At 42.9% G+C, this 68151-nt stretch overlaps 2 protein-coding genes, 2 long non-coding RNA genes and 1 pseudogene across 8 annotated transcripts; all 5 read left to right on the top strand.

Annotated features, from left to right (window-relative positions):
- The first annotated feature begins 10397 nt into the window (after positions 1-10397).
- LOC113168098 lies at positions 10398-14377 on the top strand (annotated as a pseudogene).
- A 254-nt stretch (positions 14378-14631) lies between these two features.
- Positions 14632-18518, top strand: LOC113168097 (microfibril-associated glycoprotein 4-like). Its single transcript, XM_026369107.2, has 7 exons — positions 14632-14718; positions 16436-16510; positions 16791-16946; positions 17109-17147; positions 17239-17335; positions 17504-17671; positions 18108-18518. The coding sequence occupies exons 2-7, from the start codon at positions 16505-16507 to the stop codon at positions 18362-18364; spliced, it is 723 nt and encodes a 240-aa protein (XP_026224892.1). The 5' UTR covers positions 14632-14718; positions 16436-16504; the 3' UTR covers positions 18365-18518.
- A 4241-nt stretch (positions 18519-22759) lies between these two features.
- Positions 22760-36986, top strand: LOC113168096 (microfibril-associated glycoprotein 4-like). 5 transcript variants are annotated; one of them, XM_026369103.1, is made up of 8 exons: positions 22760-22889; positions 23021-23066; positions 23349-23504; positions 23665-23703; positions 23800-23896; positions 24105-24141; positions 35698-35828; positions 36200-36986. In XM_026369103.1, exons 1-8 carry the CDS (start codon positions 22768-22770, stop codon positions 36454-36456), a joined length of 885 nt encoding a protein of 294 aa, XP_026224888.1. In that variant the 5' UTR covers positions 22760-22767; the 3' UTR covers positions 36457-36986. The 5 variants fall into 5 exon arrangements, with proteins under 5 accessions (XP_026224888.1, XP_026224889.1, XP_026224887.1 ...); XM_026369104.1 differs by having other exon boundaries at positions 35698-35732; XM_026369102.1 differs by lacking the exons at positions 35698-35828; positions 36200-36986 and adding an exon at positions 24304-24821 and having other exon boundaries at positions 24105-24194.
- Positions 36987-45340: 8354 nt separating this feature from the next.
- Positions 45341-46156, top strand: LOC113168100. The gene is made up of 2 exons (XR_003299336.1): positions 45341-46000; positions 46070-46156. It is a non-coding gene; the product is annotated as an uncharacterized LOC113168100 (long non-coding RNA).
- A 7888-nt stretch (positions 46157-54044) lies between these two features.
- Positions 54045-54945, top strand: LOC113168101. Its single transcript, XR_003299337.1, has 3 exons — positions 54045-54175; positions 54273-54408; positions 54520-54945. It is a non-coding gene; the product is annotated as an uncharacterized LOC113168101 (long non-coding RNA).
- Positions 54946-68151: the final 13206 nt, after the last annotated feature.

The raw sequence follows: 68151 nt of genomic DNA on the forward strand, positions 1-68151 counted from the left end.
TCCTGAGCTCCTTCTGCACCCTCTTTAGCTCCTCCTTGTCCCCAGATCTGAAAGCTCTCTTCTTCTCCTTTAGGAGAGCTTTGATATCCAGGGTAATCCACGGCTTGTTGTTTGCAAAACACCGTACCAACTTGGAGGGGACAGTGTTTTCAAAGCAAAAGTTTATGTAGTCCGTTATGCAGTCAGTGAGGCCACTGATGTCCTCCCCATGTGGGTCACAAAGCTCCATCCACACAGTGGTGTCGAAACAGTCCCTGAGAGCCTCCTCGCTCTCAGCAGTCCACCTCTTCACTGTACGGGGCACCACTGGCTGCCTGTGTACTACAGGTTTATACACAGGCTGGAGATGTACACTGTTGTGGTCAGCTCTCCCCAGGGGAGGGAGGGAGGATGCACAGTATGCCTCCTTGGCGTTGACATAAAACAAATCCAATATTTTATTGTCTCTGGTGGGACAGGTGACATACTGTGTGTATGTAGGCAGAACAGATGTGGGAGGCGCATGATTAAAGTCCCCAGAGATAAGGAAAAGGGCCTGTGGGTGCTGTGTCTGCAGCCTGCTGGTGACCGAGAGCAGAGTGTCAGAGGCTGTGTCAGCGTTAGAGGGAGGGACGTACACAGCAATTACAATAACATGTGTAAACTCCCGTGGTAGATAGCATGGCCTCATGCTAACCGCTAACAGTTCAATGTCTCTGTCACACAGTTGTTCTTTAATTGTGCAGTGTCCCGGTTTACACCACCTCACATTCACAAACACAGCCAGTCCTCCTCCTTTCCTCTTACCGCTGTCCTTCGTTCTGTCTGCCCGCAACAAATGAAAGTTGTCCAGTAAAACAGTAGAGTCCGGGATGAGCGGTGTCAGCCAGGTCTCCGTGAACAGAAGGACGCTGCTCTCTCTGTATTCCCTCTGATGCCGTGTGAGCGCCGCCAGCTCGTCCGTCTTGTTAGGAAGAGACCTAACGTTTCCCATGATGACGGAGGGGAGAACAGGTCTAAAGCGTCTCTGCTTTTCCCGAAGTTTGGTCCCGGCGCGGCGTCCTCGGCGAGTCTTCCGTAGTAGCTCTGCGGGGATCTGGTGTCTGTCCCTGGGGAACTGTACAGCGCTGCGCAGCGCAAGCAGCTGTTCCTCACTGTAAACAATGCGCGCACAAGTTCCAACGCACATCGTTTAGTTTACAGGTTTCTGTTGTGCTAAACCTTAAAAAATATATATATGTATGTACAGACTATATACACATGCCAGCAGTTGAGTAAACCTAAAAAGTTTTTAAAAGAAAAAGTAGAAAAAGTAGGAAAAAAGTAGGAAAAGAAGAAGAAACAAGAAGAGCTGTCGTAACCAGCAGCCAGCTCGACCAGCGCCGGAAGTAATTATTTCATGACTCAATCCTATTCTTAATCAAATATGTACATAACCAGTGCTCAATAAATCATCACCTTGTTGTCTGGAAACAACAACCTGTCCCCTGGTGTTCCAGAGGAGGATGGACGGTACAGTGAACTTCTACAGACCAGTTTGGGTTCGGTGACCCTGCTGGAGAGTACTGGCTCGGTGAGACCTGAAACCAGACTGACTTGTTACTACATGAAATTCACTGTGTTTAAAAATAAATTCTGTTGTGAAAAACCACAAACAGGACGTTAAAATATATGTGTTCTATATTCTTGGAGTCAAAAACAAATAACTGCACTTTCTACATCTTTGTGTGTGTTCAAGTCTGGACAACATCCGCTACCTGACAAATCAGAGAAAGTCCGAGCTGCTGGTCGACATGCAGGACTTTGATGGCAAACAAGCGTTTGCCCGTTACTCCTCGTTCTCCATCAGTGGAGAGTGTGATGGATACAAACTGAATGTGTCTGGATTCACTGATGGAGGAGCAGGTGGTTATCAGCAGACGTTTAAGTCCTGGCTGAAGAAAAGAACATATTCTGTCTGTTGTTACTCTACACACACAATGCATGGAAGATTCATTATTAGCATGTACAAACTGAAATCTATCTGATAGAAACCACCCTAGTGCTGTTCGTTTGATCCCAATGACATGTTCCAGTCTGTGTAATGTGTTCGTAAAGATAGATTGATCTGATCTAATATAGAAGTCTAAGGGGGTGTAAGAGACATGTTGATGGTTTAGAGGACTTAATTACTGAAATTAATTCAGAATGATCTACAGCAGGGGTCACTAACAAGGCGGACCGCGGTCCGGATCCGGACCCAGAAGCTGTCCCATACGGACCCGGAGCTACAGACTGTGGAGAAAATTTTGAAATTCGTGCTGATCCTCATCCAAAAAAAGAATGATGAGAGAAAAGTCAGTTTGTCTTTGTTGTTTTATTCGTCACCCGGGGAGAGCTGTACACATAAGTGTGGTACATGACAACTCTGAATCTCTATGTCCACATGCTTCTTTTTCTATGTGTGCTTGAAGGCGTAAACAGACTTTCTACAAATCGGATTTACTAACTTTACGCTCTCTCCACCGGTGTACCGCAGGGCTCAGTCTTGGTCCTCTTCTTTTTTCAATCTATACTTCTTCTCTAGGCTCTATCATCCATTCTCATGGCTTTTCTTATCACTGCTATGCAGATGACACACAGCTCTTCCTGTCTTTTCCGCCGGATGACTCAACTGTCTCATCTCGCATCTCTGCCTGTCTCTCTGACATCTCTGCCTGGATGAGAAAAAGACACCTTCAACTTAACATTCCCAAGACTGAAGGCCTATTCTTCCCTGCCAGAACTTAACACAACATCAGCATTAACATTGGCTCAGCGGTGATTGTCCCTGCTAAGTCAGCCAGAAACCTGGGGGTCATCATTGATGATTAACAGACCTTCACGGAACACATCGCCACAGTCTCTAGGTCGTGTAGATATGCCCTCCACAACATCAGAAAGATCAGACCCTACCTGATACACGAACCAACTCATTGTACAGACGTTGATCTTATCTCGTCTTGACTACTGCAATGCACTACTGATGGGGTTACCGGCAGCCACCCCTCCAGATGATCCAAAATGCAGCAGCACACCTTATTTTCAACCAAAAACGTCTCATGTCACACCGCTCTTCAGATCTTTGCATTGGCTTCCTGTGGCTGCAAGGATCAAGTTCAAAGCTCTGTCTCTTGCCTACTGAGTGGTCAACTCCACAGTTCAATCATTCAGGTCTACATCCTCTCCTGTCCACTGCGCTCAACCAGTAAACGACGTCTGGTGGTACCAGCACCACACAGTCGACACCAAGGAAAACTCTTCAGCTCAGTGATCCTGAGATGGTGGAATGAGCTGCCTAACTTTGCACGCTCAGCCACCTCACTTGCAATCTTTAAAAAAAATGCTGAAAACAGAACTCTTCCACATCTTCCTTTGCACTTAAAAAAAAAAAATCTGCTTTTTGTAGTACTCACATCTCTTGAAACAGAAACACTTTTTTGATAGCACTTTGCTTTGATGTTGTTTCTTCTTGACTTAGATTTTGTTTGCTTGCCTTGTTCCTCACTTGTAAGTCGCTTTGGATAAAAGCGTCTGCTAAATGACTAAATGTAAATGTACGCTTACTCAGACCTCATCAAGAAAAGATCAACACATCATCTTAACAAGACAATGAGGTATTGTTCTTAAGTGATGCTGTCAACAATTATCTGGGTTCACTGAGCATCCTGAGTTTTCTGAACACTCAGTTGCATAGATAAACACGTTTTAGAGTTCAGCTGAGTCAGCACAAAACATTAAACAATCACAAAATTAAATTTTTTTTAAAAGACCAAACAGAACGTTTAAATTCCAAATCTAGCGGGACACTTTAAATTTAATCAGTGCAGCTATTGCGATCTTTACGGTAGTTTTTTAGTGGAGGCGAGAACGCATTGGCCAATTGAATGCAAGTTAAGCGTTCCCACGTGACTTCACTTAGCTAATCGATTCTTAGCGACTCAAAAGTAGATGAGGGAAAGTTTGAGGTTGGAAAGGAATTAATAAAGAAAGACGGTAAAAACAGAGAAAAAGAGGAGAGACACAGACGACAGAGAGGAGAAAGTTGATAAAGTGACGGTTAGACTGAAAAAGCAAGAGATAAATATAAATTACACATATTACCCACTGAACTAAACTAGTGTCTGATATGTTCACAAACTGTCTTGTCAAACGGCATCATGAGACCAAACACCAAGGTTCTGAACACACATACCCACTCAAATCTGAAGTGCAATCTTAGAAAGTCGCTCGTCTCAGAGCCCAGTATGAGCAGTCCACCAGGATCTGGAGCCACACGCTCAGTTGGATGTACACACAATACATTTGTCCAAAGGTTTTTGAATTGTACTGAATTCATGTGATTTGACAGTCAGGTACTGATTACATGCAGGCTACTTGATAATGTATGGCAGGTAATATCGTTAGACATGTGAGTCTTCTGGACCCTTGTTTCCAAAAAGATCATAATTCCCACTATACAAACATAGGAATGAGCATGTGTTTGCCTAAAAACATTAAAATGTCCTCTTTGTTAATCAGCAGAGATAAACAGATGCTGCAACCAACCCCCATTGCGCTGAAGCGACGCGCACTAATTTCCCCTTCATATGTTTTTCAATTCCCTCTAAAGTCCACGTACCTTTACTGCCGCAGGCGTCCTGCAGAGATATGGCTGGGTTCACTTGTCGGGTTTCTCCAATTCTTTCTTTCCTCTCTCTTGTCTCAGCTCTGTGGCTTCAGGTCCTGTTTTCACTGTGCACAGTCCAACTGCACTGAGGCTTTGATCTGGGCGTGATGTCACTTAGGACGAGAGTTCCGACGGAACCTTCTGTGAGCTTTCGTCACTACGACGACGGTCATTTGAACCATAATGTGACTGAACCTAACAGGTGTAGTTTTTTCTGTATTTCCTGGTTCTTATTTCCTGTAGTTCTTTTTTTAATTCAAGCTAATTCCACTCCAACCGCCAACATGGACTGTTTGACTTGACTTGAATCAAAGTGCTGCACAACAGAGCTCAGTCAACAAACTTTGGAAGGAAACATTTGCAGCATCAGACACTTGTACAGTGTTTTTGGCTGAAACATGTGGATCAATGGATCAATTGTTTGTGGCACCAATGTTTCCCCTTGAAGCTCTCCCATCTCCTTATTCCTGCTATTCATATAATGTCTGTGTCTGTGTGTCTGTGTCTGTGTGTCTGTGTGAACTGGGCTTAGTACAAATGTTGGAAGGTGACAGGAAAGGAAGTGGTCGAGTCGAGGTTCCCTCTTACTAATGAGCCAATCACCCATAATGCGCCTTGCTGCACATTGCTTGGTCCACGTGTTTTCAGCGTTTAAATAAAGTTATTGAAATTGAAGTTGTGGCTTCAATTTGAAAACAATGAATTCTTCCTTTTCGTCGTGTCCTCTGTAAATGAACAAATTAAACCATCACTGCAACAGTCAAGCTCGGCAGTCACATGTCGAGTTACTGTGTAAAATATTTAAATCACTGACCCCGAGAAATAAAATGAAATAAAATAAACCAGTGCTTTAACCACAGTATTATAATATTTAATTTAACACACGAGTACTTGTACTGAGTGGAGTACTTGTACTTTCTGTTACACAGATATTTGCTTTGTAAGTCACTTTGAATAAAGGCGTCTGATAAATGACTGAATGTAAATGTAGGAAGTCTGTAGAATACAGTGAAATCTAAATATGACGTCTGAGAGGAGCAGTAAACATGTTGTTCTCCATCAGCTGTGCAGCCGTCTGGGTGTGGTGTTGACACGAACACGCTCAGTTTAACCCTTCACGCGCTCTAACGAAGGTCACACGCGAGTCATTAGAGAGGAATTTCTTTCAGCAGGTTTTTAATCCGAGCGTCAACCGTCTGACCTGGTTACACACTGACACAGTTTGAAACTGGGAAATGTTCAGTTTCAAGTTTGGAAACATTTACCTGTGTGCTGCGTTCACTGTCTTTGATTTTACTGTCTAAAGCTACATTTGGCTCCTGTTTCCTGTTTTATAACTTATGTTAGTGAAACCTGCTTTTTAATTTACATTTGTAGTTTTAAGTGTTTACCGGGGAGACGGGAGGTAACGCTCGTACCCCATGTTAAAACCTAACTGACGCCTGATTTTTGGAAACAGCCGTGGAGAACATGGTGTAAAGAGCAGATCTGAAGTCTTCACGTGAGTCATTTCATAAAGACAAACGAGGCTGTTCAAACTCGGTCCAGACAGAACAGACTGAACCAGGGCTTGTTCACTAGTGTCTCATTAATCCTTCCAGATCGTCCTGTTCAGTCTCGGCACAGTTGGACACAATGTTCTCGTTCACACCCTGAAAATATTCATTCTACCAGTGAACAGGACCCGTGGACAAAAAGTCACGGCCTCTAAACTCTTTCTATTCGTTTCTGTTTGGTTTGAGACTCGTTCCTCTGGGGCTCATTTAAATGTTTAATGTTTGATCTGGTAACATGTTGTAGATGATGGATGATAGATGATGGATGATAAATGATGGATGGATGATAAATGATGGATGATAAATGATGGATAGATGATAAATGATGGATGATAAATGATGGATAGATGATAAATGATGGATGATAAATGATGGATGACAGATGACAGATGATAAATGATAGATGATGGATGATAATCTCGGTTCATTCACATGTTAACAGTCGACTCTTCATTAAAAGAAGAGAAAACAGATCAAATAGTACGGATACTTCTCCTGAAGACACTTTTGTTCTTATGACACTGAATATTCCTGTTTCAGCTTTGAACCATAGACAGTTGAACTTTGACCTGTGACCTCAGTGTCCACTTTATTAGGTACACCTCTCTGGTCTAAGACAGTCCAGTCCAGCAGGTCTGTGCTGTTCTGCTGCACCTCATCATACTAACAGCTGTTTGTTGTCTGTTGCATTTGCATGAAGTGAAAAGCGTGTTTGTGTTTGTGACCTGGTCACAGCTCGTGTGCAGACTGTCACCATGAAGCAGCAGCCAACGATCACCCATCCCCACCTGCCGTCAGGAGGAGACATCCCAACACGCCTCTGTTTCACATCAGCCATTGGTGCAGCCGCAGACTGAATGGATTCTCCAAGCTGGTCTCTGGTCCTTGTCCGGCCCCTGGTACTTAGGTCAGCTGGTCCCAGAAAGGAAGTTAGTGTTACTGAATGACCGGTCTGTCCTCGCCTCCTGCTTCAATCCAAATCTCTGGAGGTAAAAATAGGACGGCTTGTCAGAACTCGGTTGAAGAAACAGCTGAGTCACTCTACGACTGGGCAGGTGGAGGTGAGAGAATGTTAGGGGGAAGTAAATGCAGGTGGAGGTTAGCAGCAGAGACGGGGGTGAGGAGGTGCAGAACGGTTTCAGAGGGAAAGTGTGAGGAGAGACGGAGAGAGTGAGAGAGAGAACAGAGTAAAAACTGTGTGGAGCAGTCGTCCATCTCCTCTGTCCTCAGACCTCAGTGGGACTGAAAGTTAAAAAGCTTCTTCAGTCAATAAGTCACCAGCTGACCTTCAATCATTAACCGACCTCCAGCTGTGAACTCTGGAGGTGGAAGTCCCTCCAAATTCACAGAGCCTGCATCTGACCCATTGAACCTCGTGTGTTTGTTGCTCCGGCGTCTGCTGAGTCTCGAACTGAGCGCGCCCTTCACAGCAACAACAACATGTGCACTTGTGACAGGGAGTGCTTCATTCACCACACCTCCCCTCCCCTGGCTCCACCACAGGGTGGAGAGTCCTGAGTCCGGTGTCAGGTGTCAGAAAAGAAGTGCACCCAGACAGACCGGTCTAACTGGACACTTTCTGTCCCAGTGCTCCGGTGTGTTGTGTTTGTTTATGTCCTGAGACGTGTTTACTGCCAGAGACAACAAGACTAGGATCCACACAGGACTGGGCCCCATTCTTTGAATCACTTAAGTGTAGTCAGAACCCAGACCAAGAGCTGATTCTGATCCAGATCTAAGTAAGTGTTGTGTGAAGTAAAACTGATGCAGCAGAACCTGACTTGTTGTTGCTCCGTCAGTCATCGGATCAACACCGTTCGTGTTACAGCACAAACATGGGAAAACTTCCGGTTCTCCTAGAACCAGATTATTTGTTCTAGTCCGAATCGGAAGCAGTGGCAGCTGTTTGTTAACTCAGTGGGTTCGAGACACTGGTGCTGTGCAGTCCATCATGGCAAAGAGGCTCCGTCTGTTGTCCTGTTGTCTCCACCTGCTGGACTGAACCTGATGTGTGCTGTAGGTACAATTACTTCAGAAAGTATTCACACTACTTCACTTTTTAATCATGTTTTACTGCTTTGTCACTGTGTGTTTTACAGGAAGAGTGAAGCTGGATCGTGTTGGGAACCCCTGATACCGGTTCTGCTGGTCACCTCATGATGATCATGTTCAGTTATCAAGTCCAGCTCCAGTCTTTCCTTCTGTCTGAACCTCTGTGGGCTGTAAAGACCTGGACAGCATGTCCTAACACACTGAAGCACATATTGCTGCAGAGCCAAAAAAAAAAAAAAAAAAAAAAAAAAACTGTCACACTAAATAAAAAAAATGTATTATACAATTTTGTGTTAACCAGTAAAAAAGTGAAGGACATTTGATTTGATGAGAACAGTAAAGATCCTACAGGAGGCTGCCTCATTGTCTGTAGGGATAAACCGGGTTTATGGAACTGCACCGAACGTCACATGTTCAAGCACAAGTTAACTCAGGATGCTCAGCACAGGTGAGTGCTCCACAAGTAAACTGGCTTCACACCTGTAACCTGCAGACACACCTGAGAGAGACAAACCTGGTCTGACAGCAGACGTCCCACCTAAGACGCTGCACGTAATTTCACCTGGTCTCACCTGAGTCAACCTGTGAAATCGTCACGCGCCTAGGATCCGACTCCATAGCCAGAGACCACACAGGACCAGAGAACTGAGATAAGAACTGTTTATTGACAATAATAATGCAGTGGATGAGAGTCGGGACTTGCGGCCGAACAGAGCTGTCGTCAGGTGAGTATGGTGTTTGAAGTCCTGATGAGCTGTGGCTGAGAAGCGGGGAGTAGTGAACCAGAGAGAAGACTGAAGAGTTGTAGATTCCAAAATGGCCAACAGTAGAGTGAGGCATGTGTTGACTGGGAGCAGAGGAGGAATGATATGCAGAACAGGCTAAATGGCAAAGCACAGTGGGTTAGTGAACAAAAACAGTGACAGATTCCAGTAAGACGAGGCGCAGAGTAAGAGACGAATCCAGGGTCACACACAAAAGAAGCAGTCCAAGCACTAAAGTCCATGAGGCAGATCCGAGGTCCAAACAACAATCCAGGTCAGTACTGAGAGGTAATATAGAAACAGAGTATCCGATAACGATAACGATGTCAGGGGACGGTCCAGGTCATACAAGGGACTCCAACTTAGAGACAGAACAGGGACACAGGCAGAGGGGAGCAGGAACAGGTCAGGCAGAAAACACTCACGCTGTCGAAAAGCAGAGCAGAGGCTGGTCAAAACAGAAGGCAGGTCCGGTTAGGGGGGAGTCAGGCAGAGACAGGTTTCAGGTAAGGCAGGGTTCGTTTCCAAAAAGCAATCTTAAGATAATGCTGGATAGTACTGTTCACAGATTGGACTACAACTATCTGGCAAAGAAGAAGCTGACTGACCTGCTAATAAAGGGACAGAGGAAGTCCAGGTGCAGACAATCGGTAATTAGCAGGTCACCTGACAGGGAGAAAACAAGGAAAGCAGGGACAGACAGGAGGCGGAGCTGGAATCATGACAGAATCAGTGACTGTTCTCTAACACTCAGACGCCTCGTAAATATCCATCATGCAGGGTCTCACATGAGCTCTGGAATTCAAGTTTCTGTTTCTCTTCAACATTTAATTACTGGTTTGTGATCAGCTACTTAGTGATTTTTTTACCTGATCGATCATCAACGTTAATCATTGATTGATGAATGCACGAAGCTCAGCCCCCGTGGAGCTATCTGCTCCTCCCCCAGCCCCCCGAACCCACAGAACCAAACAACAAGGGGTCACGGTGACCTTCGACCAAAACCGGATCTGTTCATCAGGTCCAGCTGTTCCCAAGACTTTGTGAATACATTTACATTTAGTCATTTAGCAGATGCTTTTATCCAAAGCGACTTACAAGTCAGTACAAGTTACAAGGGTAGGCAGGGCAGCGTGAGGAGTCACGTCACTATGAAGAGAGAACGCTGAGTGGAATGTTCCACTTAAAGTAAACAGTCGTGTTAGAGCAGGATGTACCTCGGTTTTTCACATGAGAGATGAACATGAACACTTCAAATTTGTGACTAGTATTATTTCTCCATCAGTTATTTCCTCTGTAACATTAAACTGACGCTGAGCTAAGTAACAGACATGAACTTTAAACCTCACAGGCAGGTGGTTGGAGTGGATGGAGGACTGACAAATCCGGGTCCAGAGTCCAGTGTCAGGCCAGAAAGGCACGATGCTTCGACTTAGAGAAAGTGATGAGGACGTGTGAGTTTATGGACCCAAGCAGAAAAAACACCACACAGATTTGGATGTTCTCCAGTAAGAGCAAACCTGCCATTCAGCACTGGTCGACGTCTCCTCGGTCGTCCACAGCGTGGCCTCCGGTTTTCTGCTCTGGTTCCACTAGCTCTGGATTCTCTGCTGTTTTAAGTCGTTTTGCCCTGATGATGTGTGTCAGGTTGGATTTTCTCTGTTAAGACTCCAGTGTGAGCCCCTCCCAACTTTTATTTGTGGCCTTACTACTTATTTGTTTGGACCTTGAAGCATTGATCTTTTTTTCTTATTAACAGATGGAACAACAATTAAATCCACCACCGTCATTTTCTGCAGTTTAAAGTTTCAGTTATATGAAATAACTTGTTTTAACAGAATCCATTTCAGATTTGGGAGTGAAAGATGAACTCTTAGATGAGATGACTGGATGTATCAGCCAACATCTTAGATTACATTTGGACCATACTAAGATGTGCTGATAGAGGAACATTTGTGTGATATGAATTACACACACATGCATGTTTCTGTTTTGTCCGTGTCTCTGTAGATTTAAGAAGCTGTGATCGAGAAGCAGGAGTTTGTCTGTTTCCTCTGAAGGGGAAGACAAGTCTATGTGAGTTCACACAGGAACAGCCAATGTTCTAAACTGCTCACAGATGTTTGGTTGGGAGCTGTGTTCAGAGAATATTATGATTACATAAATCAGATTTCAGTTTATTAGGAACCTCTGTATTGAACTAAAATTCATTAGCGGATCTGTGATATTATTTAGGACAAGAGATGTGATAATTAAACAGAATGACAGTATAACTGTGACAGGTGCAGACGTTGTTACTGTCACTCCCCAGTCTTACATCACGCTGTATTTTGTGGGAGTGATGAAGTCTGGGCACCAAATAGCTCTTTAAACAATCACATTTCCAGACTAAACTGCAGTTATATTCTGTTCTCACGTTGTGTTTTCACAGTTTTCAGACACACTCCACACACCAGCAGTTTGATCATCTGACAGTGAAGGTGAGTTTGAACTGAAATGTGTCTCTGTAAAGATGCTTTCTGCAGAGAACAACAATCTTTGTCATTACGTCTTTATTTCCTCAATGTTTGCCAGGATGGTTGAGGCGGTAGATCCACAGGACTGAGCTAGAGTCCAGTATAAAACAATTCTCCATTGATGTTATTGTTTCAGTGATGTGATATAAACGTAAAAGTAATTCTTGTCATGTGACAAGGCTAAAAAGTTTCAGTACCTTGTTGGTTTAGCTTCATGTTGCCACCAACTCGTCGTACTAAAAAATGAAGTGAAAGACACTGATAGTTATTTTTTATGACTTGGAAGGTGAAACAGTTCAGTAATGTAAAACACACACAAACACACACCTCATCACACCTGATTGTAGTACATTTGGATTCAGCCTTGTCTTATGTGTATTTACTTACTTAAAATGTGTGAGTGTAGGTACTGTGACATGGACTCATCAGGAGGAGGATGGACGGTGAGTATTTAAACTGAACATCAGTAAGAACACTTCCTGTTGAATCTGTCACAATAAATCATCATCTTGTTGTCTGGAAACAACAACCTGTCCACAGGTGTTCCAGAGGAGGATGGATGGTACAGTGAACTTCTACAGACCCTGGGATTACTACAAGTTTGGGTTCGGTGACCCTGCTGGAGAGTACTATCTCGGTGAGACCTGAAATGAAACTAACGTGTGATTATATCAAACTCAGTTCAGTTCAATTCAGTTTATTTTATATCACTTAACGTTAAGACCGTAAAGAATATGACAATACAAAATATAAACAATACAGTATATAATATATGCAACTCAACAATCCTACGTGAGCTGCACTTAGAGACAGTGAAGAGGAATAGAATCACTTTTCTGTTCCTTGCTTATGAAGCTGTTTGACTGCTTTACTCCCCTGCTCAATACTATTATTTTGGGCTAAGTCATGCTTCAGCCTTGGGGTGAGAGCTGCTGAATTAAAACTGAAGCAGGGCACAGACATAACGAGTATAGAGAGTAGACCATTGTCTGATGCTAATAGAAGATCATTAGTAACCTTTACCAGTGCTGTTTCTGTACTATGATGTACTCTAAATCCTGACTGGAAATCTTCATACAAGTTATTGCTGAGCAGGTGGTCATATAATTACTAAGAAACTACTTTTTCAAGAATTTTAGAGATAAAGGGCAGATTGGATATTGGTCTATAATTCACTAAAACCCCTGAGTTCAGAGTAGGTTTTTGAGTAGGGGTTTGACTACAGCAACCTTAAAAGCCTGTGGTACGTAACCTATTTGTAAAAATAGATCGATCTGATCTAATATGAACGTGCTAATCAAAGGTAAGACATCTTTGTAGGGATGGAGTCTAAAAGACAATGTTGACAGTGTAGATGTATTAATTATTAAAAATAATTAAGAGGATCTATGAGAAGGAAACAGTCTAGTTGAGATACTAGAAAAACAGTAAGAAAAACGTTTTGTATAGAACCAGTAACAGTACTGTGTCTGCTGTCAAATGTGTGTTCAGGTCTTGACAACATCCACTATTTGACAAAGCAGCGACATTACGGGTTGCGAGTCAACATGCAGGACTTCAATGGAAATAAAGCATTTTGCTCATTACTCCTCATTTTCTGTCAATGCTGAGTGTAATGGATACAAACTGCAAGTGTCTGAATTCATCAATGGAGGGGCTGGTGAGTTTGAAACATTCCATCAAGGTGAGACCAGCTGGAGATATGAGTATATTTTCTGACAATAGTAGAAAAATGATCATGGGGCGGTACAGCAGGTGGTAGAGCAGTCGTCTATGAACCCCAGGGTGAGTGGTTCAATTCCCAGTTTCTACTTGCTGAGGTGTCTTGGAAAAGACATGCAGCCAGAGATAACTGGCAGCTGTCCAACCACAATCCCCCCATGGGGTTGATCCCCAAATGATTTCATAATTATTACCTTCATTATCACCATGTTACTGTTACCAGTAGTAATGCAGTATATCTGCATAAGCATTAATCAGAGGTGAAAAAGCAAATTATATCTGTTATTTTCAGAAAAAGGTCAAAAACTCTGTGCATTTGTTCTTAAAGTCAACTTGTTCAACGCCGTATCTGTGATGCACTGTATGAAAAGTTAATGAAAAGTCAAAAAGCCTCACCCATTGGCCTTAGTAGTTGAGTTATAATTATGAACTTGTTTCTGTAGGAGATGCCCTGACTTATCACAATGGACAGAAGTTCTCCACCTTTGACAAAGACCAAGACCCTGATTCCAGAAACTGTGCCAGATTATACCTGGGGGCATTCTGGTACAACGAGTGTCACAATGCAAACCCCACTGAGGTTTATCACTGGGGGGCTGATGGTACTATCTTTGCTGTTGGAGTCTCTTGGTACCAGTGGAAGGGTCATGACTACTTCCTGAAGAGCATCAGCATGAAGATCCGTCCTGTGCAGTAAATGTCCAGGACAAACAGACAGCAGGAGATCTGATGTTGATTTTTTTCCTCTTTCTCTCTCATCTATTTTATAATCTCCCAGAATCTGTAGAAAGAATCAGTCTGATCAGATAACAATTCTGGTCCTCTGCCTCACCACCGCTTATTTCTTTTACATTTACATTTAGTCATTTATCAGACACTTTTATCCAAAGCGACTTACTAGTGAGAAACAAGGCAAGAAAACAAAATCTAAGTCAAGGAGAAACAACATTAAAGCAAAGTGCTATGATTTATGATTTATTATACTGCTCTGGATTTGTTCCTCTGGAGCCTCCACTAAGTTCTCATCTGTCAATCACAGCCAGTGTGGCCAATCTATACATGGAGGAAGTAGAGAGCAGAACTCTGAGCCCGTCTCCACTCGTCTCCGTCTCCGCTTGTCTACACTAGCTCCTCGTTTCATTGAAGAGCTAGTGGAGATCAACAACTGCTGATCTTTGGTGTCTGTGAAATGCTGGAAATGGAGTTATACTCTGAAAAGGGTAAAAGACAGTAGCAGGAAGTAACCATTATAACTTAGTTAAGTACAGGACTGTTTCTGTGTGTTTTGTTAATGTTCAGGTGATATTAGGGAAGAGAAAGCTGCAATAGCTGAGAACAAGGAACTGTTAGTTCAAGCGGAAGATAGTGAACGTTAATTAAACCTATCAGTGACAAATACAGAACTGAATCATGCTCTCGGGGAACGACAGAGTCAGCATCAGGTAAGAATGAAATGTCTTATTTTATTATCTTGGTGTGTTAGTGAATCCTCTAACTGGAATTAAGTAAAGTTCGGGAGAAGGGAAAGTTACTACTGCTGCAGTAAGAGAGCGGTTGATCAAACCCAGGCAATGGACCGATGGCTTTTACATTTTATGTCTGCAAAATAATAACCAGGGGACATAATTAAGGAGAGAAGAAGATATCATATGGAAACAGTAATAACAGGCAAGAAATCCAGTGATAAATAGAGATCATGTAGTGGCTACGTTTCCTACTGTGATGTAAATTTGAACTTAGAAAGGTTCAAGGTTTTCATGATACCTTGCATTAAAAACCACGTGTTTAGTGAACCCTCTGATGTTGTAGTCTTGAGGAAGGAATTCAGAACTAATCGTGAAAACAATGAAAAAGTGAGTTTGAAGTCGATAGAAGAGAGATTGTTTCTTTATGAAGAAGTCATTTGAAACTTTAAATGATCTTATTAGAAATTGGATGTTTGAAAAAGAACTGATTAAGAATTAAATGGGCTCTTTAAAATAAAACCTACTAAATTCACCATATAGTTACAACCTGACTGTAGAGGACCAGGGTGTTTGAACTAAACCTTTATCCAGATGAAATCCAAAAAATATTAAAGGCCAGTCCCATCATTGGTGTGTTGAATGTAGGAATAAATAGGAAGTAAAAGACCAACAAAAAGAAACTAAAGCAAAGACTTCTGCCTAAGAAAGAGACACAAACTGGTTGAATCCATCAGCTTCTACTGAGTTCCAGTAAAGTGGGGAAGTGTCTCAATCCCTGCCCCAGTTTACCTTCTTTCTTTTTCCGTTTTGCTCTCACGGTCTCAGTCATACTCACCTGTTCACACCCCGCCAATTCCTGCTCTGACCAAATTTGGTTAGTTTAATGTCTCTCCCTCCCGGTCTCCCGCCACTAATCACCCAGATGTGTTGCGCTGGTGTCCTTCCAATCAGTTTAATCAGATTACTGAGAGAAACCAGGTTCTTCAGTTCTCCCATGCCAACCACAGGCACCAAACACTTCTCCTGTTTCCTGTTCCCCTTTTCCCCACCTGAGCTTCTTAAAGTCAACATTTCAACCGATCCTAGCTCCTTGGACTTGTCGAGGTCCTTACAGGAAATCAGAATTTCCAGGTTCCCAGTCAGAGAACCAACATCGCTGCTCAGTGAACAGTGTGATAGTGTAGTGTCAAACTGTTATTAGCATTTCTCTCTTATGCCATTTGAACACTTTTAGATCTGTGAACATTCTGGCGCGAATGATTGTTTGACTCTGTATGTGAGCCCTGTGGTAGACTGGCTACCTGTCCAGGTGTACCCCGCCTCTTGCCCAGTGACAGGTGAGATAGGCTCCAGCACTGCCATGATCCTTATGAGTAAAAGTTAGGTTAGGAAAATAGATGGATGATGGATGTCCAATTCAAACTTAAACAGCAGGCCGCTCTGGGGACTCCTTTTGGTTTGTGCCTGATTAGGGGCTGAGTGCTTTATGAAGGTGTCCACCATCCAACAGGTGACTAGACTTGACTGGATATACCTGACAGGAAGCTATATTCAAGGCATCAGGGGTTTGGGGTTTAACATCTGGTTCAGGGACACTTCCTGCCTGAGCACCAAATATCGATCAGTCATGTTTTGAATTTATTTTATCATCTGCTTCCTGTGACTCATTTTTTTTTCTTACCGTTCCTTCAAGATCTTGTCAGAGAATTCAGACAGACCCACATCAGCACCTTGATCTTCTGATTCCAACAGAAGTTTGACCATGAAGGTGAGTTTGACTGATGTATGAGCCTGGAAAGGTCAATTCTGTAGAGAACATCAGTCCTGTCCCCCAGATGTGGATTATCCTGAACTTCGCTGGCCTTAAGAGGCCTGAAGAGGAAGCTTAGTGTTGCTGTCCTGTAAGCTGGGACTGGTGATGATTGGCAGCTGTAACCTGTGGGTTAACCTGTGGGTTACAGCTGTGTGTGGGTTAACCTGATCCTTAGAGATCTTGTGGTACCATATTTGAGTTACTCTGTACAACTAGAAAACCTCCTCTGTTCCAGACAGTATCAGTCCTTTTCCTCCTGCTTGCTCCACTGTTGACCAGCTGCTCAGAGCTCTACAGACCAGTGGACTGCAGCGACATCCGTGAACGAGACAACAGCTCACCCAGTGGAGTGTACACCATCTATCCTCTTGGAGAAAGGTCAGCTGTCCAGGTAAACTCCGTCCTTTCTGGGAGACAGGTTAATGTGTAGAAGAAGAAGACGGTGTAAAGATGAGACCACGAGGACGGATTCTGACAGAATCACACTAACAAGTAGTTTGTAGTAGTGGATATGGTTTTAGATCATAAATAATAAATGTGTGTGTGTGTGTAGGTGTACTGTGACATGGACTCATCAGGAGGAGGATGGACGGTGAGTATTTGAACTGAACATCAGTAAGTTGCTGTTGGACTGTCACAATAAATCATCACCTTGTTGTCTGGAAACAACAACCTGTCCCCAGGTGTTCCAGAGGAGGATGGACGGTACAGTGAACTTCTACAGACCCTGGGATTACTACAAGTTTGGGTTCGGTGACCCTGCTGGAGAGTACTGGCTCGGTGAGACCTGAAACCAGACTGACTTGTTACTACATGAAATTCACTGTGTAGAAAGTACAAATACAACAGCATGTCCTGTTCACTTGTTTTAGTTTTATGCTGACATTTACCATCTCTGTAGACTTGATGGACAGGATCAAACCAAGTCTTAAATTTGTGTGTGTCCAGGTCTGGACAACGTCCGCTACCTGACAAACCAGAGAAAGTATGAGCTGCTGGTCGACATGCAGGACTTTGACGGGAAAAAAGCGTTTGCTCGTTACTCCTCGTTTTTCATCAGTGGAGAGTGTGATGGATACAAACTGAATGTGTCTGGATTCACCGATGGAGGAGCAGGTGGGTTATCAGAAACAGGTCCTGTCTGTTTTCACTATGATTAGATGATACATCTACGATATGTTGATACCTTGAAACAGAGAAATGTTCAGCAGCATCTTCATTACTGGTGGAAGAATAAAACACGTGGAAAATGAAAAGAGTTCCAGGATTAAAGAGAGAATCACCTCAGCTCATCTCTCTTCATTAACTTGTGTCATGGTGACTTTTTCTAACCAATGAAAACTAAATGAAGTATGCCAGCAGAAACAGGGCTCACTGTGTTGGTTAACCCACAGGTGGTTTTATTGTCCCCTGTAACAGAGCAGCAGCGATCAGGTCTGTGTTTCTGAGACTTTGGATCCTCAGACTCGATTTGTTCTTGGAGTCTAAGTAGACAAACCAGTGACAAACTGTGCTGCCTTCAGTTCATTTGTGACTTTACATGTTTCCGTAGGAGACGCCATGAATTATCACAGCGGACAGAAGTTCTCCACATTCGACAAAGACCAGGATTCTTGGCCCAACAACTGTGCCAGATCATCTCTGGGGGCGTTCTGGTACAGAGGCTGTTACAATGTCAACCCCAACGGGGTTTATCGCTGGGGAGCCAATACCACCCTCTATGCTGTTGGAGTGTCTTGGTTACAGTGGAGGGGTGTTGAATACTCCCTGAAGAGCATCAGCATGAAGATCCGTCCTTTTGCAGTGTAATAGATGTGTCATTTTCTTTATATTTATAGTTATAGTTTTGGTACCTGATTCACATGGAAAAACAAATCTGTAAATCAGTTGTTAAAAACTCCAAGAACAGTGGTCGTATAAAGACGACACAAGTCATTTTTGATTGTAAATGTGTTTTTTTCAAAGCATATTTAGGTTAATTAATAAAGTCACAAATCATCAAAATAAAATAACATATTCAACTTATTTCACTTGTTTTGCATCAGAATATCTGAATTTGAGATGGTGCAAGAGAACCAGAATCACAGACCCACAGTCTCTGAGGGTCTGTGACTGGATTTTAGAATTAGAATTAGTCTCTCATCTATCCTATAATCTCAGAGAATCTGTAGAATGAAACAGTCTGATCAGATAATACTTCCTGTATTTGCTTCAATACAATCCTCTAAATGAATCAGTAGTTGACAGAATCTTTTCCATCGGAGCTGAAGTCAGGTGTTGACTGTATGTGAGCAGCTGCTGGTGCAGAGATTGGTGGACAGGTGGGAACTTAGTGGAGGATCCAGAGGAACAAATCCAGAGCAGTTTCCATCAGAAACATCCAATTGAATGAGTGAAGTGATGAAGCACCAAAGGACGAGTGACTTGTATTAATAATACTATACACTAACCAGCCGCTCAACTCCTCTCACCTAATGAGTTAAATCAACAAGTCAGGGCAGTGACTCATGTAAACAGTGTTTCAGAGATGGGGATGGGGAGAGGTTCACCCCTCTGTCAAACACTGTTCTTTTCCACAGCTGAGGAAAAACATTTCTCAAAGTTCAGTTTCATCATCAGAACAGCCACGTGTTTCTTCAGTCTGTTCCAACTTTCATTTTATTAACATAAAGCAGAACCACAGAAAAGTCCAACTTCATTCTAGTTTTGCTAAAGGTAGAAGTTTAATACCAGAAGCTGAGAGTTACTGCGTCCAATGTGGAAGATGAATCTGTTCAGGTATTCCTGTTATTTGAAATTCAGGTGTAAAATGAAGCAATCATAATGCTTCAGTATAATCCTAGAAATGAAGCAATCAGAACCTCTGTCCCATCGTTTACCTGCTTCTTGTGCAGCATGTCTTATTGTAATGTGAACGTGTCTCTGGGTAGATTTTTCCAGACTGATCAGCCCTGAGGAGGAGGAGGTGTTTCCATCTACATTAGGTGCTAATGTTATGCTCCTGTTTTGGCCTCAGTCATTTAAATAAATATACTTATAATGTCCTAATGCTGCAGTTGAGTGAGCCACTGTTCCCCACGTCTGAACACATCTGAAGAACAAACAGTTTGCTAAATGAAACGGTGACTTATTAATAATCCCACAAACTAAAATACTATAATTCCATCTCCTAAAAGCAAGCGTGATTTCTGAGAACGCCAGAATACTCTGGTACCTACCTGATAGTCCTAAATTCCATAACAAATACTTTCCTGTGCGTCTTCTGTCATTCCATTTAGTCTTTTATCAGACACTTTTATCCAAAGCGACTTACAAGTGAGGAACAACACAAAAAATCTTAGTCAAGGAGAAAAACATCAAAGCAAAGTGCTGTTAAAGAACTGTCTCTGTTTCATGAGAAGCAAGTACAGGAGAGCAGTTTTTAAGTGCAAAAGAAGATGCAGAACAGTCACAGGAGGCCAGTGCAAAGATCTGAAGAGCAGTGTGACATGAGACCTTTTTGGTTGATTAAAAATTAGGCGTGCTGTTGCATTTTGGATCATCAGGGGGGGTTTGGTCGTGGATGCCGGTAACTCCATCAGCAGTGCATTGTAGTAGTCAAGACGAGATATGATCAACACCTGTACGAGTTGGGTCGTGTACTCCATCAGGTAGGGTCTGATCTTTCTGATGTTGTGGAGGGCATATCTACATGACCTAGAGACTGTGGCGATGTGTTCTGTGAAGGTCAGCTGATCATCAACGATGACCCCCAGGTTTCTGGCTGACTTAGTAGGGACAATCACCGCAGATCCAATGTTAATGCTGATGTTGTGTTGTGTCAAAGGTCTGGCAGGGAAGACTAGAAATTCAGTTTTGGGAATGTTAAGTTGAAGGTGTCTTTTTCTCATCCAGGCAGAGATGCGAGACGAGACAGTTGAGTCATCCGGCAGAAAGGACAGGAAGAGGTGTGTGTCATCTGCATAGCAGTGATGGGAAATGATAGAGCCTAAAGGCGAAGTATAGATAGAAAAGAGAAGAGGACCGAGGACTGAGCCCTGCGGTACACCGGTGGAGAGGTTATGAGAGTCGGAATTACGCCCCTGCCAGGATACGTTCAAGGTTCGTCCGGACAAGTATGACCGAAGCCAGAAATGGTAGAAGAGAGACCGGCCTGTAGTTCTCCACAAGGGAGGGATCCAGAGAAGGCTTCTTCAACAGTGGAGTAATCTGGGCCTGCTTGAACGAGGTGGGAAAAGTGCCTGTTGTGAGAGGGGTGTTGGTGATCTGTGTAATGGCTGGTATGCTCAGTGATTACTAAGCTGAAACTACCACCAACAACAGACCGAAACTCTCTACCTACAGTTCTTAACACTTATTACATTAAGTCATTAAACAGACTGACAAAGAGGCTAAATCAGCAGACTCACACAAACAAATTTCAAACAAGCTTTATTTATTCACTAGATCTACTGTCCCAGTTTGGTGCTTGTCCTGTCGTTCCTTTCTGCCTGCTGAAGTAGTAATACAATCTTCCAGGTATTTGGGAAGGAGGTGTCCGGTTGGAGTGGAATTAGCTTGAATTAAAAAAAAGAACTACAGGAAATAAGAACCAGGAAATACAGAAAAACTACACCTGTTAGGTTCAGTCACATTATGGTTTAAATGACCGTCGTCGTAGTGACGAAAGCTCACAGAAGGTTCCGTCGGAACTCGTCCTAGTGACCAGATCAAAGCCTCAGTGCAGTTGGACTGTGCACAGTGAAAACAGGAACCTGAAGCCACAGAGCTAAGACAAGAGAGAGGAAAGAAAGAATTGGAGAAACCCGACAAGTGAACCCAGCCAGATCCTCTGCAGGCAGTAAAGGTACGTGGACTTTAGAGGGAATTGAAAAACATATGAAGGGGAAATTAATGCGCGTTGCTTCAGCGCAATGGGGTTGGTTGGCAGCATCTGTTCATCTCTGCTGATTAACAAAGAGGACATTTTAATGTTTTCATGCAAACACATGCTTGTTCCTATGTTTGTCCACGTCAGTGGTGTAGATTCACATGATTTCCAGTTCTCTACATGAACATCAAATCCAGCAGTTATAGTTAGTTGTTACAGCTGGTTTGTGAGTTAGTGAGTTAGTTAGTACAGTAACGTGTGTGCAACGTGACTGATGGCCGTGCGACAGGAGCCATTCATAGTTTGGACGGACACGATGCTAAATGCTGACATTTCCACCTGCAACCAGAGCGCGCTTCACCCCAGTGCAGACAGGACAGTGACAAGTTAGTCAACTTACACGTCAATGAAGTGACAGCATCGTCTATGTCAGGGGAGTTCAACTAAAAGTTAAAGAGATCCGGTTACACAGTATATTTGGAAGAAAAGGGTCCAGAAGATTCTACTGTCTAACTATTTACTGCTCATACTGGGCTCTGAGACGAGCAACTTTCTGTCATTGCACTTCAGATTTGAGTGGGTATGTGTGTTCAAAACCTTGGTGTTTGGTCTCTCCCTCTCTCCTCTCTGTCTCTCTGTTATCACCGTCTTTGTTAATTCTTTCCAACCTCCAACTTTCTCTCATCTACTATTGAGTGGCAGTCACCCAACAGGAGCCATTCAGAGTTTGGACGGACATGCTAAACGCTGACATTTCCACCTGCAACCAGAGCGCTCATCGCCCCAGTGCAGACAGAACAGTGACAAGTCAGTGAACTTACAGGTCAAGGAAGCGAAAGCATCCTCCGTGATGTCCTTGTGTACCAGCAGCTCCCTCTAGTGGAAGACGGTGCAGATTGTTGTTGAGCTCTTCTAAAAAAGAAGAAATGTATAAATCACACTATACATTAGAGAACACAAACAGCAGGCTTGTTGCCAACAAGCTGCAGCCTCCTCACCACAACTTTGCTCTAGTTTTTCTTCTCCTGAAAAACCTTCACTTACTGTATTATCGCAAAAAAACAGAAATTATGGGTAGTTTGGACAAACTGTGACAAATCAGGTGTGAGACTGACACAAAGATAAAAAGGTAAAAATTCTAATTCAAGAAAAAGTGACCAGATAACAAGATTAAGTTATAATTGTGACTCAGTACATCAAACATTTGCTTTATTGGTTGTCATTGTTCACTGTGACTAAATTCTTTTTGTTCCATTGGTGGAAGTTTAACATCCACCACAGAGAGGAACTACAAGAAAACCCATTGTTTTCAGAGACACCTGCAAATGCAGGAAGTGAACTGATGATGTTAATACCAACCAACAACAAAGTTAAGTTGTCAGAAGCTCAGGTGCAGCAGCAGCAGGTGGACGTGGACGAGACAGTCAGAAAGTGCAGAGGACAAGTGGTCAGTACAATAACCAGGTAGGTCTGCTCCATTCTTACAGGTTAATGAATGGAGAAAAGACAAGAGCAGAGTCTGGACACCAAATATCAACTGTGTTCATAGAATCTTTTGTTTCCTGTGTATTTACTGATATTACTTTTCTTCACAGTGTTCGGATTGATCTACATCAGCAGTTTGATCGTGTGACAATGAAGGTGAGTTTGACGTGAAGTGTAAAGATCCTTTCTGCAGAGGACAACAGTCGTGTCTCTGTCAAGTTACTCCCCCCATCGACACATACTTTTCATTTACACCATTAATAAACAGAAGTAGATTGTAGATGGGTTTTCCTTGGATGGTTGCAGGGCCGGACGTAGCTCTGTAAAGGTCTGGTCCATTTGGTGATTTTGATTAGCTATCATACTTGGTCTTGTGTGATGTCCTGGTGCCAGTCATGCTGTGCACCATGAGATCAGTTCAAACATCCTCTGTTCCAGCTGGTACCAGCCCTTTTCCTCCTGCTGGCTCCACTGTTGACCAGCTGCTCAGAGCTCTACAGACCAGTGGACTGCAGCGACATCCGTCAACAAGACAACAGCTCACCCAGTGGAGTGTACACCATCTATCCTCTTGGAGAAAGGTCAGCTGTCCAGGTAAGCTCCGTCCTGTCTGGGAGACAGGTTAATGTCTAGAAGAAGAAGACGGTGTAAAGATGAGACCACGAGGACGGATTCTGACAGAATCACACTAACAAGTAGTTTGTAGTACTGGATGTGGTTTTAGATCATAAATAATAAATGTGTGTGTGTGTAGGTGTACTGTGACATGGACTCATCAGGAGGAGGATGGACGGTGAGTATTTGAACTAAACATCAGTAAGAACACTTCCTGTTGGACTTTCACAATAAATCATCACCTTGTTGTCTGGAAACAACAACCTGTCCCCAGGTGTTCCAGAGGAGGATGGACGGTACAGTGAACTTCTACAGACCCTGGGATTACTACAAGTTTGGGTTCGGTGACCCTGCTGGAGAGTACTGGCTCGGTGAGACCTGAAACCAGACTGTATAAAACCTGTTAAAACCAGTTTTCACATGGTTTTTCTTGTCAATGTCAGTAAATATTAATCTGCAGGCTGCACGTGTGTGTGTGTGTGTGTGTGTGTGTGTGTGTGTGTGTGTGTGTGTGTGTGTGTGTGTGTGTGTGTGTGTGTGTGTGTGTGTGTGTGTGTGTGTGTGTGTGTGTGTGTTCAGGTCTGGACAACATCTACTACCTGACAAACCAGAGAAAGTACGAGTATGGATACAAACTGCAGGTGTCTGGATTCAGTGATGGAGGAGCAGGTGGGTTATCAGCAGACGTTTATATAGTAGCCAGTAGTTCTACTTGTAGTAAAGTTGTTGTAGTATCATTAATGTTGTGATTAAACATTTGTGTTTCTATGGGAGACAGCCTGGAGTTTCACAATGGACAGAAGTTCACCACCTTTGACTAAGACCAAGACCTTCATTCCAGAAACTGTGCCAGATTTTACCTGGGAGGGTTCTGGTACAAAGACTGTCTGTTACAGTTCCTCCCTCTGCCCCAGTCTTTTGGTTTGGTTTGGTTTTGTTCTGTCTCACTCTCCTGCCACACACCCATACATGGACTTCCTCTTCCCCCACTCTCCACACTCTGGACTAATTACTGACTCATTCACCTCGTCATCTCTCTGGTTTATAAGCACTCCTCAGTCAAATTGCTGGTTTGTTGACATTATACACGCTGTTCTCTGCATTTCCTCTGTTTAGTTCGTTTGCTGGTTTTATGCTCATTGCCCTCTCATGCCGACATTGATTCATCTCTGGTTGGTTCGTTTGTCATTCATTTATGCTGCACACTACTCCTTCACTAAACTGGTCAGTCTGTTCGTTCGTTCGTTTGTTTGTCTGTGAGGCACCTGTCTTTTTTTGGTTTGTAGGTTTGATTTGTTTGGTCTGCGTTTATGCAGCATTTCTAGTTGATACTTTGTCCTGTTAGTTTTGTATGTTTGTTCCTGTTTGCCTGCCTTGCGCAGTGATTTTGGTTTGTCACTTTGTGCATTTAGTTTGTTAGTTTCATGTCCGCATTAGTGTGTGGTTTTTTGTTGGTACTTTGTATGTTGTCAGAGTTATGGTTTGAGTTTTTGCCTGTGTTTCCACAGTGTTTTATTTGGTACTTTGTTAGTTCATGTTAGTTCCCTGTGTCCCCTGCCTTTTGCTAATAAATTTACTTTTGTTCGTACCTGTTTGGTCCCTGTCAGTCCTGTCCGTCCCTGTTTGTAACACTGTCACTATGCAAACCCCAATGGGGTTTATCGCTGGGGGGCTGATTGTTACGAACAGGGACTGACGGGACGAACGAGTAAGAACAAAAAGTATATTTATTGACAAAAGGCAGGGCAGGGGACACAGGGAACTAACAAACACTAACAAAGTATCAAAAGAAAGAGACCCGAACACACGGTGCTACAAAGTACAAACAAAACCCTAGCCAAACATACAAAGTGCCAACAAAAAACCACGCACTAATGCGGACATGAAACTAACAAACCAAATGTACAAAGTGACAACCAAAATCACTGCGCAAGGCAGGCAAACAGGAACAAACATACAAAACTAACAGGACAAAGTATCAACTAAAAATGCTGCATAAACGCAGACCAAACAAATCAAAACCTACAAACCAAAAACAGACAGGTGCCTTATGGACAAACGAACGAACAAACAGACTGACCAGATTGTGGAGGAGTAGTGTGCAGCATAAATGAATAAGTGTCATGAATGAGCGACAAACCAGCAACGAACTGAGGACTGAGGGGTGCTTATAAAATGGAGGGTGTCACAGGTGCATTGAATGAGTCTGTAATTAGTCCAGACTGGAGAGTGGGGGGAAGAGGAAGTCCATATATGGTGTGAGACAGGAGGGTGAGACCAGAACAAAACAAAACCAAAGCTGCAGACAGGGGCAGAGGGAGGAACTGTAACAGAACCCCCCCGGCAAGGGGCGGATCCCAGACGGCCCCAAGCAAACCAGGACGGGCGGGGGGCGGGAGGCCCGGAGGAGGGCCCGAAACACCAGACCGGGCGGGCGGAGGGAGGCCCGGAGGAGGGACCGGGCGCAGCAGACCAGGAGTGCCTCCGGCGGACGGCCAGGAGGCGGCAAACGGACCAGGAGTGCCTCCGGCGGACGGCCGGGAGGCGGCAAACGGACCAGGAGTGCCTCCGGCGGACGGCCGGGAGGCGGCAAACGGACCAGGAGTGCCTCCGGCGGACGGCCGGGAGGCGGCAAACGGACCAGGAGTGCCTCCGGCGGACGGCCGGGAGGCGGCAAACGGACCAGGAGTGCCTCCGGCGGACGGCCGGGAGGCGGCAAACGGACCAGGAGTGCCTCCGGCGGACGGCCAGGAGGCGGCAGACGGACCAGGAGTGCCTCCGGCGGACGGCCAGGAGGCGGCAGACGGACCAGGAGTGCCTCCGGCGGACGGCCAGGAGGCGGCAGACGGACCAGGAGTGCCTCCGGCGGACGGCCAGGAGGCGGCAAACGGACCAGGAGTGCCTCCGGCGGACGGCCAGGAGGCGGCAAACGGACCAGGAGTGCCTCCGGCGGACGGCCAGGAGGCGGCGAACAGGACTGAAGAGACGACGAACCAGAAAGCCGGGCCTCGGGCGGACGGCCGGGAGGCGGCGAACAGGACTGGAGAGGCGACGAACCAGAAGGCAGAGGCGACGAACCAGAAGACAGAGCCTCGGGCGGACGGCCGGGAGGCGACGAACCAGAAGGCAGAGACGACAAACCAGAAGATAGAGCCTCGGGCGGACGGCCGGGAGGCGACGAACCAGAAGACAGAGCCTCGGGCGGACGGCCGGGAGGCGACGAACCAGAAGACAGAGCCTCGGGCGGACGGCCGGGAGGCGGCGAACCAGAAGACAGAGCCCGAGACCCTTGAGCCGGCTGGAGAACCGGGGACCGGAAAGCCAGCCGGAAAGCAGGCCGAGGACCCCCAGGCCGGGGGCCAGCACACGACCCACGAGGCAGGAGACCCCTAGGCGGACTGCCGGATGGCGAGCAGAGAGCCGGGGAGCAGCAAGACGGCTGAGGACTCCCAGGCGGACTGCCCGGCGGCGACGAACAAGGCTGGGGAGCCCCGGGCGGACTGCCCGGCGGCGACAAACTTTGAGCCAGCTGGAGCTGAGGGGCCAGGACAGGAGCACAGTTCTCAGGGGCCCCCCAAGGAGACAGGAGCAGGGTGGTGGTGTCCTCATTGTCATCCCACCACATCTCCTGGGGTGACAACAAAGTTCAAAGTTAAGGGACGGCGGCGACGGCCTCTGCGTCGACCCGTCCGAAGACTGAAGAGACGGCGACGACGGCGACCTCTGCGTCGACCCGTCCGGAGACTGAAGAGACGGCGACGACGACCTGTGCGTCGACCCGCCTGGGAACCCGGCGGCTGCAGGGACCGGAGCAGCAGCTGACACCAGAGCAGCGGTGACTGCAGCAATAAAGGTGGCTGCAACTGCGGCGACAGCTGAAGGCCCAGGAACAGAAGCCGGATCCGTGACAGGAACAGAAGCCGGATCGTGACAGGAACAGGAGCCGGATCCGTGACAGGAACAGGAGCCGGATCCGTGACAGGAACAGGAGCCGGATCCGTGACAGGAACAGGAGCCGGATCCGTGACAGGAACAGGAGCCGGATCCGTGACAGGAACAGGAGCCGGATCCGTGACAGGAACAGGAGCGGATCCGTGACAGGAACAGGAGCCGAGACCAAAGCAGCCTGGGCTGCGGGACCAACAAAAGCAGCGGGAGCTGCGGGACTAACAAAAGCGGCATCGGCTGCTGGACTAACAAAAACGGCATCGGCTGCTGGACTAACAAAAACGGCATCGGCTGCTGGACTAACAAAAACGGCATCGGCTGCTGGACTAACAAAAACGGCATCGGCTGCTGGACTAACAAAACGGCATCGGCTGCTGGACTAACAAGAGCAGCGGGAGCTGCGGGACTAAGAGCAGCAGTAGCTGCAGAACCAACTAAAGCAGCATCGGGGGCTGCGGGACCAACAAGAGCAGCAGTAGCTGCAGAACCAACTAAAGCAGCAGGGGCTGCGGGACTAACAAAAGCAGCAGGGGCTGCGGGACTAACAAAAGCAGCAGGGGCTGCGGGACTAACAAAAGCAGCAGGGCTGCGGGACTAACAAAAGCAGCAGGGGCTGCGGGACTAACAAAAGCAGCAGGGGCTGCGGGACTAACAAAAGCAGCAGGGGCTGCGGGACTAACAAAAGCAGCAGGGGCTGCGGGACTAACAAAAGCAGCAGGGGCTGCGGGACTAACAAAAGCAGCAGGGGCTGCGGGACTAACAAAAGCAGCAGGGGCTGCGGGACTAACAAAAGCAGCAGGGGCTGCGGGACTAACAAAAGCAGCGGTAGCTGCAGGACCAACAAAAGCAGCAGTAGCTGCAGGACTAACTAAAGCAGCTTCGGCTGCAGAACTAACTAAAGCAGCTTCGGCTGCAGAACTAACTAAAGCAGCTTCGGCTGCAGAACTAACTAAAGCAGCTTCGGCTGCAGAACCAACTAAAGCAGCTTCGGCTGCACAACCAACAAAAGCAGCACTAGCTGCAGGACTAACAAACGCTGGGGACCGGGGAGTACTGGAGGAGGAGAGCAAGGGGGGCTGACTGGGTGAAGAAGTCACAGAAAACCTTCTTTTACAGGACCTTAGAGCGGCCATCACTGCTTCCTTGAGATCCTGAAACTCAATGTAGCTCATCAAGTAGCCTTTCTTAATAAAGGTCTTGATGGCAACAGTGGAAATGGCCTCAACCCCCGCTAAGGTCTCACTTGAGTCTAGCCACCCCACTAAATACTCCGCACTACAGAGTAGATCCAAATACTCCTCCTCGAGTATGTCGGCCAGGTCCCCATACCTCTCAAACCTGGGACAAGGAGGAAGAGGGAAGCGACCAGTGGCGGAACGGGGTGATTCCATGGTCACTGATATGGCTGGTTTGTTCTGTTACGAACTGACTGACTGGACTGACGGGACGAACGGGGACCAAACAGGTACGAACCAAAAGGATATTTATTAACAAAAAGGGCAGGGGACACAGGGAACTAACAAACACTAACAAAGTATCAAAAGAAAGAGACCCGAACACACGGTGCTACAAAGTACAAACAAAACCCTAGCCAAACATACAAAGTGCCAACAAAAAACCACGCACTAATGCGGACATGAAACTAACAAACCAAATGTACAAAGTGACAAACCAAAATCACTGCGCAAGGCAGGCAAACAGGAACAAACATACAAAACTAACAGGACAAAGTATCAACTAAAAATGCTGCATAAACGCAGACCAAACAAATCAAAACCTACAAACCAAAAACAGACAGGTGCCTTATGGACAAACGAACGAACAAACAGACTGACCAGATTGTGGAGGAGTAGTGTGCAGCATAAATGAATAAGTGTCATGAATGAGCGACAAACCAGCAACGAACTGAGGACTGAGGGGTGCTTATAAAATGGAGGGTGTCACAGGTGCATTGAATGAGTCTGTAATTAGTCCAGACTGGAGAGTGGGGGGAAGAGGAAGTCCATATATGGTGTGAGACAGGAGGGTGAGACCAGAACAAAACAAAACCAAAGCTGCAGACAGGGGCAGAGGGAGGAACTGTAACACTGATGGTACTCTGCATGCTCTTGGAGTGGAGTGGACTCATTGGAGGGGGAATAACTACTCTCTGAAGAGCATCAGCATGAAGATCTGTCCTGTGCAGTAAATGTGACTTAGCTAAAGTCCAGGTTCGACTGTGTGTGAGCAGCTGTTGTTTCAACGTCTGACAATAAATGAAAAGCTGATGTGATCTGATGTGTTCAATGAATCACTGACACCTAGTGCTCACAGACAAACTAATCAGAGATTCCTGCTGGTTTTCATAGCGGGCTTTAACAGTCTCATTAACGTCAGACACCATAATTATAACTAGTAACACTCTCATATTGCTGCTTTCACTTGCTTTAGGGAACTTCAGTCCCTGTTTCAACTTTATCTTCTCCTGTCGTTTGAAAGTTCTTTCGTTCTTAATGCCCCATCATCAGTAATTAAATATCTTTAATAAAAATTAGGTGAAACATCATTAGATAATTCATCACAATCACAAACCGAGTGCAGCATATGACACTAACAACACCTCCTTCATGTTTACTTGATGGTACCTTTCCGACCTTTACCTGAATTCACTTTTCATCGTTGATCCAATACATTTTCGTGTCCCATACCTTCTCTTTATTTCCTCATTCTTTATATACTGAGTTGTCACATGAACTCAGAGCTGCACGTTTATTTTCCAGCTAAAGACTCGAGTTTCCTGAATCACTGTGAAGCAGCTGTGTTCACAACTGTTCAGCGTTTTGAAGGAGTTTGCACGAAGTGTCACCGTGTGCTTGATAAATATTGTCTGAGTGAAATAAATCTCACACCTTGCTGAAAATGCTGACTGGTTGTGCACGTTAATAAATGTCATCTTCAAAGTGCACGTGTGATGTAGTGAAGCTCTGTTTAGGCTGGTCACATGCTTTTTGGTGTTTGATACCTCAAGTTATTGGATGTCAGTGTAATTTATCTGTTGCCACAGAACCTTTAAGATAATGATGACCTGAATGTGTCAGAATATCCAACAGGACAGCACAGTAATGGATGGAGATTAAAGTATTTACAGTAGCTTATCCGCTCATGTACAGGAAAAAGTCCAATAAGAATAAACACTGATACTGTGTGTGTGTTCAGGTCTTCACCCCATCAAATCAGCAAAACTACGAGCTGCTGCTCAACATGGACACTCACCAGCCCTCCATCCCCGTGAAGGACAAACTGCAAGAGTCCAGATTCTCCAGTGGACGGCCGGGTGAGTTAAAAACAAGCAGCAGCACATTGTACTCACAGTACAGTGGTTCTCTTAGCAGTGGTCGCCCGGAGCCGTCGCCCTCTAGACTTTGAACATGTCAAACATTTGTACCAACCTGACAGAAAATTTAAATTAAAGACGACAGCTAAACTTGTTTGGGAAGATCTTTAAAGATTGACAGTTTTTACAGTTTTTTTGTAGTTGAAGCTTCTTCAGTGTTTAAAGCCAGATTCATCAGCCTCTCCTCAAACATGCTCACAGATCAGCAAACGTTGTTCCACTTGTACGGGACGCACATGCAGCCAGAGGCAGCACACCTCGGAACAAACTGCTCATTGAGACAGTAGACCTGTATCTTCCCTTCCTCTGGGCTGAACTCAAGTCTTCCAGTATCATTAACCACTGGCTGAGGCCTGTCTGCCTTCTCAGTGTGGAGAGTGAGATTTTACAGGCACAGTCATCAAGCTGCTTGGGAATGTGTAACAAGATCAACATGTTGGCACAAAAAGCCAGATGTCCAGGTTTCAAAGCACACAAATGAGGTCGGGTTTCAACTATTCAGCCTTAAGGATTGCAGGTCTGCATCACACGGCTTGAGGTGGAGAATACGTTAAAGTAGGGAGTTTATCTTCAGGACACTTTAGTGCAGCAGCTGCAGACTTGTATCACAGCAGGATCCACTTTCACTGAGGGGGGCAGTTCCAACAAAGGATGGAGGATTTTCAGTGCAACTACGTCAGCTACTGTTGCAGGGAGCATTATCCTGCTGACACCTGTGGTATGAAGGTGTGAGGAAAACTCATTTCTGTTGCACTTTGATTTGATTTTGTTCCCTTGAATCAAAAGAAACAAAGCTTCTCCACACAGACGCTGGTGTCTTTAATCCTGAAACACGATTGTCTTGTTTCATGTGTATGTAGAGATGAACACGCACATTTAAAATGGATCATTTCACTTAGTAAATCAGTAAGTGTAATTTTTTTGTTTTAGGAAATCATGTTTTAGCTTATTTAAACAGTTACAGAGAAAAATATTAATCCAACCACCTCTGACTTACAGATTAAACGTTATATATACACTAAATTAAACATTTTATTCTTCCGCAACCACATGACATTATGCTCTTATTCTGTCCGTGTGTACGTGTGATGCACCTGTTAAACGATCGTCAATCCTCTAGATCTGTTTGTCACCATCGCAGATTTAGAAAGTGAAACTACAAATGTTTTTTAAATGTTGCTGTGGCGTGTTTGTCTTTGTATATATACAAAGTTAAGCTGTGAGAGTTTTTCAGACTGCGTGAGAAGCAGCAGTTTGTCTGTTTCCTCTGAAGTGAAGACAAAGTCTCTTCAGCTCCAGCTGCAGGTGAGTTCACACAGGTGAGAATTGAACCAGGAGACATCACTGTATTTTATTTTTCTGAACTCCTTTCTTTCTGAACCTGAACTCCCTCATCCTGGTCTCCATCCCTACCCACCTCTGAACACAAATTTCAAAAACCTGCTGAAAACAGAACTATTTTTTTCTCATTGTGTGTCAAATCAGCTTCAGCTTCATCTGTTTACTGACTGAACTACATCTGACTGTTGTTCCTTTTGTATATTCAGTGTCTGACAGACCCACGTCAGGACTTGGATCTTCTTGTTTCTTCAGATTTGTGACAATGAAGGTAAGTTAGTGAGCTGGAATCTGACTTCTTCCATTTGCACAGGATAGAGTCTCCTGCCTTTCATACCTACAGTTTTTACCCCAGAGCGTGCTATGTTCCTTCAGTCGGACCCTATGTTGAGGGTCGTCATGTCCCTACTAAAGGTGCAGGTGTAAGAATGAACCCAAAAATAGCAAATATTGTGTCTACGTACTTACTAGCTTAAAAGAAGTCGTGTCATGTTTCCACAGTAGCCCAGAAAGAGTCTAATGAATCAAAGTGTGTGTTTGACGAATCAAACCCCTTTCTAGAAAGAGAAACACATGTTGTTAAGTTTGGTGACAGTGAATTTACCGTAATGTTCACTGTGTAACGCTGAGGCCTCTTGTAAAGAAAGTATTGACTTCTTTCAGTTTCCTCTTGACAAACACTTCACACAACAATATGATGCTGTGGAGTCTTCATTTGTTGATCGGTCATGAATCTCCTCTGTTCCAGACGGTACCAGTCCTCTTCCTCCTCCTGGTTCCACTGTTGACCAGCTGCAAAGAGCTCCTCACACCAGCTGACTGCAGTGACATCCATCAACAGAACAAGACCTCATTCAGCGGTGTGTACACCATCTATCCTCCTGGGGAAAGGTCAGCGGTCCAGGTAAACTGGAAGACAGGTTTTTGTTTAAAGGTGTTAACTGTGCTGTAAGATTTAGAGAGACTTATAATCAGCAGACAACTGTGTGAACGTCTGAAAATAAGAATAAGATTTTATATCAACATAAGGCGTCAGGCTGTTGTGTTTCTACAGTAGCTCAGACAGGACAAACCAAACGGGGGCTCTAGAGAGGGAGGTGTGTGTTTTTACGTGGAAGCAGCAGCAGTTTAAAGTTGGTGATCCTGTAACACTGCTTGGAAGACGATAACAAAGAATGAAGCATAATCAGCCTCGTGAGAAGTTTCAGATATAGTCAGTGCAATACTTTCAGCTGGATTCAACCTGCAACACCACTAGATGATGCTACTCATTGCTCATTGTACCTTTAATAGACAAGGGTGTTGACTTAAAGATGAGAGCATGAAAACATGAAAACTGCTACGAAAATCAGAGCATGTCATGATTTCAGCCTCGTTGCGGCTTGTATTTCCCCCATGCCCTTATTTTGACAACTTCCTGTTTCCTCCTCCCACTCTGACTACATTCACTCACCTAATTGACTACACCTGGTTTTCCCTACACTATAAATACCGGCCTGCTCACCTTTCTCCCCTGCCAGATAGTCTGTTCTTAACTCCTGGACACTATCTAGTGTTTCTTGTGGACTGACTTGTTTTGGATTTTTCAGACTCTGCCTGCTCTGGACCCCTTCTCTTGCCTGACCCGCTGGTGCTGTGAGTTTGTTTGTCCCCGTCATTCCCCCTGCTCACAGTACCAGACCTGTACCTGTATCATCACACCTGGTTTTGACATTGGATTTCATTGGATTAGACTGTATTCTCATGGCGCTTCTGTGATAATCTTGTTACACATGAACCTTCTCCATTGTCCTCCAATTTGTCCATGTGATCTCCGTTGGTTGGCCATCTTGGTCGTGACATCACTTCTGGTTTCCACCCAGACCACCATACTCACCCTACATCATCTAGTGACTGTTTAATTCATTGATTTACTGTTGTTCTGTCCTTTATAAATAAAGATTGATTATTTAGTCTTGTCCTGTGTTGTCTCTGGCCATGAAGTCCTTCCTCCAGCTTGTGACAGATTATGCTTTAGTTTCTGCAGGATTTATAGTGAAATAGAGAAAATTCCAGAGGGTTCACAAACTTGCAACACTTTTCATGACTCAATCCTATTCTTACTCAAATATGTACATAACCAGTGCTTCATGGAGCCATAGCTAAGGACACTACTGAGCCAACTCTGTGATTTTCTGGAAAAAAATCAAACTGTTTACCAGAATTTTTAACAAGCAGGTCATAACCAAACTGAACCAAATTGTTTTTTTAACTATTTTAACTGAGGATCTTTGGACTCTGAGCGGTTGGTCCATCAAAACAAAACTTCTGAAGAAACCGCCTTGGACTCTGTAAACTGAGTTGTTGAGTTTTTAATATACTGTGACATTTTTTAAATGAAATAATGTCTTTCAATAGTTTTATCACAAAGTGAGTGAGTCCTCACAGCGAAGGAAGACAACACATTTAGGTTTCTTCAGTGTTATACAATCCATGAGTACTGTATTCACACTGGAGCGCGTGGAGCAAATTTTTCCCCCATTTACCAAAGTGCTGTATGGTTGTGAAACAGCTGCTCAGTCACGTGTTGATCTTTGGAACATAAATACAGCTGAGAGACAGTGGACCCTCCACATGACTCACCGACTTCACATTAATCGGCTGAACTCTAACAATGAAGGTAGCTTTATGTTGTCAACGTCCTCAGCAGTGTCTCACTTTGTATTTGAAGTTTGTCCAATGATTCTATCAAAACAAATGACAACATGTCCTCTGTTCCAGACAGTACCAGTCCTCTTCCTCCTGCTGGCTCCACTGTTGACCAGCTGCTCAGAGCTCTACAGACCAGTTGACTGCAGCGACATCCGTCAACGAGACAAGAGCTCACCCAGTGGAGTGTACACCCTCTATCCTCTTGGAGAAAGGTCAGCTGTCCAGGTAAGCTCCGTCCTGTCTGGGAGACAGGTTAATGTCTAGAAGAAGAAAACGGTGTAAAGATGAGACCACGAGGACGGATTCTGACAGAAACACACTAACAAGTAGTTTGTAGTAGGGGATGTGGTTTTAGATCCTAACTAATAAATGTGTGTGTGTGTAGGTGTACTGTGACATGGACTCATCAGGAGGAGGATGGACGGTGAGTATTTGAACTGAACATCAGTAAGAACACTTCCTGTTGGACTGTCACAATAAATCATCATCTTGTTGTCTGGAAACAACAACCTGTCCCCAGGTGTTCCAGAGGAGGATGGACGGTACAGTGAACTTCTACAGACCCTGGGATTACTACAAGTTTGGGTTCGGTGACCCTGCTGGAGAGTACTGGCTCGGTGAGACCTGAAACCAGACTGACTTCTTACTACATGAAATTCACTGTGTAGAAAGTACAAATACAACAGCATGTCCTGTTTACTTGTTTTAGTTTTATGCTGACATTTACCATCTCTGTAGACTTGATGGACAGGATCAAACCAAGTCTTAAATTTGTGTGTGTCCAGGTCTGGACAACATCTACTACCTGACAAACCAGAGAAAGTCCGAGCTGCTGGTCGACATGCAGGACTTTGATGGTAAAAAAGTGTTTGCTCGTTACTCCTCGTTCTCCATCAGTGGAGAGTGTGATGGATACAAACTAAATGTGTCTGGATTCACTGATGGAGGAGCAGGTGCGTTATCAGAAACAGGTCCTATCTTTTTTCACTATGATTAGATGATACATCTATGATATGTTGATACCTAGAAACAGATTAATGTTCAGCAGCATCTTCATTACTGGTGGAAGAATAAAATACGTGGAAAATGAAAAGAGTTCCAGGATTAACAGAGAGAATCACCTCAGCTCATCTCTCTTCATTAACTTGTGTCATGGTGATTTTTTTCAAGCAATGAAAACCAAATGAAGTATGACAGTAGAAACAGGCCTCACTGTGTTGGTTAACCCACAGGTGGTTTTATTTTCCCCTGTAAAAAGAGCAAGACAAACCAGTGACAAACTGTGCTGCCTTCAGTTCATTTGTGACTTTAAATGTTTTTGTAGGAGATGCCCTGACTTATCACAGCGGACAGAAGTTCTCCACCTTCGACAAAGACCAAGACTCTTGGGCCAACAACTGTGCCAGATCATTCATGGGGGCGTTCTGGTACAACAGCTGCCACTTTGCAAACCCTAACGGCGCTTATCGCTGGGGGGCTGATGGTACTCTGTATGCTGTTGGAGTGGAGTGGTACCAGTTTAAGGGTCACCATAACTACTCCCTCAAGAGCATCAACATGAAGATCCGTCTTGTGCAGTAAATGTCCAGAACAAACAGACAGCAGAAGATCTGACGTCGATCTATCAAGTATTGATCTTTAGAAACAACACGCTGCCCTCATATGAAGAAGGATGAGGCGACTGTGTAAAAATAATCTACTGCAGCTGCTACAGCGCTCTGCAGACATCTGGATGTTTTGTCGGTAGCCTCTGTCTCAGTGTATTAAAGGGTTTGAAATGTACCAGGACTCTGTGATACGACCTTTTCACATACTGCAGCAACATTTGTTCTTCTGTTTTTTCCTTCTCGTGCATTTGACAAAGACCCAGTTTGCATAACCACAGGTTTTGAGTGCTTCCTTGATGTGTTTGTGTTCCTTCTTCTTTCCCTCTGTTCGTGTAGGCTCTAATCATTCTGACCCTTTAATTCTCTTTGTAAAATATTTTTTAAATAAAATCATAGAAATTTAGGAAACAACTGCCTTCATCAATTCAACATTCAAAGTGCTGCTGGAAAAGTAAGTGAACTGAAATTCAACATGGATTTGTCCAAGTTTTCAAACAAATAACTTTTTTAGTTATAGAACTGCTACAAAAATCAGATCACTCTTTAGTTTCTGCAGGAATTATAGTGAAATATAGAAAATTCCAGAGGGTTCACAAACTTAATACACTTTTCATGACTCAATCCTATTCTTAATCAAATATGTACATAACCAGTGCTCAATAAATCATCACTTTGTTGTCTGGAAGCAACAACCTGTCCCCTGGTATTCCAGAGGAGGATGGACGGTACAGTGAACTTCTACAGACCAGTTTGGGTTCGGTGACCCTGCTGGAGAGTACTGGCTCGGTGAGACCTTAAACCAGACTGACTTGTTACTACATGAAATTCACTGTGTTTAAAAATAAATTCTGTTGTGAAAAACCACAAACAGGACGTTAAAATATATGTGTTCTATATTCTTGGAGTCAAAACCAAATAACTGCACTTTCTACATCTTTGTGTGTGTCCAGGTCTGGACAACATCCGCTACCTGACACACCAGAGAAAGTACGAGCTGCAGTCGGCATGCAGGACTTAGATGGGAAAAAAGCATTTGTTCGTTACTCCTCGTTCTCCATCAGTGGAGAGTGTGATGGATACAAACTGAATGTGTCTGGATTCACTGATGGAGGAGCAGGTGGGTTATCAGCAGACGTTTAAGTCCTGGCTGAAGGAAAAGAACATATTCTGTCTGTTATTACTCTACACACACAACGACCGTAGATAATTTTGTCATGCATGAAAGATTCATTATTAGCATGTACAAACTGAAATCTATCTGATAGAAACCACCCTAGTGCTGTTCGTTTGATGTTCCAGTCTGTGTAATGTGTTCGTAAAGATAGATTGATCTGATCTAATATAGAAGTCTAAGGGGGTGTAAGAGACATGTTGATGGTTTAGAGGACTTAATTACTGAAATTAATTCAGAATGATCTACAGCAGGGGTCACTAACAAGGCGGACCGCGGTCCGGATCCGGACCCAGAAGCTGTCCCATACGGACCCGGAGCTACAGACTGTGGAGGAAATTTTGAAATTCGTGCTGATCCTCATCCAAAAAAAGAATGATGAGAGAAAAGTCAGTTTGTCTTTGTTGTTTTATTCGTCACCCGGGGAGAGCTGTACACATAACGTGTGGTACATGACAACTCTGAATCTCTATGTCCACATGCTTCTTTTTCTATGTGTGCTTGAAGGCGTAAACAGACTTTCTACAAATCGGATTTACTAACTTTACGCTTACTCAGACCTCATCAAGAAAAGATCAACACATCATCTTAACAAGACAATGAGGTATTGTTCTTAAGTGATGCTGTCAACACTTATCTGGGTTCACTGAGCATCCTGAGTTTTCTGAACACTCAATTGCATAGATAAACACGTTTTAGAGTTCAGCTGAGTCAGCACAAAACATTAAACAATCACAAAATTAAATTTCTTCTAAAAGTCCAAACAGAACGTTTAAATTCCAAATCTAGCGGGACACTTTAAATTTAATCAGCGCAGCTATTGCGATCTTTACGGTAGTTTTTTAGTGGAGGCGAGAACGCATTGGCCAATTGAATGCAAGTTAAGCGTTCCCACGTGACGTCACTTAGCTAATCGATTCTTAGCGACTCAACAGTAGATGAGGGAAAGTTTGAGGTTGGAAAGGAATTAATAAAGAAAGACGGTAAAAACAGAGAGAAAAAGAGGAGAGACACAGACGACAGAGAGGAGAAAGTTGATAAAGTGACGGTTAGACTGAAAAAGCAAGAGATAAATATAAATTACACATATTACCCACTGAACTAAACCAGTGTCTGATATGTTCACAAACTGTCTTGTCAAACGGCATCATGAGACCAAACACCAAGGTTTTGAACACACATACCCACTCAAATCTGAAGTGCAATCTTAGAAAGTTGCTCGTCTCAGAGCCCAGTATGAGCAGTCCACCAGGATCCGGAGCCACACGCTCAGTTGGATGTTACACAACAATACATTTGTCCAAAGGTTTTTGAATTGTACTGAATTCATGTGATTTGACAGTCAGGTACTGATTACATGCAGGCTACTTGATAATGTATGGCAGTAAATAGTTAGACATGAGAGTCTTCTGGACCCTTTGTTTCCAAAACGATATATATTCCAATATATAAACATAGGAATGAGCATGTGTTTGCATGAAAACATTAAAATGTCCTCTTTGTTAATCAGCAGAGATGAACAGATGCTGCCAACCAACCCCATTGCGCTGAAGCAATGCGCAGTAATTTCCCCTTCATATGTTTTTCAATTCCCTCTAAAGTCCACGTACCTTTACTCCCGCAGGCGCCTGCAGAGGATCTGGCTGGGTTCACTTGTCGGGTTTCTCCAATTCTTTCTTTCCTCTCTCTTGTCTCAGCTCTGTGGCTTCAGGTTCCTGTTTTCACTGTGCACAGTCCAACTGCACTGAGGCTTTGATCTGGGCGTGATGTCACTAGGACGAGAGTTCCGACGGAACCTTCTGTGAGCTTTCGTCACTACGACGACGGTCATTTGAACCATAATGTGACTGAACCTAACAGGTGTAGTTTTTCTGTATTTCCTGGTTCTTATTTCCTGTAGTTCTTTTTTAATTCAAGCTAATTCCACTCCAACCGCCAACATGGACTGTTTTGACTTGACTTGAATCAAAGTGCTGCACACAGAGCTCAGTCAACAAACTTTGGAAGCAAACATTTGCAGCATCAGAGACTTGTACAGTGTTTTTGGCTGAAACATTCCTTTTAGAAGGAAAACGGATCAATTGTTTGTGGCACCAATGTTTCCCCATGAAGCTCTCCCATCTCCTTATTCCTGCTATTCATATAAATGTGTGTGTGTCTGTGGGTCTGTGTGTCTGTATCTGTGTCTGTGTGTGTGTGTGTGTGTGTGTGTGTGTGTGTGTTTAGTGCCTCTGATTATGGCCATAACATTGCAGAAGATCTGGTTCCTTGTGTGGTCTGGTGTGAACATGTTGTCAGTGTTAATAAATACACACACACACACAGAAAGAGATAAGTGAGGTGTTTGTCCAGGCTCTTTGTGACTTTATGTATACGTGCTCTGCTCTTTCAGTCGGCCTGTCAGAGGTGAGGCGGCGATTCCCAGACGGAGGCAGCCGAGCCATCACCACCACCACCACCACGCAGCAGCGGTCCTGTCGATTGAATTGTAATATCTCGGTGGTGGAGTACAAAGTACGACATTTAGCCCTTGAACGTAGTCCAAGTGTCCCCAAACTGTACGTGTGTCTTATGCACAAAGGTTCCCATTTTGTATTGTCGTGTTTCTACACTTGACAGATTTCACATGTTCATTTGAAAGGTACAAATGTCCATAAGACACAATTGGTGCACGTGAACATTTTGGCTGGCGCGCCTGACACTGTTTTTAAGCCTAGAGCCCCCAGCTGGCTTCCTGTACTGTATACTGGGATGTAAATGCGAGTAGATCAATGTGATTTGGCCCAAACTCTTGGATTTTTACCTGTAATTCCGACATCAGCGCTCACTCGGTTCTTTGACTTTGTGAACAGATGCGTTATGATCCCTGTTGTCTTTCCCACTGCACTAGCAACAGCAGCTGCCTTTAATGTAAGAACTTGTGCAATAACAATCCCCTGTCACGTGATGATTTTTTTCAAATGATGACGTCATCCGCCACTTTACTTGACACAATGCCATTGATTTGATTACAATGTTTCTACACCGACGTGAAGGAAATCTGGACTTGCGCTTCGATGTCATTCCATCTTAGACTGAAGCCTGCGACAGTAGAAAATTTTATATTTCTCAATAAAAACTTGTGAAGACAACTAAATTGTTTGCTTCTGAATTCAAACACTGATCATTTCCAAAGTAGGAAGGATCTCTAATCATGTTAGGGATAATAAACGCTAATGAACCCTTAACTAACATTTAACCCATCTTATAATTTGCATTGATTGTTTGGGTTAATCTGGAATGTGTTTTAGAAAATGGGAGAGAGCATCTGCATATTTTATTGTAATGACTATATAATCATTATTTGTATGAATGAACCAAACAATTGAATGAACCACACTGACTTTTCTTTTATTGCTGTCATAGGATTGAAACAGTGCCAGAGCTTCAGTCGTGCCCTTTAGAGGTTGCTATGGCTTCAGTTGTCCACCAGATGTCACCGTCACTGAGGTCTTGAAGCTTTGAATCGTTTGACACAATTGTTAGTAAAGACTCAAAGTGCTTCATGAGGCTTCATTTACCCACCAGCAGGTAAACGACGACAATCTGACAGGGAGGAAAGGACTGAGGAGAGTTTAGGTAGAGAGAGGGGGACACAGGTGAGGCCAATGTGCAATTAGTGACTGGAAGCAGAGGGAGAGAAGTGGCTGCTGGGATAAAGACTATTGCTGGCATCATAAAGCCATTGCTGTGTCCTTCATGTGCATTGTGTACTTAAAAACAAAAAACAACACGTTTTCAATAAATCTTTTGGGAAATTGATGAACTTTTATTAGGATAAGAGAGGATAGCCTATAATCTTAGTATAGAAGAATGATTTCATTGACATTTTTATTAATTATCCTTTTCCTCCTCCTAAAGAATATCCACTTCACCTGAGACAGACTTTGTACCCAAAACGCAAATGTAAGCTCAATAATTTAACTGTCGACAGTTAAAAAGGCAGTATATATGTATATATAAATAGAACAGAAATGATCTTTTGATAACAACTTTGTCTTAACCACTGAAGAGGGAACAGTAGTAGTTTCAACTTCAAAGGCGGCTTTATCAAGTTAACAAATGAAATTTGTTCTTCTAAGTCACCTAAAAGTTATCTTGAAGTATTGTCTGCTGTGTAAACCTATGTTTTTGGTTTAGTTGATTCAGGTTTATTAGTTCATGGAACAAGTTAGGTTACTTTGACTTTACTGTTGTATTGTTATGTCACTTTGCTCTAATATTTAAAATGTTCCCAGTTTTGTTAACTTGCACAACAAGTTTATATAGTTTTCTCAGTTATTCTGAAGTAACTCTTCAAACTGAGTAGAGCAACCATGATACTGTATCAAACTTAAAATACTGGCTTCTGCTTGGTACTGTAAGTACTGGGGTACAGAATGAATTTGACACCCATCTCTATCATGGTCCTAATAGTTTATACTGGTGTGAAAGTAAACAACCGTGATTTAATGTGTGTGTACTACAGACACATAGAAAGTTCTATGATTACCATTTTCTCTAAATACCTAAGAAGAACAGTTTCTCAAAATCATTTACTTGACAAATACATGCTGAGAAATCTAATATTGTGTTTAGCTTTGTATTTCATCAACTCAACTTTAATGAGCTGAGCGAACACTAAGAAATTATCGATTAACACCATAATTTCTAAGTTATAAACATGAGTTTTTTTTACTTTAAGTTTATAAGTTCTGTCCCTACAACTTAAATATAAGTTTAACTAGTTTTGAAATGTAAAACTTAGAGATTCAGGTCAAATTAATACAAATAACCAAGATAATTCCCCAAGACTGAACAAGAGTACTAGTTTAAACAAGATGCGGAGAAAAACCCTGATAGCACCTGTTTGTGATCACAAAACTAATCCATCCTTCTCTAAATCCAATTTTGAGTCATGTCTCAACAGGAGGGATGGTACATGAGATAAATCAGGTATTTTACTAAATTACAAAAACATTTTGTTTAGGATTTATTGTTGGTGCAAAACAACCAGAATAGGATAATTCACACTTCCGCTTCTTGGGGGTCCACATAGAGGAGGATTTAACCTGGGGAGTACATACCTCTGAGCTGATAAGAAAGGCCCAGCAGAGACTGCACTTCCTAAGGGTACTTAGGAAGAACAACATCTCCCAGAGACTGCTGGTGTCCTTTTATCGATGCTCTATTGAGAGCATCCTTACATACTGTGTTCCTGTGTGGTTCAGCAGATGTACAGTAGCTCAGAGGAAAGCTCTCCAGAGAGTGATCAAAACAGCACAGAGGATCACCGGTTCCCCACTCCTCCCTCTAGAAGAACTTCACAGTTCCTGCTGCCTCAAAAAAGCTCAAACCATTCTCAGGGACACTACACACCCTGGACACTCTCTCTTTGAACTGTTGCCATCAGGGAGAAGGTTCAGGTCCATCAAAACTAGGACTGACAGATTTAAGAAAAGCTTTTATCCAGTAGCAATAACTACAATAAACACTGTAAAGAACGGACTATAGAAACTAGTACTGTAACTGTGACAGTATGCTCACTTGTGGGAGTGAGAGCTGGTCCGGAGCACAATGTGATGTGATGTTCTTTGATTACTTGAAGGGTTGTTTGTGTCTTATTTTGTCTTTTGACTGTCTCTGATTATTTATTCTGTTTTTAGTTTTTTTGTTTTTTTTATTCCTTTTCATTCTATATATATATATATATGGCACAGACTGGTAGGCACCTTAATCTTGTTGTACGATGTTGCAATGACAATTAAGTTTATCTTATCTTTAAATATTTATGTTCTAACATCCTGATGCTCAAGATAATAAAATAGAATTCAAAACTCACTGTGCCTATCACCCATGTAGGATGATGGGGTTAGATCAGGGTTAAATCACTGTGCCTTACCCTAACCTGTAGGATTAGTGGAAAGAATTAATAGAATAATTAATAAAAAATAAACCTTAAACTAAATAAAACCATTAACATCAGAAGATCTCCCCCTTGTGGTTTGTGAACCAAACAGTTAACAGGTTAGATGTATGGCAGCTGTGTGAAAAACAAACTAACAAAGACCCAAACTCCCACCTGACTAACAGGATCATGTGTGATAATCCAGTTGTTGATGACGTTCCAGGTGTTCTCAGCAAAGGCACTGGCTCAGTTGCTACAACATCTGGATACTCCAAAACACCACTGTAACAAGCAGCAGGTGGAGTTTGATGACTGCATGTACATAGCTGCTATAGGGGTCCCACGAGGTGTTCCTGATATATATGAGGCTACAAACTAAATTGGTATAAACAGGAGGAAAATGTAAAAAATAAAAAAAAACTGTACAAAGAGTAATCCTTTTATCTTAGTTTCTCTCATTGTAACCTAACAATGAACACAACTAGAACAACGAAAATCACAGTAAGTCTTGTGTAAGAACACTATTTTATAATCTTGTCAATTCTCACAAAACCATTTTCACGTCCTAGCATGTGTCTTGGGGTGCAGTACATGAAGTGTGGGACCATCAGCACAGAAGGCAGACTTCATTTTAGTAGTGACCATATCTGCGCTACTTACAAATGTTACATGGGTACATATCTGTACAGGACAAGAAAAAGTGAGTCTAAAAATATAAATGCTATATTTGATTATGTTCACAATGGAACTTAACTGTTACTGTAGCCCAGAATAAAAATCATTTAGGAACATAGGAATTTAAAGCAAGTATGTTTTGTTCTTATGTGAGGAATTAATTCATAGAATATAATGGGGAATAGTACTTAACAAATTTGATACAACACGTGGCTTATACTACAATATATATTTTTGCCATATTATTTGTATAGGCAGTGTGTAATGTATGTTTTGGTAAGGATCTGTGTGTGTGTGTGCGAGACCCTCCACAACCAAGTAAGTTACAATTTCAAAACTAAGCAAATTACTTTTCCAACAAATGTATGAAATATTGAAAGTGCTGTTTTTGCTCTTCACAGATATTTGCTTCAGTAAATATTCAGCCAAGTATAAAAGAAAGAGACATACTCGCTACTTACTATACTTGTTAAAGCGATTCATTAACAAAATCTTCAAAATCATGAAGACTTATATATCGGATTATCTTAAAATCAATAACTCCTCCTCCAGTGGGCGGAATCCGTTCTAACATTTGCATATGATAAGGTATTTCTTCTTTTAGGTGTATTTGACATTAATTTCTTCTTTGACATTCCTGCTGGTAAATTGTGTTTATGGCATAAAATATGCTGAATTCATAATACCATACGTAATCTATACTGATAGCTTAATCCTGAATTCATGTAAATACTGCATGTGTAGATATATTTTCATTTCCTCACCAAAAATGTCAGCAAAAGACATGTCAGGTGTCCAAGGTTCAGGTACCATGAGGGAGTCTAAAGACAAACTGTCTTCTCCAGAAACTCAGGTAGACAGTGGATAAATGTGATGCCTTTTTAATGTGGCACTTTACTTCTTTTTCTGCTATTTTAGAATGTTTCAGATAGCAACATGTTAGTTAATGGAGAAAAGACAGTGGAGGCAAATAAAAGCCAGACAGAAATCTGAGAAAAGTATAATCAGATCATATGATGGTGTCCGCCCCTCCTACCTGCTCGTTGCCCTCTCCTGACCTCTTGTTCTCCTTATTAGCAGGTCCTGTGGTGCGGTTCCTCCGCCAGATAGTCTTTCCCACTACCAGTGTTTACTATCCAGCGACCTTTATGATTCGGATTACCCGTTTTCGACCTCGCCTGTTTCGGACCCCGTCTCTGTCTAACCCTCGGCTGATCCGTGAGTTTGGTGTGTCTCTTTCTCCATGTTTGTCCCCTGAGGACTCCGTGTGGATCTGTTCCTGTCCTTCTCCCCCTTCCTCTGCTCCGTCTACCCTCCCTGTGGCTCTGTCTGTCTCTGTGGATTCCCCTGGTTATCTGGACTCGGACTGCTTCACGACTACGGCTCCTAGGATTGTGTCACGGACTTGTTAACGTGCTTGTTGGTAATCGGACCTTGGATTGGCGACTAACGTTTAGGATTACGGATTTACTAAAAGGGTGCTATGAGGAGGGCTGGGCTCAGCCTTTATTTCTCAGTGAGTTTTTTGTCACTGTTACTAACCCACCTTGTTCCGGGCTCCAGTGTGTTTCTCAGTAGTTGCAGCCGGCCGCTACTCGTGACGGCGGCCATTACCGGAAGTGAATCTCCGACCTTCGCACTGGGCTTCCGGCTGGCTGCGGCCATCTTTGTAGTCCGCCTGCCACAATCTCTCGGCGGCAGCCACCTACACACTGGAAGCATCTATCAGAGCTCCATCTCCTTTCTGTGAGTAACCACGACCTTTCAGTACACCCCGCTCTGGTACATGACCTGACTGTCTCTCTCTCCTCTTAGACCTACCTGCTCACCTGTGAGACCCCGGATTACCTGGCTCCCGGCCCCCCTTTGCAATATATTCCTGTAATAAACTTATTTCTTTCACTTCAGTTTTGCCTCCATTTCTTGGCCTCATGGAGCCGGCACCACACGCGCCAACAGATGGATCAAGCTTGTAAAAATGCTTGTTCACCAAATGCCAGAGGTTTATAATAGTGTACAATTATTAACAAATTGATGCAAGTTGGAGGAAGAAAAATTATTTCCTGCTAAATTACAAATGACTCTAAATTTGTTACTAGTTAAATATGGTATATTTTATGTTTATTTTGTAAACTGTACAGGAGAAGCAAGTGCAATACCTACCTCTCAATACTGTGAATGAGAGAGAGAATGTCCAGAAAAGTGAATAGAAAATTGTCATTTGCAGAAAATGTGCGTGTTATGTGGTGTAATGTGCAAACTGGCAGTTAACTAACCTTTTGAAACCTGTTGTATTAATGTCTAGTTGGTTTAATGACTTTATGTTAAAGGTGCATTTGAATTGTTAAATCTGTACAAACATCAAAAAAATAAAACAACAGTTGAAACATGAAAATAGAGCATGGAAAATTTACAGCACAGATGAAGTTCAAATCCAACAAAATTCATGCTAAGTAGCTGCTGGAGGATTAAGGTGGTGAACACATTTAACTCCCTGCAAAGAGATGCTGGATGTTTCCAGGTCCACAGCCACAGCTGATGGTTAGCTGCACAGAGGAAATGAAAAGCGTGCTGAATTCATCCACATAGAGAATGGAAGGCATTTCATGGGAGTTGGGCTGACAAAAGAGGCAAGGAAGACAGTAGAAATGGTAAATGTTCTGCACTTATATTGCTCTTTCCTAACTAACTGGTACTCAAAGCACTTTACACTACATGTCATTCACACACTCACACACAGATGGAAGAGCTGACTGATGCAGCTGTTCTGACTCAATATGGGCAACTTGGAGTTCAACATCTTGCACAAGGACACTTTGGCATGTGACATGGCAGCTGGGAATCAAACCAACGATCCAGTGATTGGCAGACAACTGCTCTAACTACTGAACCATTCACAGCCACCACTGTGGCATTTGAATGATGTTAGATATGTTTTGTTGGCATCAATCACGGTAAAATGAATTCTGATTGCCTAAAAATTGAAGTTTTGCATCAGTGTGATGTACACAAACTCACCAGACTGTAAATATGTTTGTTTAAGTCTGAGACAATCTGGTGTCTTCTTGGTGCCCACATAAAGGTCTAGTTCTAAGCTTTATTTCGGTGTATAGCACATCTTCTTCCCACCTTGCTACCTGACTTTAGAGGCCTGAGAGTAAAGCCGAGTTTGCAGCTCTAACCTGGGATGAAATGAGCTGTAACTGACCCCAGATCATGGCTGGTTGTAGCTAACCAAATGGTTTTTGAACCACAAGCCTATTATAGTTGGAAAGAGAACATTTGAAGCCTTTCAGTGATGTTAGACATGTTTTATTTGCATCAATCATGGTAAAATGAATTTCGATGGCACAAAACCTGCAGTTTTTCATCAGTGTGATGTACACAAACACACCAGGCTGTAAATATGTTTGTGTAGCTCTGAGACAATCTGGCTTGGTGCACACATAAAGGTCTACTTCTAAGCTATATATTTGTGTATAACACACCTTGGTCCCATCTTGCTACCTGTCTGTAGACGCCTGAGAGTAAAGCTCACTTTGCAGCTCTAACCTGGGATGAAATGAGCTGTAACTGACCCCAGATCATGGCTGGTTGTAGCTAACCAAATGGTTTTTGAACCACAAGTCTATTATGGTTGGAAAGAGAACATTTGAAGCGTTTTAGTGATGTTAGACATGTTTTATTTGCATCAATCTTGGTAAAAAGAATTCTGATTGCCCAAAACCTGCAGTTTTGGTTAAGAAGGATGTACACAAGCTCACCAGGATGAAAATATGTTTGTGTTTCTCTGAGACATTCAGGCTTGGTACCCACATAAAGGTCTAATTTTATGCTTTATATTGGTCTATTGTCAGGATTCTGGCCTCATCCATGTCAATTTTTTTGTTTTTTGTTTTTTTCTCGACCCTGTGTCTCCCTTGTTCTGCCTTTCTCCACTCACTAGACTCCTGATTGACTTATTTATTTCACCTGTGTCCCCCTTTGTTTTATAAGCTTCCCTCATTCCTCTGTCCACTGCTGGTTTGTTGTGTTCTCCACATGTTCGTGTGCCTACATTGGTCTCCGCGATAACTCTGGTTTGTCTGTCCGTCAAGTTGCTTCTCTTTTGATTGTTGGACTGTTCTCCCCAGGTGTAAGTTTGCCTTTTTGCCTGCTAATGCAGTGCTTTTTTTCGTTGTTACTTTGTATTGTTTGGTTTGTCTTTGTTCGTGTTTGCCTGCCCTTGTCAGTGGTTTTCGTTTGTTACTTTGTATATCTTATTCTGTAGGTAAGAAGTTCGTGCCGTTTAGCCCTTTAACTTAGCCGGTCCTTTGTGTGTATAGTTTGCCAGTTGTTTTTTCTGCCTGCGCTATTGCAGTGTTTTCAATTGATACTTTGTCCTTCTGTTTATGCATTTTGGTAGTCCTTGTTCCCCTGTGGTTTCTGGTCACTTTATGTTGGTACTTCGTTAGTGTTTGTTTGGTTTTCCCGTGTCCCTGCCTCTAGTCAATAAATATTTCCTTTGGTACTTACCTGTTTGGTCCATGTCAGTCCCATTTCTTCACATGTATAGCACATCTTGGTCCCATCTTGCTAGCTGACTGTAGAGGCCTGAGAGTAAAGCCCACTTTGCAGCTCTAACATGGGATGAAATCAGCTGAACCAGACCACAGATCATGGCTGGTTGTTGATAACCAAATGGTTTTTGAACCACAAGCCTATTATGGTTGGAAAGGGAACATTTGAAGCTTTTTAATGATCTTAGACATGTTTTAAATGCATCAATCTTGGTAAAATGAATTCTGATTGCTCAATACCTACAGTTTTGCATCAGTGTGATGTACACAAACTTACCAGACTGAAAATATGTTTGTGTAGATCTTAGACAATCTGACTTTGTGCCCACATAAAGGTCTAGTTCTAAGCTTTATATTGACATATAGCACATCTTGGTCCCATTTTGATAGCTGACTTTAGAGGCATGAGAGAAAAGCTCACTTTGCAGCTCTGAAGATGGGATGATTCTAGGTTGAACTGACCCCAGATCATGGCTGGTTGTAGCTAACCAAATGGTTTTTGAACCACAAGCCTATTATGGTTGGAAATGGAACATTTCAAGCTTTTAAATTATGTTCCATGTTGTTTGGAAGCACTATTGTTACTAGAAACATTGCCTAGGAGCCATGTGACACACAGTGATCTGGCAGAAAGTAGAGATTAAAGTGTTATTTATTTAGATATGTTGGAAAACTCTTTAAAAGCCTTGTATTTGAAATAGAAAAATAGATTGGTGTGGAAAATAAAGCAAAATGCATAGTTATAATAGTGACAGACTCATGTTGACATGTCACTCATCCCAAGTGTCATAGATTGTCAGGCTTTCAACCTCTGTTATGTCTAAAGGAGCATCACTAAACTTGTGTGTCCCTCCTCTTTCACAGTGAGAAAGACCGTCGTCTTGTTCACTGTCTCCTGTGCCAGAAGCCACAGGAGGTGTTGTCTGTGCACCTGGCCAGGGCGTGCATGATGGGAAGCACAAAACATGAGGGAGGCTGAGCTGAAGACAGCTAAGGAGTCAACAAAGTCCTGGATGCGCCAAGGGCGCAACTGGGATTAAAGACAGATCTGCTCCGTTGTGACAGATAGCCCGTACATAAACCATAGACCTGTACCCAGCAAGGCTTGAAAGAATGTTGGCTGTGGTGACGATTGGCTCCTGGGTCTTCATCCTATAGTGGAGTTGGCCACCGCTGTGGATTGTGCCATGTAATGTGCCACCTGACCCTTCTGCTCCTCGGCAGACATCTGTGTTTCCACCACTCTCCTGATCTCCTGGCTCGTCACATTTGGGAGTTTGTAGCTACAATGAAGAAGAAATCAATAATCAATCACCATTCTCTAGTCTATTATTCATTCATTCAGGCAGATAGCAAAGTGTCTTATCGCCCTTTTCCCTGGATGAATATAACACTCACTGGCTATGCAGACGGCACAGGTCATTGGTGGCACTGCGCACAGGCCGTCCTCTTGCCCCAAGGAAGAACCTCCCCTCATCATCAACTTCAGGGTGGACAAAGCCAGGGCGAATGTGTAGGTAGTACGCATCTATCAACTGTGGAGACAAGACATTTTTTGTGACGTTAACACTTGGAGAGTCAGTGGAAGAACCATATGATGCTGGCCCTTTTCCATCCTGTTAGCAAACTTACAGCAGCCTCCTCTGTAGTTAATGCAAATGTGGCGATTTGCATCGTCGATGTTTTGTGCTGGCTGACGCCAACACACACTCTTCCGTCCACATACTTTTTATTGATCCACTCTGACACCTGAAAAACAACGGACACACATGGTCAGAAAGTTCAAAGAGAGAGCAACAACCTCAGTCTAATGTTATATGAAGAGGGGGAAAAAAAACACAGTGCAAACAGAACTTACGGCCATTCCCTCCAAAGCCCCTGGCCTCTGGAAATGTCCAAGAACAAGGATGGCTTGACAGTAGTATCGGTAGAGGGTCTTCTCCTCTGCCCCTACGAATTTGCCCTCCTGGAGATTGCCAAATATTCTTAGCATGTCCTTTTTCGCCACTGAGAGCAGCTGTTGGCAGTCCCTGACACTCTTGGGGCCCTGCACAAACCGTTCATATCTACAAAAACACAAAAGTCAGTGAATCAGATGTTGTGTCCCACAGTGCCAAGAACAGTAGCAACATTAAATTGTTCATCAGGCAAATATTTACCTTGATTTACAAGTGGCCTTGCTCTGGGCCTTGGACACAGGTTTTCTCAAACATTGAGAAGACCAATGTACGCGTTACATCGGCTCTGGAACTCTGTATCGTCTATGTTTGTCGTGGCCAGGAACTGCACAAAGCGAATCATGTTCTTGATGTAATTCAGGATGGTCGAGGGCACCAGCCTGGCCTCCTTCAGACTGACAATGTAGTCCTTCACTTCGGTACTTTTTCTGAGGAAATCCAGATCGATTTCCTCACCTGTCGGCTGAATGTACCTTAGCATTCTAGATACATTGTCCACCTGTAGTGAAATAATCATGAAATGATGGTCAGACTGGAAAGAAATTCAGTTCAGCTGCTACATTTCTGACAACTGCCTCTGCTCTGTGTCTCTGTGAAAACAGAGCAATATACTTGTGCTCAGACCTCAGAGTCAACACACACCTTGTATGCATACACCCAGACCATCAGCATGAGGTCTCCTGGGCAGACATAACGGACCCCACCGGTTAACCAAACAAGGACACCTGGTATAATGATTGATGTGATTTCGGGGGTCGACGAGTGCAAGGTGAGACCATATTTAATTTGGATGAGGAAGGTATTAATCCGATGGCTATCATTCTTTCTGATTTGGATGAATATATAATAAAACTGAAATTGTTATCTTCTCTTTTCAGGAGTTGTTGCCACCAGAGCCTTTGCTCCATTATTTGTGATTACCTCAGTGCGCTACTCACAGCAGAGGAGGGCAGGAGGATCCTGGAGGAAAACACTGACCAGATGGGATACCTTTTTTTTGGTGGCAGGCAGCTGTGCATCGATGCAGACTCACCCATGCAAGTGCCACCGCTCCATGGAGACATTTGGGAGGAAACTAATCTACTCCAGAAAGAATCCCAATGTCAAGCCCTTACACTGTAAGATGAAGTTGCCTGAGGGAGAAACGGACACCCTTCTCCTAGTCGCTGCAAAAGACATTTCAGTAGATGAGGAGCTGAAGTTTGACTATGGGGTTAATAGAAAGTCCTTTTGTGGGGAAGGACTGGATTTGGAGTGGCTGGATGATTGAGTGCATTGCATAATTGTATTGTACATAATGCAAGGACATTTGTATCCACTTTTGTGGTATAACGGGCACTATCATGACACACAGTGAGCTGCCCACAAGCAGAGAGAATGTTAAAAAAAAATAAATAATAATAAAAAAAAAAAATTGTAAAACTCATTTTGTTTATTTTTTGTAAGTCTGAGGGGGACTTTGCCATCACTCTTACCCGCCTATAGTGCCCTCCCGCTGGGGCACTGTCCCCCCTCAGAGCCCCTTGAGCTCTGGATGGGACTTTGTCATTTTTTCCAGCTCTTTTTTTGTGTGCAGCTGCTTTGTGATAACAAGTGCACTAAACTTACATGTCCCTCCTCTTTTACAGTGAGAAAGATCGTCATATTCTGCACTGTCTCCTGTGCCAGAAACCACAGGAGGTGTTGTCGGCACACCTGGCCAGAGTGTGCATGACGTCCAGCACAAAACAGGAGAGGGAGGCAGAGCTGAAGAGGGCAAAGGAGTCAACCAAGTCCTGGACGCGCCAAGGGCGCAACTGGGACTACAAGCAGATCTGCTCCGTTGTGACAGATAGGCAGTCCAGGATGGCGCTGGTGCGGAACCTCGAGGAAAGGCAATTCTTTGTTGCCAACAAGCCGGAGTCCATTGACCGGGTTGTGCTGGAAGAGCAGCCCAGCTCAAGCGTGGTGGTGACCAGAGAGGAGGCCACGGTAATGAGTGCTGAAGACCAGTCTCGCTCAGAAGATGAGGAGGCTGGTGCAGCAGAGGATCCCACTTACCAGGAGTAAGTTTGAATAGCCACACAAATGACTGTTTGAGCCTTTTATCTCGTTTTTCCTCAGTTTATTTATGTTTACTTGCTAAATTGAGTGATGATCACATTTACTTGTAGCTGTCAGTTCAACTGTTTATTTGTCCTAAAGTGTCCTAATGTGGCATTTTCTCTGTCTTGTTTTCACAGACCTTCTTCTGCCAACTGGGGTGGAGTAAGGATGAATATGCAGCAGATGGGGCTGTACGAAAAATTCGCCAATGATAATCCACTCCTGGTGGAGTTTAAAATGTACCTGCTCCATCATTTGGAGGTCCCTAACTGCCAACAGGAGGTGAGTTGTTGTTTTCACATGGAGGTGTTAAAGCACAGAGGGGGTTGCTGTGATTAGCATATTTAAAGGTGTGTGTGTTGACTCTGAGGCCTGAGCACAAGTATATTGCTCTGTTTTCATAGAGACACAGAGCAGAGGCAGTTGTCAGAAATGTAGCAGCTGAACTGAATTTCTTTCCAGTCTGACATTATTTCATGATTATTTCACTTCAGGTGGACAATGTATCTAGAATGCTAAGGTACATTCAGCCGACAGGTGAGGAAATCGATTTGGATTTCCTCAGAAAAAGCACGGCAGCTAAGGACTACATTGTCAGTCTGAAGGAGGCCAGGCTGGTGCCCTCGACCATCCTGAATTATATCAAGAATATGATTCGCTTTGTCCAGTTCCTGGCCACGACAAACAGACGATACAGAGTTCCAGAGCCGATGTAACGCGTACATTGGTCTTCTCAATGTATTAAGGAAACCTGTATCCAAGGCCCAAAGCAAGGCCACTTGTAAATCAAGGTAAATATTTGCCTGATGAACAATTTAATGTTGCTACTGTTCTTGGCACTGTGGGACACAACATCTGATTCACTGACTTTTGTGTTTTTGTAGATATGAACGGTTTGTGCAGGGCCCCAAGAGTGTCAGGGACTGCCAACAGCTGCTCTCAGTGGCGAAAAAGGACATGCTAAGAATATTTGGCAATCTCCAGGAGGGCAAATTCGTAGGGGCAGAGGAGAAGACCCTCTACCGATACTACTGTCAAGCCATCCTTGTTCTTGGACATTTCCAGAGGCCAGGGGCTTTGGAGGGAATGGCCGTAAGTTCTGTTTGCACTGTGTTTTTTTTTTCCCCTCTTCATATAACATTAGACTGAGGTTGTTGCTCTCTCTTTGAACTTTCTGACCATGTGTGTCCGTTGTTTTTCAGGTGTCAGAGTGGATCAATAAAAAGTATGTGGACGGAAGAGTGTGTGTTGGCGTCAGCCAGCACAAAACATCGACGATGCAAATCGCCACATTTGCATTAACTACAGAGGAGGCTGCTGTAAGTTTGCTAACAGGATGGAAAAGGGCCAGCATCATATGGTTCTTCCACTGACTCTCCAAGTGTTAACGTCACAAAAAATGTCTTGTCTCCACAGTTGATAGATGCGTACTACCTACACATTCGCCCTGGATTTGTGCACCCAGACATTGATGACGAGGGAGGTTTTTTCTGGGGGCAAGAGGACGGCCCGTCCGCAGTGCCACCAATGACCTGTGCCGTCTGCATAGCCAGTGAGTGTTATATTCATCCAGGGAAAAGGGCGATAAGACACTTTGCTATCTGCCTGAATGAATAATAGACTAGAGAATGGTGATTGATTATTGATTTCTTCTTCATTGTAGCTACAAACTCCCAAATGTGACGAGCCAGGAGATCAGGAGAGTGGTAGAAACACAGATGTCTGCCACTTTCACAGAGGAGCAGAAGGGTCAGGTGGCGCACTACATGGCGCACTCCACAGCGGTGGCAAATTCACATTACCGAATGAAGACGCAGGAGGCAATCGTCGCCACGGCCAACATTCTTTCGAGCCTTGCTGGGTACAGGTCAGTGTTTGAAACCACATTTTGAAAATACTTGATCTGTTATATGTTCTTTGTGGAAGCACATTTGTCAACGGAATTGTTCCTAGGAGCATATGACACAGTGATCACAGTGAAGCGGAGACAAAAGTGTGGCTGGATGATTGAGTGCATTGCATAATTGTATTGTACATAATGCAAGGACATGTGTATCCACTGTTGTGGTATAACAGGCACTATCATGACACACAGTGAGCTGCCCACAAGAGGAGAAAATGTTTAAAAAAAAAAAAAAAAAAAAAAAAGTTTGTAAAACTCATTTTGTTTTATTTTTTTTTTAAATCTACACCTGTAACGATTATTGACTGTATTTAAATGTAACTCAAGGGAATTTATATCCACTTGCTGGTATAACATGCAGTATAAAACACACACACACACACACACACACACACACAGTGAGCTGCCCACAAGGAGAGAAAATGTTAGAGGAAAGTAGTTGTTGCTGTTGTTTTTGTACATGTAGAAATGTAATAAAACTGTTTAACCTGCTGGACAATGGATCCTTGTTCTAATAACTGCCAAATAGACTGTTTAACTGTTAACAGACAAATGATGAATAGGATAACATGGTCAGCCCAGTGGAGAATGTGAAATATCTGTTGCTGGCATTTTTCTGAGAAAACCAGTGCCTGAAGGGTTGCTAAACATAACAGAAGCAGATATTTGTTTTGATTCTGAAAATTCAACTTTTACATAGGAGTATTAAAAATTGCAGCACCAGTGAACAGGCAAATGTAAAACAAAACAAAGTCTCCAAATAAATTGTAAATTTGAGAGCCTAAAGAGACACAAAACACATTGCAAAAAAGATCACTCTTTATTTTTGGCTAACATGAGGTATATATGCAGTACTGCACGCAGGTGGCATAAGTTACTGGCTGTGCAACATAGAAGATGATTTGATTAAAAATGATTATACAGTTACAGTAATTAATTGAAAGGGAGACTAATGATTTGACAAATGAATGAAATAAGGATGTAGACACTCTGGTTACACTCCAAAAAGCCTGGCAGACATCGGTTACACCAGTGTAAAATCTGTGTACACAGGGGGTGACGAAGCGTTGCACTGGTGTCGTTTTCAACCTCGAGTCAAACGTACGGGCTTTACGCGAAGCCCGGTTGGGCCTAGCCCCTGCGCAGAGACCCTCTCGGTCCCCCCGGGTAAAGCTTGTTATCCCCCGCATATTTTACCCTGCGCAGCTATGCTCACCCTGAAGCCCGGCCACGGAGCTCCACAGGGCGGACAGATAGCCGCGAGGGACCCCCCCCCTCTAATACGGTTCAAAACACTTTGAAAAAATTTCTACTTCCAGCTCCAGGGAGGGCAGCTTCGTGCCACCTCCAGCCCGGCCGCGGAGCTCCACAGGCGGACAGATAGCCGCGAGGGACCCCCTCTAATACGGTTCAAAACACTTTGAAAAAATTTCTACTTCCAGCTCCAGGGAGGGCAGCTTCGTGCCACCTCCAGCCCGGCCGCGGGGCTCTATAGGCGGGCAGACGGCCGCGAGGGACGGGACCCCCGAAAAAGCGGTTGAAAACTCGGAAAAAATGTCTACCTCCAGCTCCAGGGAGGGGGGCATGGTGACCCGTCATGCCCGGCCGCGGGGCTCTATAGGCGGGCAGACGGCCGCGAGGGACGGGACCCCCGAAAAAGCGGTTGAAAACTTGTAAATTTGTATTTAAAATTTTAAATCTGTCCAAAAAGTTATTGACTATTAATTTCTCAAAAGAAAAATCACTATGGTTGAACAAGCTCTATTGCGCAACGTTTCGGCTCTGATAAGAGCCTTCTTCAGGCAGGCTTGTTCAAAAAGAGTGCTAAGAATGAGTTTAAGCTGTGCAAAATAGCGCTTCAATGGAGATGTTGTCTCTGCAAATGCTGAGCAAGAATGAGAGAGCCGATCAGCGTTCGCCTTTTATATATGGCTCCGCTAGTGGGCGTGGCTTTCTCTAGTTCTAATTTTGAAGCATTGCGAGTGAATGTATTTTAAATTGTGTTTTAGCAAATGTATTTCTAAATGAATAATGGTAATTTTTAGGACGTAAATAAAGAATTATTTCCTTCAAATGAATTTAAATAGTTTGTTAACCAATTTTATTATTGTTTTACTGTATTGTATTTTATAAGGTGTATATATTTTTGTTCTTTATGAACTTAATAGGAAATTGTGATTGAAGACAGCTAGTTCGCTTTCAATGAATTAAAAAATAGAATAACAAATGAATTTTGTGTATTGATAAGCTGTGTGTCTTGGTAATTATAGTTGTTATTCATCCCGTCAGGGAAAATCAAATTGTTATTTATGCATTTGTACAAACTTAGATGGATAATACATGTATTTAGCCAGAATGTTGTTGTCCAATATATACTGAGTCCAAATATTTTTTGTCCCTGGTTTTTAATATTCCGTATTGTCCTTAGTAGTTATATATTGTGTGACTTTGTCCTTGTATGGTAACCAATTGTAAAACATTATGAGTATTTTGTGCTACTTCTCAATGAGGTAGTCCCAGTGGAGGTAAGTGACCATACACTTATCATTGGCAGGGCGAGAAAACAGGTCCAGCAACAAGTACGGGAGGCACGGGCCGGTTAGGGGAATGAAATTTTGGCCCGGATGCCGAAAATCAGCATCCAGGCCCAATGCACAGGCCATCACCGCCCTGCGCCGGATCCGTCCCCGCACCCAAGAGTCTCCACCGCCACAAGAAGTAAACAAAGCAAAAAAATAAAATGAAAATAGCGTCCGGTGTCTATGGTGTCATTGTTGTTTTTGTTTTTTATTTATGATTTTTTGTTTTTTATATTATTTTATTTAGTCTGTTTGTTTGTTGTTATTCCTCTTTTTTATTTTTTTGTTGTTATATTATTATTTTACCTTTGTCTCTGTCTTGGGGCTAGTGTTGGGAAGGGTTAGGGTTAGGGGGTTAGGGGTTAGGTGAGGGTTAAATTAATTGTTAATTAGTTCTCATTTAGAATTCTAGGTGCACTGGCATCAGGCGGCTGGAGGAATTCTGGTATGTATTAAAATTCGGTAAGTATAAGTGTTCATAAAACCTCCTAAAGGTTAAAAGAATATAAAGCAATGGAAACAGTTCAATAAGAACTTTATTAAAACCATAACATTGTCCTTTGTCCTATAAAGCTGGTCAAAGTTTGATAACTTAAGTCTTGTTAGCTGCTTAATTAAGAGGACTCCAATTGACTAATGTTAGTATGATATAAAATAATCCTATTTACATGATAAATAATAAACATAACTAATAAATAAACATTAATAAATATAAGTGCTGAAAAAGTGCTAAAAGTGCTGGATAAGTGCTAAAACATGCAATAAATTAACTCATATTAAATAATCAAACCACACTTAAAAGGAAGGGAAAAATTATGTATAAAAAGCAGGCAAAATTAAAACACATCAATAATTCATCAAGTCAATTTCCATGCAGTAAGTCATCTTGGAGTCTACACAATTCTAACAAAGTACTTTTCCTATTCTCTCCACAGGAATAATCAGCATGTCATCAGGATCATCATAGAACCGTTTCCACATTAAAACCACATTGTTTCAGTTCCTTTAAAAATCTCCCCCATTCTAAGAGTATTTTTTATAAAAAATTGTTGTGAATAAAACTATTTTTCGTTTAGGCCTAATGGGATCATTGTCTGTAATATATCTATCCAGTGCCTTTCTTTCCTTTTCCGCTGTCCATCCGTCCAGGTGGGTTGTGACTCCAGACCAGAAATGGTGAGATATTGTACTGGGTGTATTTGGAAATGTGTGACCAGTTCTCTATTCAGCTTCCCTATCCGGATAGTATAAAGGTGTTGTCTTAGTCTTGTAGATATGTCATATTTGGTTTCACCTATGTACAATTTTTTGCATAAACCACAAGTTATACAATAGACCACATTTTTAGTGTGAATTGTACATTGATCAGTGATAGAACAGGTCGCTCGACTGTAAGGATTAGAGATGTATGTGATTTTTTTGAAATGTATATGATGTGCTTTCCCTGGACCTTGTGGCTGCCGTCGAAATTCTGCACGGACAAGTAAGTCTTTTAGATTTTTATTTTTCTTGTATGCAAATATAACTCTGTGAGATTGAAATTCAGGCAGTTGAAGCACAAGAGATTGAAAGTTATGCTTGATGTCATGTTGCAGATCCAGATATCTGTGGGAAAAGGTGGTTACAAATGGCACAAAGGACGGACTGCCATCTTGTGAGCTGGGCAAGTCATGGCGAGTGGCAGTGGCAAGATCATTATCCTGATTATTATTGGTCGTAATGAAGGAGCGAGTGGGAGCCAGGCCAGAAAGTGTATCTGACTTTATTTTCCTTAGGAAGGATCTGGAATAGCCTCTTCGTCGGAGACTCCTGAACAACACCTGTATTGCCTCTAACATGTCTGTGGATCTGGAGCAGATTCTATGGAAGCGGATGATTTGTGATTTAACTATTCCTCTAAAAGTATGTTTTGGATGATAACTGGTTTTGTGGAGAAGAGCATGTGTATCAGTTGGTTTGAAATAAACCTTGGTAAGGATTCTCTTCTCCGTGGCAGATAACTGTTCAAAGAAAACTGTGGTATCTAGAAAATTAACATGTTCCTTGTGTAATGTGTATTTAAGCTTAATGGATGGGTGATGATTGTTTAACGTGTGAAAAAAATCTATGAAGCTATGTGTGTCGTGTGTCCATATCCCTATGATGTCGTCCAGGAATCTCCGATAAAAGGTAGGTTTAAGTTTGCATTTATTTAAAGCCTCTCGCTCCCACTCGCTCATGTATAGGTCAGCATATGAAGGGGCATACCTCTGGCCCATGGCGGTCCCCTGCACCTGCAAGTAATGTTCACCATTGAATTCAAAATCGTTATTATTTAGACAGATTTCTAAGAGATTTAGCAGATGTTGGTCTGGCCTCTTGGGATCAGGGTATCTATTAAAAATTGTTTGTACCGCTTTTAATCCCATTCTGGTGTTAATATTAGTGTAGAGGCTTTCCACATCAATGGTGAACAACATAGCAGAGCCGGGGAGCACCATGGGCCGAACAGTATCCAGAAAGTGATAAGTGTCTTTCAGGTAGCTGGGATGCCTGCCGGAGAGAGGTCCAAGGAAATGATCTATATATTGCGAAATATGGTAAGTGCAACTGTTGCAATCAGAAACTATTGGTCTACCAGGAGGAACCTCGTGGGGGATTGTCCATGTGTCTGATTCCTTGTGGATTTTTGGCAAAAGATAAAATAGTCTCATTCTGGGATCATTGGGGCCGTACAGATAGTCTCTCTGCTTTGCGTTAATAAATTTATCTGTGTAGAGTTGTTGTACAATAGACCGGATTTCAAGTTGTATCTGGGGCTGTAAACTAGCTGTAATACGTCTGTAGTGGTTCTGATTATCCAGTTGTCTGTATGCTTCATATGCATACTGCTGCTTGTCCATGATTACTATTTTGGATCCTTTATCAGCCGGTTTAATGATAATATTAGGTTGATTCTGTAGTTGCTTTAGAGCCCTTTTTTCGCTAGCAGAGAGATTATCTGCACGGTCCCCTGACGGTTGGTACCGGGAAAGACACTCTCTGTCTTTTTTAATGAGACCCTGCACTTCACCGCTCAGTTGAGACCACTTGGGGTGCCAATTGGATGGGTGAGTAAATGGAATAAATGAGTAATCATTAGTTTTAAAGTAATCTATGAGTTTAATGCGTCTGTGATATGCATACAAATCCCCACGAAGTTCCGCCACATTAATAGATGAAGGTCGTGGAATAAAGGTCAGACCTCTCTCCAGCAGGCCCAGCTGAATGGAAGTGGGAAAAAAAAGTTTAGACAAATTTAAAACGTTTGTTGTATCACTCCTGGAATGGTTTCCAGCTACTGCATCATTTGTGTGTAACTTTATGACAGAAGGGTTATTCCCTCTGTCCTTAATATCCCGATTAGGGTTTAAATTTACATTAAATTTAACTGTAGTTTTGTGCACCACAGGTCAAGAATGTCCTGCGCCGTCCTCTTGGTCCAGTGGATGTTGTCGGATACTGTATGAAAGCTGTCCTGTGGAATTCTGGGTAATGAAGGTAAGTTATTTGTTATGAATTTATTGATCGTGGCCAAATTCTGTTTCTGCACCTGTGGGAGGGAAGCTGAATAGTTAATTAGAGGAAATAGAATGCTGGCCAAGGGAAATACCTCCTTAGCTATGTTGAATAGATATTTAAGTTGTTTAATGGATGTTTTCAAAGGGTCCTGATTTCGGTTATTTAGTCCCACTGAGAAAACCACAACCTTGATAAAGGGATGTTTTGGAGTCTTCTGTAATAACTTCATGAAGTGGTATATGTTCGCTCCAGGATAACCATCAATTTGTATCTGTGAGTGTTGAAAATGTGGAATCCTTGTCAGGTTTGAATCTCCTAATATCAACACCGGTTTCTTTCCTTCAATTTGCCAATCCTGTAATTTAAGTCTGGGTCTGGCTTTGTGTTTGGAGGGGAAAAACAACAATGTGTTGTTATCATTATCATCATCATCGTCGTCCTCCTCGCCCTGCCCTGAGCCACTTTCCTCACCCAGGCAATCCTGCTGAGCTACTACGGAGGTATTTTTGGAGGTATCAGAGAGGGTTTTTCCAGTTTGTTTAACTTGGTCATGTGTCCCATCTCTCATCATGCTTGTACTCTCCACCTCCTGGCCGTTTAGGACCTGTGTCTGCTGGTTCCCGGTTTTTGGGATGGACTGCATTGCAGGGCGATTTGGACGAGCGATGTCTGTAGGGGTGAAAGAAAATTCGTCAATGTCGTCGCTTATGAGCGTTGCGACATTGGACAGGATCTTGGTCTGACGTACCTGTGGCTCAGAACGGTAAGGTAGAATTGGATGGATTGGATTATGTATCTGTGCCACAGCCCGTTCTGTAAGAGAAAGATTTTTGTGTGTATTGATATCAGGAGATCTTCTGAATGGTGTGTGAATTGTAAGTTCCGGTGATAGCTGCTCCACCTGAGCTGGCACCTGTGGAGAAGTATGAATAACAGAAGAAGAAAAGGAAACAGACAATGGAGAAGACTGTGGAGGAGAGCAGGACCCAGTTTCACCAGCTTCTGGGTGCGAGGTGAGTATGTTGGGAACTTGCTGACATTTAGCAGTCTTGTTCTTTTTGAACTGTTCCCTCTGTGGCAATGGTATGGGGTTGATTTGATTGGTCAATGTTACCAGGGATGGTCTCTGACCTAAAGAAAGAGTCTGTAAGTTTCTATTGGATTGTGGTAGCGGAGGAAACTGTGTCCTGCTCTCCAGGTGTGGTGGTTCTGGAGGTGTGTGTTCTTTCTGTGAATCCCTATTACAGGATAAAGCAGGAGATGAGCGTAGCAAAGGAGGAGCCAGAGCTGGGCTTGAGCTGCTCGTGGGTGAGGCTTGCAACAGTGCAAGCACTGCTGTAGCCGTGCTTGAAGAGAGCCTAGCTCCATAGCGCTTTGAAGCCCAGCTCATAGCCACCTGAAACGCAATGTGATCTGTGCATAACATACTGTATTGCATTATGATGTGGAAATAATGGTCCTGTAGGATTATTAAATTCTCTGACATCCATTTATCGGTATTAGAGTTTATCTTGTGTCTCACTTCCTCTGTTGGGCCTGCAGGTTTGATAAAGCTGGACAGTTTTTTGACTTGTCTCAACATACCAGCAGGAGGAGTCTGGGTGAGTATAGCCTGGTCAATAATATTTTTGTGGTGAACAGCTTGGATTAGTTTGAAATATTGTTTAGCTAATTCTCTTTTTTCAGGATCTAAACTCTGTCTAACGTGGTCTTGTCTATGTGCTCTTCCTACCCTAACAGGTGAGATGTGGGAAATATTACCATTTCTGTGTGGGCCCTCTTGCCTCGTCCCCTGTTGGCCTAGGCCATGCTGAGCACCCATACCCCTATGGTGAGCACCACCTTCCATATTGGAGGCCTTACCTTTCCCCTGTGTGTAGGTGTTGCGTCTGGTGTAACGAGGAGTCATCATGGTTTTCCAGGTAGGTTTCACGTCTGAAGATTGTCCTCTAGGATGGCTCCTGTTAATCTTTTACAGGCTGTAAAGGTCCATATCCCATGCGGTTCCTGTGACAGACTGAATACTCCAGGTTGTATCAGGTAAGAAATCAGTGCAAGTCCTTGATTTTCCTTTTTCCAGCTTAATTTTCAAAAAGTTAAAACCAAAACCAGCAAGTCTATTAAGGTCCAATTAATGGAAGGGATTGTAAAAGGTAAGATCCTCCATGGTTGGCGGTTAAAAACTCACTTTTATTTAACAAATTGAATATAATAAGAAGTAAAAACACTTAAAAAAGTAAAATCTTAATCAATCCATAAAATAGGGATAAGGTAATCAACATGAACTAGTATTCCCTAACGTTTCGCAGGCTATGCTGCTTCTTCAGAGGGAGAAGAGAGGAAAGGGAAGAGGGCCCACACACTAGTGAGTATAAAATGGAGAGTGGTAGTCCACGCCCCAAACAATTCGTCTAATTCTGATGTCTGATTGGATGGATAAAGCACCCACCCACATCAGGCAATAAAAATGGTGTCTTCCATTTGGTAAATACCATATAGCAGGAAGAAGAGTTAATTATTTGCAGAAAAAGAAGAGGAAGGAGTAGAGAAAAAATGGATTATTATGCTATGGTGTATTTCCATTTGTTATTAGTTATAATGTAATTCAATATTAACCATTTGCATTTCTCCACAGGTGCCATAACCGTATAAGACATGAGAATGTGGCAGGTTGATGAGTGATGGATCCTTAGAATTATTGTGGTTTTCTCCATGGGACTTATAGGATGGACAGCGGAAATAATTCACTTCTGGTAAGTCGCAAATAGGGGGAGATATTTAGGTTAAAATGAAACTATAATTTATATTTGTAATATTAAAATGAGTCATTATTAAATAAATAAATAAATAAATGTATATAAATAATTAATGAGAGTAAGAAGGATTAAAATTCAGGAGGAAGGATTAAAAGTTAGGTTCAGAGAAGAGTAGTTAAGAATTAAGTTAGAAGAGGGGAATTGGAAGTTAAGTTTAGGGGAAGGGTTAGAGGGGAGAGGGGTGAAAGTTAAATTCAGGGAGGAGGGGAGAAGAGTTGAGTTTAGGGGAAATGGAAAAAGGTTGAGTTCAGGGGAGGGGGAAGGGGAGGGTTAAGGTTAGGGAGGATAGGAGAAGGGTTAAGTTTAGGGGAGGGGGGAGAGAGAGGTTAAGTTTAGGGGAGAGGGGAGAGAGATTAAGTTTAGGGGAGGGGGGAGAGAGGTTAAGTTAGGGTTAGGAGGAGGGAACTGAACCCTTCTCCCAAAGGGGAAGGGACGTGCACGGTCCATCCCTCCCATGGGCCCCCTGTACCCGTCCCAAGAAACTTGGTTGCGGTGGCGCCTCCGACCATACCGCACTACGGTCCAGCCGTCCTCCATGGCTTAGACCCCAAGAAAACAAAAAAAAAAAAAAACTTTTAAGGTAAGTATTCTTTTTTAAATTGTTTTAAATATTTATGATTTTAACAAAAACACTTTCCAAAAAGGGAAAGGACAAAATACTGTTTAATATAAAAACTGAAATTTGAAATATAACGTACAAACGAAAAATTAATAATCAACTAAGGAAGGTGTGCCAACTAAAAAAAGGACAACGTTTCGACCTCAAGCGGTCTTCTTCAGGTCTAGGCACACTAAAAACTAATTATGGCTGGCTAAGAACAGCTGTCAAAAAGGACATGTCCTCTGTTCGAAGTTCCAAGTAGAAATGAACTGCCTTCTGTGTTTCTCCTTTTATATGTTCCCCTATTTTTTAAATTTTAACTTTTTATCGTCTGTTTAAACTTAACTTATAAAATGAATTACCCCTACTAAATGAATGAAGCCCAATTAGAATTTAACGCTGTAAATATTTTTTAACCCTTTAAGTACTGCTTCCCTATTATATCCCTATCAATTTATGTATTTATATTTATTAAATATTTATTATTACATTTATTTATATTTATTAATTTTTTTATTAATTTTTAATTTTTATATCTTTAGGGTTGGGAGTTAGGGTTAGGGTTAGAGGGTTAGGGTTAGGGGTTAGAGGGTTAGGGTTAGGTAAAATGTATTTAAGTTTAAAACAAACCATTTCTGTGGTTTAAAGTGCACTGGCATACAGGGGTCTGCATGAAGTCACCACTCCCCATCGTCCCTTCCAGTCTGTCCTCTCTTCCGAATCAATGTTAATTTTAAAATAAATGTTTTTCCATTTGTGCTTCTGTGTGTCTCATTTTATATTTTTTTCATTTTGCATAATAAAGTTTCAAATAGAATGAGGAAGAGGTGAGTATCATATATGATTAGTGATGTTCGATTGATAAAATGTATAGTCTTTGTGAAATTCTTTTTAGGGAGTATGTGTATCTAGTCCTGCTTCAACCACAGAGAGAGGGAGATCTATAAATGAAATATGTCCGATTACATATAGGACGTTAATTTATATCAACATACATAAGAAACTCATAAAACTATATTGTTGATATAAATAATTAAATATATAGATGTTAAAACATGATAAAATATTAATAAAGTGCTCATAGTATCATACACAAATAAGATTGTTAGTTATAATAATCATCAATAAGTGCCATTTTATAAGTGCGAAAATACAAGACAAATAAAACCATGCAACAATAAAACACAATGAACATGCACTCAGTTAGTAACAATAAAAAAAGATGATACAAAGAGTAATGTAATTCATATAATATGTATTCTTCTCTTATTAATTCCTATTCTGAATCGGACAATCTTCCTCTCATATAGATCATGTCCATGAAGGCTGCATAGTAGCTTCAACCAGTCACCCTGTGCTTTCAGTGTTCTGGCTTAGGACATCCCGGCATGAAGTCTGGAGGAGCCGGGAATCGAACCACAGTTCTTGGTGTTCATAGACGCCTGCTTATCCCAATGAGCTATCATGCAGGACAGTTAAGCCTTATCATGAGTGTGTGTACATTTAGGAGAAGAGTGGAAGCAATCCTCCACATAAATCAACAAGTAGGTATTTTAAAAGAAACTACAAGAAGAGTTAAATTGCTATAGTTTATATGCAATGTAGTTGACCATACAATAGCTTAAAGTAAGTCATCTTATGACAGAGTGGGATATGACCTACTAGGGTCAGGAATTGAGTCGTTGACCACAGGGTTTTAAAGTGACCACTTATCCCAGTGAGCTATAGGTCAACACAGGTAAGCTTCATCGTATGTAGATATCTATATTTAAAAGGAAGAATGAAAAGAGTCTGTAACACAAATAGGGATGAGAACTAAATTAAGAAAATAAGAAATGCATTAAAAAAAGAACAGGTAAGTATTAAACTTAAAAAAGGAATAAGAAAAAAAACTAAGGGTAAGTTAAGGAAACACGTAAGATAAGGTAAGGAAAAAGGGAGGGGGAAAGGTTAAGTTTAGGAGAGGGAAAGGGGAAAGTTAAGTTTTAGGAGAGGGGAGGGGAAAGGTTAGGTTAAGGAGAGGGGAGGGGGAAAGGTTAAGTTTAGGGGAAGGGGAGGGGGAGAGGTTAAGTTTAGGAGAGGGAAAGGGGAAAGTTAAGTTTTAGGAGAGGGGAGGGGGAGAGGTTAAGTTTAGGGGAAGGGGAGGGGGAGAGGTTAAGTTTAGGAGAGGGGAGGGGAAAGGTTAAATTAGGAGAAGGGAGGGGGAAGGTTAAGTTTAGGAGAGGGGAGGGGGAAGGTTAAGTTTAGGAGAGGGGAGGGGGAAAGGTTAAGTTTAGGGGATGGGGGGGAGAGAAAGTTAAGTTTAGGGGACGGAGAGAGGGCGAGTTTAAGTTTAGGCGCGGGCAGGGGGCCGGTTCCGTTTACGAGCGCGGGGCGGGGGACGGTTACGTTAGTTTAGGAGAGGGCGGGGACGTTAAGTGTAGGTGAAGGGGGAGAGAGGTTAAGTTTAGGGGGAAGGGGGCCGGATAGCGGAGCGTTAGAGTTTAGGGGAAAGAGAGAGGGAGAGGTTAAGTTAGAGAGAGGAGGTAGGATGGTTAAGTTTAGGAGAGGGGAGGGGGAAGGTTAAGTTTAGGAGAGGGAGGGGGAAAAGGTAAGTTTAGGAGAAGAAAAGGGGAGAGGTTAAGTTTAGGAGAGGGGAGGGGGGAGGTTAAGTTTAGGAGAGGGGAGGGGAAAGGTCTAAGTTTAGGAGAGGGGAGGGGGAAGGTTGAGTTTAGGGAGGGAGGGGGAAGGTTGAGTTAAGAGAAGGGGATAAAAAAGTTTATAACCGGAAAATAAAATACATTATGGAACAACAAACTATAAACAACTATTTACATACATCTCGTTTTAAAACACATTTAGGATTGTACAAAACAATTAAAATTGTGAATTATATGGAGGACTAAGACGAACATACTCCACAAGACACTGTTTAAAAGAACATGATCACACCTCAATATTTGTAAAATTGGTTTATTTCTTTATTAAAAGGTCTTCGCATCACCATAATTAAGATCTCATTTACCTCTTGTATTGACTCTCCATTAACTTAGAACCATAAAAAGTACAGAAGATAAAAGCCCACCATAATAGGTTAAGATTGTAGTTTTCTAATCAACTTAAAAAGCTTAACTGCAAATAAGATCGTTTAGCTCAGCACTGTATTTTCAAATGGATACACCAGTGTTGAAAAATGCATCTTGCTGTAGCTTGTGTCCAGTGTACATTATCTTGGACAGTGGCAAACTGACTACCTGGCAGCAGGCTCACAGTGGAAAGATGATTGCAAATGTACTCATTTATTACATTCAAAGTCTTGCGTTGTTTCTCTGGAAGGAGAAGTGAGTAATTAATGAGAGGAAAAACAATCTTGGCATTGGGAAACACGGATTTAGCTCTCCTGTAAAGTTGACGGAGTTGTTTCAGAGAGGTTTTATGGGGATCCTGGTCTCTGTTATTAATACCTACTGATAAAACTACAAGTTTAATGGAGGGATGGGCCGGCGTTTTTTCCATGATCTGTTGAAAATGGTAAAATGCGGCTCCCGGATAACTGTCTATTTGTATGTTGCTGTTAATGAAAGGTGGGATGTTATTCAGGTTTGAATCTCCCAAGAACCAAATCGGTTTTTCTCCTTTAAACTGCCAGTCCAGAATTTGTCTTCCTTTTCTGGCTGTATGCAGTGTCGGAAGATGTGCAGCCTCAGGTGATTGAGTAAATGACAACATCTTTCCCGTGTTAAGTGACTGTGTGTTTACAAAACGCGTGCGAGTCGAGGCGGTTTCATCCCCACATCCTAAAGAGGAGATTTGAATGGGATCAGATCGGGTCATTTCACCATTTAGGTTAGAGTGTGTATACACTTTGGACCCATTT

This window comes from Anabas testudineus, unplaced genomic scaffold (assembly GCF_900324465.2).
Source record: "Anabas testudineus unplaced genomic scaffold, fAnaTes1.2 Contig231arrow_ctg1, whole genome shotgun sequence".
NCBI classification, from domain to species: domain Eukaryota; kingdom Metazoa; phylum Chordata; class Actinopteri; order Anabantiformes; family Anabantidae; genus Anabas; species Anabas testudineus.

Coding starts and splice junctions, on each gene's coding strand:
- LOC113168097 (XM_026369107.2), top strand. Junction 17,336..17,503: donor TGCTGGAGAGTACTGGCTCG/GTGAGACCTGAA, acceptor GTGTGTGTCCAG/GTCTGGACAACGTCCGCTAC. Junction 17,672..18,107: donor ATTCACCGATGGAGGAGCAG/GTGGGTTATCAG, acceptor ATGTTTCCGTAG/GAGACGCCATGAATTATCAC.
- LOC113168096 (XM_026369102.1), top strand. CDS start 22,768: ATGATGTTAATACCAACCAACAACAAAGTTAAGTTGTCAGAAGCTCAG. Junction 23,067..23,348: donor TTGATCGTGTGACAATGAAG/GTGAGTTTGACG, acceptor CCTCTGTTCCAG/CTGGTACCAGCCCTTTTCCT. Junction 23,897..24,104: donor TGCTGGAGAGTACTGGCTCG/GTGAGACCTGAA, acceptor GTGTGTGTTCAG/GTCTGGACAACATCTACTAC.